This window comes from Mirounga angustirostris, unplaced genomic scaffold (genome assembly GCF_029215605.1).
Source record: "Mirounga angustirostris isolate CCGP_5_RB_7025 unplaced genomic scaffold, mMirAng1.0.hap1 SCAF_11, whole genome shotgun sequence".
In the NCBI taxonomy this organism is placed as follows: Eukaryota; Metazoa; Chordata; class Mammalia; order Carnivora; family Phocidae; genus Mirounga; species Mirounga angustirostris.
This window is the reverse complement of record NW_026991719.1, coordinates 47,245,091-47,317,179: the sequence shown is the minus strand read 5'-3', so window position 1 is coordinate 47,317,179 and position 72,089 is coordinate 47,245,091. Positions and strand designations below refer to the sequence as shown.

At 37.6% G+C, this 72,089-nt stretch overlaps 1 protein-coding gene across 7 annotated transcripts; it reads right to left on the bottom strand.

Moving 5' to 3' along the window:
- Positions 1 to 22,059: 22,059 nt before the first annotated feature.
- On the bottom strand, positions 22,060 to 64,745 carry RRAGB (Ras related GTP binding B). Of its 7 annotated transcripts, none has more exons than XM_064574126.1 (11): positions 64,592 to 64,745; positions 63,176 to 63,209; positions 60,237 to 60,336; positions 55,607 to 55,690; positions 53,612 to 53,678; positions 51,197 to 51,419; positions 41,252 to 41,347; positions 38,948 to 39,070; positions 24,520 to 24,611; positions 23,370 to 23,485; positions 22,060 to 22,414 (listed from the first exon to the last, which is right to left on the bottom strand). In XM_064574126.1, exons 2-11 carry the CDS (start codon positions 63,185 to 63,187, stop codon positions 22,254 to 22,256), a joined length of 1,074 nt encoding a protein of 357 aa, XP_064430196.1. In that variant the 5' UTR covers positions 63,188 to 63,209; positions 64,592 to 64,745; the 3' UTR covers positions 22,060 to 22,253. The 7 variants fall into 7 exon arrangements, with proteins under 7 accessions (XP_064430196.1, XP_064430193.1, XP_045734702.1 ...); XM_064574123.1 differs by lacking the exon at positions 64,592 to 64,745 and adding an exon at positions 64,057 to 64,583; XM_045878746.3 differs by lacking the exon at positions 64,592 to 64,745 and adding an exon at positions 64,057 to 64,583 and having other exon boundaries at positions 22,060 to 22,351.
- Positions 64,746 to 72,089: the final 7,344 nt, after the last annotated feature.

The following is a 72,089-nucleotide window of genomic DNA, read 5'->3' as shown; positions in this document are numbered from 1 at the left end:
TTCAGATAGGAAACTGAGGTCTGGCAATTGGCTCTTAACCCTGGCTAAACATCAAAGTCAACTCAAAGACTTATAAAATAGAAATGTTTATCCTTATATGGGGATATAATAGGCAATATATTTTATATTTCAATCAGTGAGGTGAAGGATAAATGAATCTTGGACAATTAGTCATTTAAAAATATATTTAGATCTTTATCTCACTCCATTAACAAAAGTAAATTCTAGGCATATTATAGACCTAAATTTTTAAAAGAGTAAAATATGAAATAAGTATAGAATAATATTTATGAGTGTGGTTTTGAAAAGCCTTCTTAAGACACAAACTGAAAAATACAGAAATAATTGATAAATTTGACTTTACTAATTACAACAAATAAAGCATAAAGAAAGTTAATAGACTAGCAGAAGACTGGGGAAAATATCTGCAACACATATACCCAATAACAGGCCAGTGACTAGAAGATGTGTGTGTGTGTGTGTACATACCCACATAAAGCAATATGTTTAAAAAAAAAAATACTCAATTGAAAAATGGTCAAAGACCACATCTGGGAAGATGGCAGAGTAAGAGTATTCTAAGTTCACCTTGTCACACAGACATCTAGATAACAGCCACAACACCACAACTGACTCAGAAAACAATCCAAAGACTGTCAGAACAGATATTTCACCGTTAATTGTAGAGAAGAGGTCTCAACAAAAAGTAGGAGGGGTGGAGACATGGTTGAGAACCAAACTGGTGAGACTAATCACAAATGAGAGGGACACTACATGTATGAAGAAGGGAGTAGAGAAGACCCCCCATCAGTCACCCCAGGAACGGGGGAAACTGTACTGAGAAGACAAGTTCCCATAACATTGGCTTTGAAAACCAATGAGGCTTAACTTTACCAGTTTTCATAATCAGCAGGACTTAACCTGGGTTACTTAAAAAATCAGTGGGCTTGGCTCTGGGAGAGCCAGAGGGTGATAGGAAACTGAACCTCCACACTTAAAGAGCCAGCATAAAAAACAACCCCACCAAGCACAGCATAGAAGCAGCAGTTTGAAAAGTGCCTGGGATATATATGAAGGAGAGCTACTAATTTCAGAATTTGTGCTACAGGGGCAGTCTCTCTCCCCTGATCCCAGATAGTTGGCACTTGCAAGAACCAGCATGAACATCTTCCACCTATCTAGCTGACACTATGTGCCCCATCCCCACATTGTCTTGCAGATCTAACCATCCAAACAACTCCACTCAGCAGGCATCACTCCAAAGTGCCTGTTGCTACCACATATTCTTCCAGCAGCCCCCAAAAGGACATAAGCCACTCTAAAGTGACTCCTGCCCTAGGGAGAGAGAAAGATAACCACACACACCAGTGTGACTATGGCCCCAGCAGGACTGGGGGCAGGGGTCTGATTTGACTGCCCCCTTCCACCAACAAAAACCTCTCAGTGGGCAGCACACAGACAGAGTCCTGCAGTTTGGTCTGACTGCAGCCCCAGAAGACAGACTAGAAGCAGGCACTGGATCTGAGTTGCAGCCCCACCCACCAATGAAAGTCTCTCAGAAACCAAGGCAGGGAGAGTGCCCCGCAGTTCAGTGCCACCACAGCCCCAGTGGACAAACTGAGGGCAAGCATCTGGTCTGACTGCTGATACCACCCAACAACAAACCCAAGGCAGCCCAAAACTGCACCCTTAACAGCATAGGAACCAAACCCTACCCAGTGTACCCACAATAGGTAAAGTGGGCTATTGTAGCAGATAGGACCGAAGGCAAATGAGGCTCAGCCACAATAGTAGAGCACATGCAACCCACATAGAAGACACTGCTGAAGCACCTGGTTCTGGTGAAAAGGGGACACTACAGATCACCACAGAAACTCTTCTTCATAAGGCCACTATTCTCAAGATCAGAAAATAGCTGACTTTCCTAATACACAGTAACAAACACAGACAAAATGAGGAGACAGAGGAATATGTCTCAAATGAAATTAGACAAAAATAGCAAAAGACCTAAATGAAATGAAGATAAAATAATTAATAAAGAATTTAAAGTAATGGTCATAAAGATACTTACTGGACTTTAAAAAAGAGTGGTGGATCTCAGTGAGATCTTCAACAAAGCTACAAAGTATAAAAAATAACAAATCGGATAAGAACACAATAACTGAAATTAAAAATGCCCTAGAGGAAATAAAGGAAAAATATGCTAAAAGGAATCAATAGCAGATTAAAGGAGACAGAAGAATGGATCACCAAGATGCAAGACAAACTAATAAAAGAAAAAACAAGCTGAACAGTAAAAAGAAAAAAAAAATTAAAAATGAGAATAGGTTAAGGTGACTCAGGGATATCATCAAACATAATAGCATTCACATTATAAAGATCTTAAAAGGAGAAGAGAGAAAAATGGGGGTAGAAAATTTATTTGAAGAAATAATAGCTGAAAATTTGCCTAATCTAAAAAAGGAAAGAGACATCTAGATCCAGGAAGCACAGAGAATCCTCAGCAAAATTAACCCAAGAAGGTCCACACTAAGACACATGATAATTAAAATGACAAAAAGTAGTGATAAAGAGAATTTTAAAAAGCAGCAAGAGAAAACAGTTATATACAAGGGAAATCCCATAAAGCTGTCAGCTGGTTTTTCAGCAGAAACTCTGCAGGCCAGAAGAATGTGACTTGATTTATTCAAATTTCTGAAAAGAAGTAACTAAGAATACTTTACACAGCAAGGAGATCATTTAGAAGGGAAGATAAAGAGTTTTCCAGACAAACAAAAGTTAAAGGAGTTCATCATCACTAAATAAGCCTTAAAGAAAGGTTGAAAGGAATTCATTGAGGGGAAATAAGCCATAATCAGAAGTAAGAAAATGATGAAACGAAAAAGATTAATAAGTTAATGCAAACATAATAAAAGTAGTAGTTTAGTAACTTATAAAAACAGTCTGAAGGTTAAAGTACAAAGGGAGTAAAATCGATTATATCTATAAAAATCAGCCAAGGGGTTTACAAAATAAGAATATATAAAGTATGACATTATATACATAAAATGTGAGGGGGGAGTAAAAATTCAGTACTTTTGGAATGAGTTTGAACTTCAGCAGCCATCAACTTAATATAGACTGGTAATATGCATAAGGTGATATTTGTAAACCTAAAGGTAATCACAAATCAAAAACCTGTAATAGATACACAAAAATAAGGGAGAAAGGAATCCAAGCATATCACTAAAGAAAGCCATCAAACCACAAAGGAAGAGAGCAAGAGAAGAAAGGGACAGAGAACTACAAAAACAACCTTAGAAAAGTAACAATGGCAATAATTACTTAGAATGTAAGTGAACTAAATATTGTAATCAAAAGACAGAATGACTGAAAGTATAAAAAGCCAAACTTATCTATATGCTCCCTATAAGAGAATTACTTGAGACACAAAGACACATGCAGATTGAAAGTAAAAGACAGGGAAAATATTTACCATGCAAATGGAAGCAAAAAGAAAGCTGGGGTAGCAATACTTATATTGGACAAAATAGACTTCAAAGCAAATACTGTAACAAGAGACAATGAAGGACATTACATAATGATAAGGGAATCAATACAATATGGAAACAAACATTGTAAGCAATATAGTAATAGCAGGGGACTTTAATACACCACTTACATCAATGGATAGATCTTCAAGACAAAAAATCAAAAGAAACAGTGGCTTTGAATGATACACTGGGCCAGAGGGTTTTATTATCATTTTTTTAATTTAAATCTGAGTTGGTTAACATACAGTGCAATGTTGGTTTCTGGAGTAGAATTCAGTGATTCATCACTTATATACAACATCCAGAGCTCATCACAAAAAGTCCCCTGTTTAATACCCGTCACCCACCTGGCCCCTTCCCTCCCCCTTCCTGACCTCCCTCCATCAACCCTCAGTTTGTTTTCTATGGACCAGATGTATTTTACAGATATATTCAAAATATTCTGTGCAAAACAATGGAATACATATTTTCCTTTTTTTGTTATTTTTTATTTTTTTAATTTAATTTAATTTAATTATGTTATGTTAGTCACCATACAATAAATTATTAGTTTTTGATGTAGTGATCAATGCTTCATTGTTTTCAAATAACACCCAGTGCTCCATCCAGTATGTGGCACTCCTTAATACTTATCACCAGGCTAACCCATCCCCTCATTTCCCTCCCCTCTAAAACCCTCAGTTTGTTTCTCAGAGTCCATAGTCTCTCGTGGTTCATCTCCTCCTCCGATTCTCCCCCTTCATTTTTCCCTTCCTTCTCCTAATGTCTTACATGCTATTCTTTATGTTCCACAAATAAGCGAAACCATATGATAATTGACTTTCTCTGCTTGACTTATTTCACTTAACATAATCTCCTCCAGTCCCATCCATGTTGATGTAAAAGTTGGGTATTCATCCTTCCTGATGGCTGAGTAATATTCCATTGTATATATGGACCATATCTTCTTTATCCATTCATCTGTTAAAGGGCATCTTGGCTCTTTCCACAGTTTGGCTATTGCTTCCAAGTGCACATGAAACATTCTCCAGAATAGAGCACACATTATTCCACAGAGTAAGTCTCGCTAAATTTTAAAAGATTGAAATCATATCACACATGTATTCTGACCATAATGGTATAAAATTAGAAATCAATCACACACACACACACACACACACCTGGAAAGAACACAAATACATGGCTGCTAAATGACATGGTACTACACAATGAATGGATCAACCAAGAAATCAAACAGGAAATAAAAAAATACAAGGAGATAAATGAAAATGAAAAGACAATGTTCCAACATATTTCAGATGCAGCAAAAGCTGTTTTAAGATGGAAGATTATAGTGGCATGATACATCCAAAGTACTGAATGGGAAAAATCTGTAGGCAAGAATACTCTATCCAGCAAGGCTATCATTCAGAACAGAAGAAGAGATGAAGAGTTTCCTAGACAAACAAAAACTAAAGGAGTTGGAGGAGGGAGGCAAGATGGAGGAAGAGTAGGAGAATTCATGTCATCTGGTCCCCTGAATTTAGACAGATTGGAACCTTTAAAATTTGTTCCAGTGAGAGACATCCAAGCCTGAAAGGTGCTCAGGTGGTGAAGTGGGGCAGAATCCTAGATGGGACAGTGTGGTCTCAGAATCGCTGGGGTCACAGGAAGAATGGGGATATCTGAGCTGGCAGAGTTCCCAAGCATTGGAGCAGGGAAACTGGTGAGGGTCAGTGAGTCCTCGAGGAGGCTCTCAGCTTGGGTCACCATAAACCACAAACAGCAGCATGATTGGGCAACAGCTCTGGGGGGGAGGGCTGCAAAGGACAGAAAAGCAATGGTCCTCTGCCTTCACCTGGAAGGGGCAGCACTGGAGTGCACACAACTGGCAAGCAGTGTGGGGGCCCTGCAAAGGACAGAAATGCAGGAACCCTCTACCTTCCCCTGGGAGGATCAGTGCAGGAGTCTGGAGGGTTTGATACACACAAAAGTGAAGACCGCTTGTCCTGGAGGGTTTACTGAAGAGAGAGGAACACTGTCTCTTGGTTCTGGGGTGCAAATCGGGGTGTGGCCATTTTTGTTTTCATCCTCTAGAGAGGCACAGAAGGCACGCAGGGAACAAAAGTCACATAGAGCAACCTGTAGTACCTCACACTGAGCCAGGCCCCTGACAAGGGGTGGTGCAATTCCACCCAGGCAAAGACACATGAGAATCAGTACAGCAGGCCCCTCCCCCACAAGACCAGCTGAAACAACAGGGGAAGACCAAGTTACAGAGCACACAGGACTACAAAACTCCAGGGCAAGGGGAAAATAATATATATAATTTGAGGTTTTTTTCCTCATGATTCATTTATCTTTCAGTTTAAAATTTTCCTTTTCTTTTTTTTCTTTTATTTATTTTCAACTAGTTTCTTATTTTATCAACTCTTTGTTTTTAAGTCGTTTTGTTAACTAACATTTTTTACATTTACATTTCATAGACACATTCTTCATTTTTGGCTTCCTTTCATTGTATTCAATTTTATTTTTGTATGTATATAAGTTTTGCTTTCTTAACAATTTTTGGATTTAGTGTCTTCTAACAAACACACCAAAATACACCCAGGACCAAGTAGATTGCCCTGTTTGTCCACCTGAGAGATGATATTCTTTCTTTCCACCCCCACACCGACCTTTTTTTTTTTTTTAATTTCTGGCCTCTGTGGATTTGTCTAATGTGTATTTCACTTGGGTTGTGGATGATATTTTGATTTTGTTCAATTGTCATCCATTCTTCTCTAGGCAAAATGTCTAGAAGGAGGAATTCACAACAAAGGAATGAACATAAAAGACACTAGAGAATCTCTTAGTGCAGAAAATAAATCTAATCAAGTTGAAATTAAAAATGCTCTAACTATGATGCAGTGTAAATTGGATGCTCTAACAGCTGGGGTAAATGTGGCAGAAGACAGAGTAAGTGACACAAAACACAAGTTGATGGAAAGGAAGGAAGCTGAGAAGAGAGAAGAACAACTAATGTACCATGAGTGGGGGCTTTGAGAAATCAGCAATGCCATAAAATGAAACAATATTAGAATTCTTGGAATCCTTGAGGGAGAAGAAAGAGAGTGAGGTCTAGAAGGTATATTTGAGCAAATCATAGCTGAGAACTTCCCTAATCTGGGGAAGGAAACAGGCATCAAGTCCAAGAGGTAGAAAGGATCCCTCTCAAAATCAATAAAAACAGATCAACGCCTCAACATATAATAGTGAAGCCTGCAAATTTCAGAGATAAAGAGGAAATCCTGAAAGCAACTTGTGACAAGAGGTTCTTAACCTACAATGCTAGAAACATTAGGATGGCAAGAGACCTACCACAGATACCTAGCAGTCCAGAAAGGGCTGGCATGTTACATTCAGGGTACTAAATGAGAAAAACATGCAGCCAAGAATACTTTATCCAGCAAGCTGTCATTCAGAATGGAAAGAAAGATAAAGAGCTTTGAGGTGAGATGGAAACTGAAAGAATATGTGACCAATAAACCAGTCCTGCAAGAAATATTAAGGGGGATCCAGTAAGCGAAGAGAGAGCCCAAAAGTAACAAACCAGGAAGAAACAGAAACACTCTACAGAAACAGGGACTTTACAGGTAATAAACTGGCACTAAATTCATAACTTTCAACAGTTACTCTGAATGTAAATGGGCTAAATGTTCCAACCAAAAGACACAGGGTACCAAACTGGATAAAAAAGCAAGACCCATCCAAATGCTGTCTACAAGTGACTCACTTTAGACCTAAAAACACCTCCAGATTGAAAGTAAGGGGGTGGAGAACGATTTGCCATGCGAATGGACCTCAAAAGAAAGCTGGGGTAGTGATCTTCATAACAGACAAATTAGATTTTATTTTTATATTTTAAACCAAAGATTGTAGTAAGGGATGAAGAGGGACACTATATCATACTTAAAGGGTCTATTCAACAAGAAGATCTAATAATAATAAATATGTATGTTTCTAACTTGGGAGCAGCCATGTATATCATCCAATTAATATGCAAATTAAAGAAACACATTGGTAACAATAAAAATAATAGTAGGTGACTTCAACATCCCACTCACAACAATGGGCAGATCATCTAAGCAGAAGATCAACAAGGAAACAAGGGCTTTGAATTACACACTGGACCAGAAGGACTTCACAGATACATACAGAGCATTCCATCCTAAAGCAAAAGAATACATATTCTTCTTGAATGCACATGGAACATTCTCCACAATAAATCAAATACTGGGTCAAAAATCAGGTCTCAACTGATACCAAAAGATGGGGGTCATACCCTGCATATTTTCAGACCATAGTGCTCTGAAACTTAAACTCTGAACCCAATCACAAGAGGAAATTTGGAAGGAACTCAAACACTTGGAGGTTAAGGAGCATCCTACTAAAGAATGAATGGGTCAACCAGGAAATTAAAGAAGAATTTTTAAAAGTCATATGAATTGATGAAAATAAAACACAACTGTTCAAAATGTTTGGGATACAGAAAGGGCGGTCCTAAGAAGAAAGTACATAGCAATACAAGTCTCTATCAAAAAACTGGAAAAGACTCAGATACATAAGCTAAACGTTCACCTAAAGGAACTGGAGAAAGAACAGCAAATAAAGCAGGAGAAAAGAAAAAAATAAAGATTAGAGCAGAAATCAATGAAATAGAAACCAAAAGAATAGGAGAATAGATCAACAAAACTAGAAGCTGGTTCACTGAAGGAATTAATAAGATCTCTAAACCCATAGACAGACTTATCAAAAAGAAAACAGAAAGGACCCAAATTAATACAATCATGAATGGAAGAGGAGAGATCATGACCAACACCAAGGAAATACAAACAATTTTAAGAACGTATGATAACCAACTATATGCCAACAAAGTAGGCAATCTGGATGTGATGGATGCATTTGTAGAGATGTATAAACTACCAAAACTGAACCAGGAACAAATAGAAAACATGAACAGACCCATAACCAGGAAATTAATGGAAAGAGAAAATCTGGCAAACAAGAGTACAGGGCAGATGGCTTCCCAGGCGAATTTTACCGAACATTTAAGGAAGAAATAATGCCTATTCTTCAGAAGCTGTGTCAAAAAATAGAAATGGAAGGAAACCTTCTATACTTGTTCTATGAGCAATACCTTAACCCTAAAACCAGACAAAGACCCATCAAAAGGAAAATTACAGACCTATATCCCTGATGAACATGGATGTCAAAATTCTCACCAAGATAATAGCCAATAGGATCCAATTGTACAATAAAAGGACTACTCACCTCATCCAAGTGGGATTTATTCCTGGGATGCAAGGGTGGTTCAACATTTGCAAATCAATCAACATGATACATCACATTAATAAAAGAAAGGACAAGAACCATATGATCCTCTCAATTGATGCAGAAAAAGCATTTGACAAAATACAGCATCTTTTCTTGATTAAACTTCTTCAAAGTATAGGGATAGAGGGACTATACCTCAATATCATAAAAGCCATCCATGAAAATCCCACAGCAAATATCATTCTCAATGGGGAAAAACTTAGAGCTTTTCCCTTAAGGTCAGGAACACAACAGGAATGTCCACTCTCACCACTGTTGTTCAACATAGTACTAGTAGTCCTAGCCTCAGCAATCAGACAAGAAAAAGAAACAAAAGACATTCAAATAGGCAAAGAAGTCAAACTCTCTTTCTTTGCAGATGAAATGATACTTTATGTAGAAAACCTAAAAGACTCCACCCCAAAATTGCTAGAACTCATACAGCAAATCAGCAACATGGCAGGATACAAAATCAATGCACAGAAATTAATTGCATCTCTATACATTAACACTGATACTAAAGAAAGAGACATTAAGGAATCAGTTCCATTTACAATTGAACCAAAAATCATAAGATACTTAGGAATAAATCTAAAAAGGTAAAGGATCTGTACTCTAAAAACTACAGAACACTTATGAAAGAAATTGAGGAAGACAAAAAGAGATGGAAAAACATTCCATGCTTATGGATTGGAAGAATAAATATTGTTAAAATGTCTATGCTGCCCAGAGCAATCTACACATTCAACACAATCATTTTCAAAATACCATAGACATTTTTCACAGAGCTGGAACAAATAATCCTAAAATACATATGGAACAGAAAATACCCTGAATACCCAGAGGAATGTTAAAAGAGAAAGCCAATGCTGGCGACATCACAATGCCTGACTTCAAGCTATACTACAAAGCTATTGTCTTCAAAACAGTATGGTACTGGCACAAAAACAGACACATAGATCAGTGGAACAGAACAGAGAACCCAGAAATGGACCCTCAACTCTATGGTCAACTCATCTTCAACAAAGTAGGAAAGAATAGCCAATACAAAAGAGCAGTATCTTCAAGAAATGGTGCTGGGAAAATTGGACAGCCACATGCAAAAGAATGAAACTGGACCATTCTCTTACACCATACACAAAGATAAATTCAAAATGGCTGAAAGACCTCAGTGTGAGGCAGGAATCCATCAAAATCATAGAGCAGAACATAGGCAGCAAGTTCTTCGACTTTGACTACAGCAATTTCTTTCTTTTTTTTTTTTTTTAAGATTTTATTTATTTTTTAGAGAACGAGCGAGAGAGAAACAGCATGAGAGGGGAGAGGGTCAGAGGGAGAAGCAGGCTCCCCACTGAGCCGGGAGCCCGATGTGGGACTCAATCCCAGGACCCCGGGATCATGACCTGAGCCGAAGGCAGACGCTTAACCATCTGAGCCACCCAGGCGCCCCTACAGCAATTTCTTGCTAGACAAATCTATAAAGGCAAGGGAAGTAAAAGCAAAAATAAACTTTTGGGATTTCATCAAGATAAAAAGCTTCTGCACAATGAATCATGGAACACTACACCAAAAACTAATGAAGTAATGTATGGTGATTAACATAACATAAAAAAAGTTTCTGCACAGCAAAGGAAACAGTCAACAAAACTAAAGGGCAGCCTACGGAATGGTAGAAGATATTTGCAAATGACATTTCAGGTAAAGGATTAGTATCCAAGATCTATAAAGAGTTTCTCAAACTCAACACCCAAAAAACAAATAATCAAGTCAAAAAATGGGTGGAAGAAATGAACAGACACTTCTCCAAAGAAGACATACAAATGGCTAACAGACACATGAAAAAAATGTTCATCATCATTAGCCATCAGGGAAATTCAAATCAAAACCACACTGAGATACATCCTTACACCAGTCAGAATGGTTAAAATTAACAAGACATGGAACAATAAATGTTGACTGGCAAGGATGTGGAGAAACGGGATCCCTCTTACATTTATGGTGGGAATGCAACCTGGTACAGCCACTCTGGAAAACAGTATGGAGGTTCTTCAAGATGTTAAAAATAGAGCTACCCTACAACCCAGCAATTGTACTACTGGGTATTTACCCCAAAGATACAGATGTAGTGAAAAGAAGGGGTACCTGCACCCCAATGTTCATAGCAGTAATGTCCAAAATAGTCAAACTGTGGAAGGAGCTGAGATGTCCTTCAACAGTGAATGGATAAAGAGGATGTGGTTCATATATAAAATGGAATATTACTCAGCAATCAGAAAGGATGAATATCTACCATTTACATCGACATGGATGGAACTGGAGGTGATTATGCTAAGTGAAATAAGTCAAGCAGAGAAACACAATTATCATATGTTGTCCCTCATATGTGGAATATATGGAATAGTGCAGAGGACCATAGGGGAAGTGGGGGAAAACTGAATGGGAAGAAATCAGAGAGGGAGACAAACCATATGAGACTCTTGACTCTGAGAAAGAAACTGAAGATTGTGGAAAGGAAGGTTGATGGGGGGATGTGGTAATTGGGTTATGGGAATTACAGAGGGCACATGATATGATGAGCATTGTGTGTTATACACAACTAATGAATCACTGAACATTATATCAAAAATCAAAGATATATTATACTTTGGGTAATTGAATTTAAATAAAAATATATTTAAAAGAAAGAAAAGAAAAAGGAAATCAAAGCTGGGGGCATCAATATGCCTGACTTCAAACTATATTAGAAAGCTGTGATCATCAAGACAGTATGGTACTGGCCCAAAAACAGACACTTAGATTAATGCAACAGAAAAGAGAGCCATGAAATGGACCCTCAACTCTATGGTCAACTAATCTTTGACAAAGCAGAAATGAATATCCAATGTAAAAAAGTCTCTTCAATAAATGGTGCTGGGAAAATTGGACAGCCACATGCAGAAGAATGAAACTGGACCATTTTCTTACACCATACACAAAGATAAACTCAAAATGGATGAAATACATCAATGTGAGACAGGAATCCATCAAAATCCTAGAGAAGAACATAGGCAGGGGAGGTGGGTAGGGGGAAGGGGTAACTGGGTGATGGGCATTAAGTTGGCACGTGATGTTATGAGCACTGGGTGTTATATGTATGCAACTGATGAATCATTGAACACTACATCTGAAAATAATGATGTAATACATTGTCTAATTGAATTTAAATTAAAAAGAAGAAAATTGTAAACCCAAAGACTCCACCAAAAAAAAAAAAATTGCTAGAACTGATAGAAGTCAGCTTAATCACACAATATAAAATCAATATACAGAGGTCTTTTGCATTTCTATACACTAACAAGGAAGCAGCAGAAAGAGAAATCAAGGAATTGATCCCAATTACAATTGCACCAAAACCCGAAGGTACCTAGGAATAAACATAACCAAAGAGGTAAAGGATCTGTACTCTGCAAACTATAGAAGAACACTTATGAATGAAATTGAAGAAGACAGAAATAAATTCAAGAGCGTTCCATATACATGAATTGGAAGAACAAATATCGTTAAAATGTCTATGCTACCCAATGCATTCTAAACATTCAACGCAATCCCTATCAGAATACCACTAGCATTTTGTCACAGAGCTCAGACTAACAATCATAAAATTTGTATGGAACCAGAAAATACCCCAAATAGTCAAAGTAGTATTGTAATAGAAAAAGCAGGAGGCATCACAATTCCGGACTTCAAGCTATATTACAAAGTTGTAATCATCAAGACAGTATGATACTGGCACAAAAACAGACACACATATCAGTGGGACAGAATAGAGAACCCAGAAATGGATCCTTAGCTCTATGGTCAACAAATCTTTGACAAAGCAGAAAGAATATCCAATGGAATAAAGACAGTGTCTTCAATAAATCATGCTGGGAAATTGGACAGCCACATGCAGAAGAATGAAACTGGACAATTCTTTTACACAATACACAAAAATAGACTCAAAATGGATGAAAGACCTTAATGTGACATAGGAATCCATCACAATCCTAGAGAACACAGGCAGAAACCTCTTTGACCTCGGCCACAGCAACTTCTTGCTAGACATGTCTCCAGAGGCACAGGAAAGAAAAGCAAATGAAATATGGCAACTTCATCAGGATGAAATGCTTTTGCACAACAAAGGAAACACTCAAGAAAACTAAAAGGCAATCTACAGAAGGGAAAAAATATTCACAAATGACATATCAGATAAAGGGCTATTATCCAAAATCTATAAAGAACTTATGAAACTGAACACCCCCAAAATAATAAATTCAGTCATGAAATGGGACTAAGACATGAATAGACATTTCTCAAAAGATGACATGCAAATGGCTAAGAGATGCATGAAAATATGCTCAACATCACTTGGCATCAGGAAAATACAGATCAAATCTACAATGAGATAGTACTTCACATCTGTCCGAACGGCTAGAGTTGACACCTCCAGAAAGAACAGATGTTGGCAAGGACGCAGAGAAAGGGGAACCCTCTTACACTGTTAGTGGGAATGCAAACTGGTTGAGCCATTCTGGAAAACAGTATGGAGGTTCCTTAAAAATTAAAAATAGAACTACCTTATGACCCAGCATTTGCAGTACTAGGTACTTATCCAAAGGATATATAGTGATTTGAAGGGGCGCACAAATCACAATGTTTATAGCAGCAATGTCTACACTAGTCAAAACATGGAAAGAACTCAGTTGTCCATCAACAGGTGAACGGATATAATGTGGTATATATATATGCAATGGAATATTACTCGTCATCAAAAAGAATGAAATCTTATTTGCAACAATTTGGATGGAACTATGCTATGTGAAATAAGCCAGTCAGAGAAACACAAATACCATATGATTTTACTCATATGTGGAATTTAAGAAACAAAAGAGATGAATAGAGGGGAAGGGAAGAATAAAATGAAATAAGTTAAAAACAGAGAGGAAGGTAAACCATATGAGACTCTTAACTATAGGGAACAAACTGAGGGCTGTTGGAGGGGAGGTGGGTGAGAAGATGGAATAAATGGGCGATGGGCATTAAGGAGGCCACTTGATGTAATAAGCACTGGGTGTTATATGCAAGTGATGAATCATTAATTCTATCCCTGAAAGTAATCATATACTATATGTTAATTAAATTGAATTTAAATGAAAAAAATCAATATAAGATTAAGATTGCAAAAAACTAGATTGGAAACAGGCTTCATGCAATGAAGAGCAGGCTGGTAGAAGGAAAGTAATTAATCACCTGGAAGACAAAATAATAGAAAGAAATGAAGCTGAACAAAATAGAGAGAGAAGAATCATGTAAGAGGAGAACAGACTGAGGGAACTCAGGGCGTCATCAAATGTAATAACATCCATATTATAGGAGTCCCAGAAGAAGAAGAAGAAGAGATATGGGGGCAGAAAACTTATTTGCAGAAATAAAAGCTAAAAACTTCCCAAATCTGGGGAAGGAAACAGATATCCTGATCTAGGAGGTACAGGAATGCCCATTAAATTCAAAGGCAAGCCAACACCAGTCATATTTTAATTAAATTTACAAAATATAGTGATACAGAGTAAAAAAATCTTAAAAGTTGCAAGACAAAAGATGTCTTTCACGTACAAGGGAAAACCCATAAGGCCAGCTGGAGATCTTTCAACAGAAACTGGTAAGCCAGATGGGAGTGGCATGATATATTCAAACTGCTAAATGGGAAAATATGCAGCCAAGAATACTTTATACAGCAAGGCTATCATTAAGAATATAAGGAGAAATGAAGAATTTCCCACACAAACAATATCTAAGGTGGTTCATGACCACTAAGCCAGCCCTACAAGAAATATTAAAGGAGACTTTTTCAGTGCAAAGGAGAGACCAAAGCTGAGAAAGACAAGAAAGGATTAGAGAAAATCTCCAGAAACAACAAGTAATAAAATGACAATAAATATATATTGACTAATAATTACTTTGAACATAAGTGGACTAAATGCTCCAATTTAAGAGACATAGGGTATCAGAATGGATAAAAAACAAGAACCATTGATATGCCACCTAGGAGAGACACATTTTAGACCTAATGATACCTGCATTTTGAAAGGGGGGGTAAACATTTATCATGCAAATGAATGTCAAAGAAAGGTAGAGTAGCAATACTTATACTGATCAAACTAAACTTTAAAACAAAAACTGTAAGAAGAAAAAAAGGACACTATATAATAATAATAAAGGGGGCAATGCAATAAGAAGATCTAAAAATTATAAATATCTTTCCACCCAACATGGGAGCACCCAACTATATAAAACAATTAATAAAGAACATAAAAGAACTAAATGATAATAATAATAGTAGGGGACTTTAACACCCCACTTACATCAATGGACATACCATCTAAACAGAAAATCAACAAACAATGGCTTTGAATGACACACTGGGCCAGATGGGCTTAACAGATATATTCAGAATATTCCTTCCTAAAACAGCTGCATACATGTTCTTTTCAAGTTCACATGGGACATTGTTCAGAATAGATCACACATTAGGTCATAAAACAGGCCTAATGAAATACAAAAACATTGAAGTCATGCTATGCATCTTTTCTGACCATAACGCTAGAAAGCAGAAGTCAACCACAAGAAAAAATCAGGAAAAGGCCACAAATGCAAGGAGTTTAAACAACATGCTATTCAACAATGAATGGAAATCAAAGAAGAAATTTAAAAAAAATACATGGAAACGAATGAAAATGTAAACATTACACTCTAGAACCTTTGGGATCCAGCAAAAAATGACCCTATGAGGGAAGTATATAGCAATATAAGCCTGGCCAGTAAGTAAGAACAATCTCAAATAAACAACCAAACATTACACATAAAGGAGCTAGAAAAGAACACCAAATGAAGACTAAACCCAGCGTAGGAAGGAAATAATAAATGAGCAGAAATAAATGATACAGAAACTAAAAACAAAACAAAACCAAAAACGATAGATCAATGAAGCCAGGAGCTGGTTCTTTGAAAAACAAATAATAAAACTGATAAACCTCAAGTCAGATTTATCAAAAAGAAAAGTGACAGGGCACAAATAAATAAGATCACAAATGAGAGAAGAGAAATAACATCCAACATCATAGAAATACAAAAAATTATAAGAGAGTATTATGTATAATGCTATGACACATAATTGGACCACCTAGAAGAGATGGATAAATTCCTAGAAATGTATAAACTACCAAAACTGAAAGAGGAACAACAGAAAACTTGAACAGACTGATAAGCAGCAAATAAATTGAAGCAATAATCAAAAAATGTCCCAACAAAGTCCAGGGGCAGATGGCTTCACAGGTGAATTCTACCAAACACTTGAAGAAAAGTTAATACCAATTCTTCCCAAACTATTCCAAAAAATAGACTGGGAAGGAAAATTTCCATTTTCCAAATTTCCATTAATTCCATGAGGCCAACATTACCCTGATACAAAAACCAGATAAAGACTCCACTAAAAAAGAGAACTATAGGCAAATATCCCTGATGAACATGGATTCAAAAATTCTCAGTAAAATACTAGCATGCTGAATTCAACAATACATTTAAAAAATTGTCACAGGAGGGAGGCAAGATGGTCAAGTAGTAGGGGACCCCCTTTCAACTGGTTCCCTGAATTTAGCTGGATATCTATCAAACCATTTTGAACACCCATGAAATTAGCCTGAGATGTAAGAATATATATCTGTATCTCTACAAGCAGAAAAGCAACTACTTTTTGCAAGGTAGGACGTGCAGAGTTGTGAATCTGTGGGGAGATATCAGAACATAAACAGAAGGGGGAAGAAGCCTCCTAATAGCTGGCTCATGGAAAGTGATATAACACTGGAGTGCAAAATCGGAACGCTTAGAAATCTGCTCTAGTGAGAGACATCCCTCTCTGAAAGGTGCTCTGGAAATGAAAAGGCAGATTTCTAGGTGGGGCATTGTGGTCTTGGGATCTGAGGAGTCACAGAGTGAATGGGGGTGCCTGAACCGGTATAGTGTCTAAGCAGTGGAGTGGGGAAGCAGGTTATGATCAGCGAACCCAGGAGGGGACTCCCAACTAGGGTCAACATAAACCACGAGCCAGGCCCCTCGGGAATCACTCCTTTACCTCTTTGGTTAGGTTTATTCCTATGTATCTCATGTTTTTTGATGTTATTGCAAATGGAATTGATTCTCTAATTTCTCTTTCTACAGTTACATTGTTAGTGCATATAAAAGTAACTGATTTCTGTGCATTGATTTTGTATCCTGCCACATTAGTGAATTTCTGTAGGAGTTCTAGTAATTTGAGGGTGGAGTCTTTTGGGTTTTCCACACAAAATATGTGTCATCTATGACATCTATGAAGAGAGTTTGACTTCTTCTTTGCCAATTTGAATGCCATTTTTTCTTTTTTGTTGTCTGATTGCTGATGCTAGGACTTCTAGTAATATGTTGAACAACAGTGGTGAGAGTGGGCATCCTTGTCATGTTCCTGATCTTAAGGGAAAGGCTCTCTGCTTTTCCCCGTTGAAAATGATATTCACTGTAGGCTTTTCATAGATGGTTTTTATAAAATTGATGTTCACTCTATCCCTACACTCTGAAGAGTTTTAAACAGTAAAGGATGCTGTAGTTTGTCAAATGCTTTTTCTGCATCATTTGAGAGGATCATATGGTTCTTGTCTCTAATTAATATGTTCTATCACATTGATTGATTTGTGAATGTTAAACCATCCTTGCATCCCAGGAATAAATCCCAGCCGGTCAAGATGGATAATGCTTTTAATGTCCTGTTGGATCCTATTGGCTAGGATCTTGTTGAGAATTTTGGCATCCATATTCATCAGGGAAATTGGTCTGTAATTCTTTTTGATGGGGTCTTTGTGTGGTTTGGGGATCAAGGTAGAGCTGGCCTCATAGAATGAGTTTGGAAGTTTTCCTTCTATTTATATTTTTTGAAACAGCTTTAGGAGAATAGGTATTATTTCTTCTTTAAATGTTTGATAGAATTCCCCTGGGAAGCCATCTGGCCCTGGACTCTTGTTTTTTGGGAGGTTTTATTTTTTATTTATTTTTAAAGATTTTATTTATTTGACAGAGAGAGATACAGGGAGAGTGGGAGAGGGAGAAGCAGGCCTCCCACCAAGCAACGAGCCTGATGCAGGGCTCGATCCCAGGATCCTGGGATCATGACCTGAACCGAAGGCAGACGCTTAACAACTGAGCTACCCAGGTGCCCCTTTGGGAGTTTTTTGATTGACACTTCAATTTTGTTACTGGTTATTGGTCTATTCAGATTGTCTATTTCTTACTGTTTCAGTCTTGGTAGTTTATAAGTTTCCCAGGAGGCATCCATTTCTTCCAGGTTGCTTAATTTATTGGCATATAGTTGCTGATAATAATTTCTAATAATTGTTTCTATTACCTTGGTGTTAGTGGTGATCTCTCCCCTTTCATTCATAATTTTATTAATTTGGGTCCTTTCTCTTTTCTTTTGGATAAATCTGGCCAGTGGTTTATCGATCTTATTAATTCTTTCAAAGAACCAGCTTCTAGTTTCATTGATCTGCTCTACTGTTTTTGTTTCCATTTCATTGATCTCTGCTCTAATCTTTATTATTTCTCTTCTCCTGCTTGGTTTAGGTTTTATTTGCTCTACTTTCTCCAGTTCCTTTAGGTGTAAGGTTAGGTTGTGCCTTCGGGATCTTTCTACTTTTTTGAGAGAGGCTTGGATGACTATGTATTTCCCCTTTAGGACTGCCTTTGCCATATCCCATAGGTTTTGGACCAACGTGTTTTTGTTCTCATTCATTTCCATGAATTGTTTAAGTTCCTCTTTAATTTCCTGGTTGACCCAAACATTCTTTAGCACAATGGTCTTTAGCTTTCAAGTGTTTGAATTCCTTCCAAATTTTTTCTTGTGATTGAGTTCCAGTTTCAAAGCATTGTGGTCTGAAAACATGCAGGGAATAATCTCAATCTTTGGGTATTGGTTGAGACCTGATTTGTGACCCAGTATGTGGTCTATTCTGGAGAAAGTTCCATGTGCGCTCGAGAAGAATGAATATTCTATTGGTTTAGGGTGGAATGTTCTGTATATCTATGAAGTCCATCTGGTCCAGTGTGTCATTCAAAGCTCTTGTTTCTTTGTTGATCTGCTTAGATGATCTATTGCTGAGAGTGGAGTGTTGAGGTCTCCTACTATTAAAGTATTATTATCAATATGATTCTTTATTTTGATTAAAAGTGGGCTTATGTAGTTGGCTGCTCTCATGTTGGGGGCATAGATATTTACAATTGTTAGCTCTTCTTGTTGGATAGACCCTTAAGAATGATATAGTGTCCCTCTGTATCTCTTACTACAATCTTAGCTTAAAATCTAATTAGTCTGATACTAGAATTGATACCCCAGCTTTCTTTTGAGGTCTGTCGGCATGAAAAATGGTTCTCCATCCCCTCACTTTCAGTCTGGATGTAACTTTAGGTTCAAAATTAGTCTCTTGGTGACAGCATATGGATGGGTCCTGTCTTTTTATCCAATCTGCAACTCTGTGCTGTTTCATGGGAACATTTAGGCCATTCACGTTGAGAGTTACTATTGAAAGATATGATTTTAGTGCCATCATGTTGCCTGTGAAGTCCCTGTTTCTACCTATTGTCTCTGCACATTTCTGGTCTATATTACTCTTGGGGTCTTTCTTCTTTTATAGAAACCCCCCTTAATATTTCTTGCAGGGCCGGCTTGGTGGTCACATATTCTTTCAGGTTTTGCCGGTCCTGGAGGCTCCTTCTTTCTCCATCCATTCTGAATGACAGCCTTGCTGTATTAAGTATCCTTGGCTGCCTGTTATTCTCATTCCGTACCCTGAATGTCTTGCCAGCCCTTTCTGGCTTGCCAGGTCTCACGTTATTCTGATGTTTTTCCCTCTGTAGGTAAGAAATCTCTTCCCCCTAGCTGCTTTCAGGATTGCTTACTTGGTTCTACGATTTGCAGGTTTATTATTATACAGGGTGCTGGTCTGTTCTCATTGATCTTGGGATCTGTTCTCATTGATCTCTGCCCATTAGACACGAATGCTTTTTTCCTTTCCCATATTAGGGAAGTTATCAGCTACGATTTGCTCAAATATATCTTCTAGACCTCTCCCTCTCTCCACTCCCTCAGGGATCCCAATAATTCTGACATTGGAACGTTTCATGGCATCATTAATTTCTCTCAGTCTAGTATCTTGAGCTTTAAGCCTTTTTCCCCCAGGCCTCCTTGGTTTCCTTTGTTTCTATCATCTTATCTTCTAGCTCACTAATTCATTTTTCTGCCTTGTTTACCCTGGCTGTTAGGGTATCCAGTTTAGACTGTGCTTCATTCATAGCACTTTTAAATTCTGCCTGATTAGATCTCATTTCTGCCCTTAGAGATTCTGGATTGGCGCTAATATTTTTCTGAAGCCTAGATACTGACTTCATAATCTCTACTCTGAAGTCTGTCTGACATCTTGCTTATATCCATATCCATTAGGTCTGTGGCAGAGGCCACAGTCTCTGATTCTTTTCTTTGTTGGGGGTTCTTCCTCTTAGTCATTCTGTTGGGGGGTGGTTGAAGGAATGTACAGAGTCCAAAGTATTAACCACGACCCAAGTAAGATGCACTCGTTTTATAGAGAACCTAGGGTTGTTGTCCTCTTGTTCTTCCAGCCTGTCTTCTGGGGGAGGGGCCTGCCACACTGTTACTTATGCAATCCTGCTGAGCAGAATTGCCCTGCCCCTTGTCAGGGGCAGGGTGGGTGGTGGGCTCAGTGGAAACCAGTTTTTTGAGTTTTTGTTCTCTGGGGCTTTCTGTGTCTCTTCCGACCGCACCCAAACCTCTGACCCAGAGCAGAGAAATCATAGTCTGCTCTTCACTGAGCTCTTCAGGACACACAGTCTTTGTTGCTAAAAACCGCAGCCTCCCCAGTGGTGTACCCCACAGCAACTCTCCCAGAGATCAATCCTAGGGCTGGTGTATCTCTGCTCTTTGTGCTTCTAAAGCTGCGAGCTGCCCCTGGTTCGCACACATGCACCCACAGCTCCTGGATCCTGTCTGGGGCTGCACTAAAGTCTTTTCCCTGCTGCTACCGCTCTGCGGTCTGTGCCTGTTCCCCAGCGCTGGACGCTTTTGTGCTCTGGTATTATATCACCTTTCTGACACCAGCTTATGGCGGCTCCCTCCCCCTTCTGTTTATCTTCCAATATCTGCCCACAGAATCAAGGCTTTGCCCTTCGTACCTCATGACCACCAGAGATTTTCTGCTTGTAGAGATCCAGATATATATATTCTTACATCTCAGGCTGATTTTGTGGGTGTTCAGAATGGGTTGGTAGATATTCAGCTAAATTGGAGACTGGTTGAAATAGGGTTCCCTACTCCTCTGCCATCTTCCATGCTCTTCCTAAAACACATTTTGAAAAATATTTTAAAACTACTTGACTAGCATAATGAAGGCATGTCCCATTAGGTGTAATGGAATATATAAATTAACTATTCCTGGACTACAGAGAAAGACGACTTACATCTCATAAATCCTATCTCTTTTCCCTCAACTTTTTATTCATTCCTTCTCCAATTGCATCCTGCAAGAGACTTTTCAACACACCTCAGGCCTACATTAGTGCCACAGCTTCCCCAACTGCCACCAGTCAGCCTATACAGTCTAGGTTAATTTTCTTTCAAAATTCCTTTCACATTAATTCCCCTTTTCAAAAGCTTATAATGCTTTCCTATTTCTTATCACATTATATCTAAACTCTTCTACCTAACTTTAAGGCTATGATCTGGCTCCATCTTTCCTATCCAACTTTATTCTGTAATATTTCCCAACCAGCAGATCCCCTCCCCCTAGGATAACTGCGAAATTCATTTGCTCTTAGGGAAAAGTTGAAGAAACAAGGAAAAGAAAAACAGACACTGAAATCCCTAACAGCAAAAGTTTATTTATAGTTGAAGTTAAGTAATATTTTTAATGCATGCTGAGAAAACAGTAATATTCCAAACTTACAGGTTACTATCTGATAAGGAACACAAAATGATGTTGGGAAAGGCTTTGGCATACACAACTATTAGAACTAGGTTATCAGAACACACACTATTAGAATCTTATCAGAACACTTACATATCACATAATTTTATGCACATCAAGTCCATGAACAGCTCATCTTCTAACTTCTTACTGGCTATTTTAGTAAACAGCATTCAAGGTTAAACATTAAGACTAGAGAGTAGGAAGGAAATATAGAAGTGGTAAGCATCACATTTCAGAGCCTACATATATGAATACCTTAAGATTAATTAAGAAACAGTATTTCAAAATTTTTTGAAACACTTGGCAATGTTTAGCGCATGAGAAGACACTGCTTTGGTCCATCCACCCTTTCCAGCTTTTCAAAGTGTTTTCTGGCATTGCGGATGTTGATCAGAGTAGCTGCAGAAGCTGAGGGTAGGAGTGGAGGAAACAGCCAACAGAATAAGTACAGGCAGCCAAAGGAATGTATGACTAATAAAAACAAATAAACAAAAGAGAGCCAAATCTCTCAACATATGTCACAGAGAACATACAGGAATAGAAGTCCCAAGTTAACCGGGACTTAATTTTTCTGAATAAGTAGAAGATTTGTTTATATTCTAAATACTACATTTCCAAAATAAAATTTCAAAATCTTTTGGTTTGGTTTACTTTTAGAATAAAACCCATTATCTTATGTTGTATTTTAATATTAACCAAAGGTAGGAAAAGTAAGTGGATCAGAGATAATTTAAACTTCTGCGAACATCCTAAAAATACTCAACTAATGAATCATTGAACATTATATCAAAAACTAATTAGCCAAGGTGTACTATACCTTAGCTAATTAAACAAAAAAGAAAAGAAATACTGCTAGAACCTTTATTACAGTGGTTATGATAGATATGGCTATTATGGCATGGATATACCAAATACCTACTTCCCTTTATGCCCATAACACAAATATGGGAATATGGTACTTAGGAATATACATTAAAATGGCTTAACATTTAGTAGTTCAGAATTTAGATTGATTAGTCTTTTAAAAATGTTTACTATATGAAGCATAAATCATACGTTTGGATTCTCTTTTCTTCAAAATCCCTAGATTTAGTAACTTGATTTTTGAAATACCATGAAGAAAAAACAAAATACCCTAGAGTCTAAATTACTTTTAAGCTTCAAAATGTAAGTCTATGAAACAAAAAACTATTTACCACTAGTATGAAAATAGTTTTTTTCATTGTGGTCAATAATACATAACAAAAAAATTACCATTTTAACCATTTCAAAATATATAGGTCAGTGGCATTAAGTATATTCATACTGCTTTGCAGCCATCCCCACTACAAAATGTTTTTTTTTATTACCTAATAAAGTACTACCTCTAGGGCAATTAGTTTAAAGAATGTGCCTTGAAACCTATGTCAGCTAAGTTTAAACTTACGAATGGATGGATCAGACATCACGACCATCACGTAAGTGCTGGATGTAAAGATGTCAATGAAAGCAGCAAAGTTAGAGTTCCTGACTTCCATGCTCTGAAAAGAAGCAGCTAGTTTGCTATAGGAGAAATGAGAAAAAGAAGTAAAGAATATAAAATAATATCAATATAAAACATTCTTACCTTTTATACCATTATACCTTGATTCATCACTTCATTAAGACAGTTAATCACTAACCTCCCTTTGTTTTCCAAGGAAACTCTACTGCTGTATATTTTGGAAAGTGACTTAGAAACTGCATTAGGACTTGATATTGACTGTGAAATGGGCTTAGACCCAGATCCATGTTAAAATATCATGTTACAAAAGATTTCTCTAATATTTAAGAAGCTTAAGTTGAAATTTTCCTATCATTGTGATTAATAACTGTATTTTTTGAATGTTAGTTATATTGAAATTCAAGAAATGATCCCATTTCTTCAAAAACAAACCAGGTAATTACATTTGTATGTCATTTGCTATTTCTTCCTAAAAATGTAGGCATAAACATGCCAGTAAGTCTCAGAGAGTACAAAGGCATAAAAAGAGTAAACTTATACCTGTACTTATACCTATTCTATTGTCTGGGCATCAAAATTTTACCAGGATAAGAATTTTGTTGATTAAATCTTTACTAAATTATAATGTTCTACCATTCTTTCTTCCTACATTCACAATGTTATGATTCAAACTGTATTTTATCAAAGGTGAGACAACATGATTAGGCATTTCTAGAATCTATTCTGTATTATTCCTGAATCATTATATCGCTATTTTAATTACTATAGTTTTACAGTAAATCTTTTATTTGGTAGGGTAAATTCTTTCTTTTTCAAAACTCTCTTGGACATTGTTTATTTCTTCCTAAATAGTATCAAGTATCTCGAAAGGCTATTTTGCTTATTTTGCACATGCTTCTTTTGTATCAGTTGAATTTGCATTAAAGGACAATGACTTTCACCTCAGTCAATTGTAGGCTCCCTTAGAGGTTAGCTTTCTTTTTGATTAAATGAACTTTTATGAATACAGAAGTGCAGTCTACTATAGTTATTTGAACCTCTCAAAAATGACAATTTCTTTCTAGACATAAATAAATCACACAAGATCTCTTACCTGCAGCTCAGCTTAAACTGCTTAATAATGTTGCTGATTTTCTCAAATCTGTGGGCATCACGCTGCTTTTTACACTGATAGTGAGAAATCACCTATGAAAAAGAGCAATGCCTTTAAATATGCAAGGTAGTCATATCACCCTCTGCTACTTACTCCTCAAGGCAGACCTCTGTCAGTCTCTTGGTCACCCTATTTTCAGGGTAGACTTGGCACCTGGCTTATTGTCTCTTCTTTCCCATATCATGCCAATGTTCTGCATAATTTCAATATCCCTATGGATAACCCATATAGTAGTGTTTGGTTATAATTTTATTAGAGCATTAAAGTATTATCTATTTTGGTTCAGTGCTGTTCTTCCTCACTTACTTTAATCATTAAATGTTCATCTTATATCAATATTTCACAGTATGTTTTTGATTAAATAAGTACAAATTAAAAAGAAAAAATATAAAATTTTTAGCTGTTCTTCACAAGTACCTAATGTATTGATTTTTTAAAAGATTTTATTTATTTATTTGACAGAGAGAGAGCACAAATAGGCAGAGTGGCAGGCAGAGGGAGAGGGAGAAGAAGGCTCTCCGCTGAGCAGGGAGCTGGACGTGGGGCTCGATCCCAGGACACCAGGATCATGACCTGAGTCGAAGGCAGCTGCTTAACTGACTGAGCCACCCAGGCGCACCTAATGTATTGATTTTAATGAAGGCTATAACTAAGTGGCCTTTGATATTACATTTAAAAATCTTAAGTATGCAGTGAAGCATGCCCCTCCCTGTCCCCACCTCTTTCTTATCAGCGCCCTCTCCATGCTCCTAGCTGAGTGTCCCATGGGGTCCGAAGCATTTACTTTGAAACAGAGTATTCAAAGCAGGACCATAAAGCATAAAGCAGGATTTTTTCCATAGCCGCCTGCATAGGCAGCTAGTAATGATGGAATAAGACCATGGTTCTATTTTGTTGGTTTTCAGAAGCAACAAAATGATCGATTAAGAGGAATGGGCAGGAGCATTCATATTGCACTGCTACAGGTCTAATTCTGGACTGACACAAGACAGACAAGAGTGAAAACATTTGCCAAGAATGTTTTCATTAATTAAGAATGAATGTCAGAGGCTCACTCATATGTGGAACATAAGCAAGGGAGGGAAATCTGAAGGGTGAGAAATCAGAGAGGGAGATGAACCATGAGAGACTATGGACCCTGGGAAACAAACTGAGGGTTTCAGAGGGGAGGAGGGTGGAGGATGGGGTAACAGGGTGATGGGTATTAAGGAAGGCATGTGTTGTGATGAGCACTGGGTGTTATATGCAAATAATGAATCACTGAACACTACATCATAAGCTAATGACATATTATATAGTGGCTAACTGAATGTGTATATATCTATCTATCTATATCTATATCTAATCTATATCTATATCTATATCTATCTATCTATCATCTATCTATCTATCTATCTATATATATGAATGAATGTCAGAGGTTCAAAGACGATTAGATACCATTGTAGTTCTAACCACAAATGATGATGACTGATGATGTAGCAGCATTATAACCATGATCTGTGAGGTAGCTTCCAGGACCAAAGTCTTTGGGTTCCAAAGGGAACCTTTGGGTTCAGAGGTTACAAAGCTGCAATTTAAAGGAATTGATGGAAGGGCATCACCCCTCCTAGAGCCTGTGGCTTAATCTGACTCAACACTGGAAACCTTACCCAGCCTGGACATGGACAGGATTGACATGGAAAGTTCTTTCCCGATTCTGTGCATGGTGGTGCATGGCTGTTCTTATTCAGTGAAGTAATTTGCCTGGTTAATTCCTATAATGAACAAAACTCTGGCATGCTCACTAGTTACATGACTCCCAAGCTAGGAGCACCCACATACATAAAGCAGTTAATAACAAACATAAAGGAACTAAGCAATAATAATACAATAATAGTAGGGGATTTTACATCACACTTACATCAATGGACAGATGATCTAAACAGAAAATCGAGAAGGAAACAATGACTTTCAAAGACATAATGGAACAGATGGATTTAATAGATGTATTCAGAACATTCCATCCCAAAACTACAGAATACACATTCTTCTCAAGTACACACAAACAATCTCCAGAAGAGATCACATATTAGCTCACAAAACAAACCTCAATAAATTCAAGAATAACAAAATCACACCATGCATATTTTGTCACCACAATGCTATGAAATTAGAAGTCAACCAAAAGAAAAAAATGGGAAAGACCACAAATATATGGAGGATAAATAACATGCTACTAAACAATGAATGGGTCAACCAAGAAATCAAAGAAGAAATAAAAAGTACATGGAAACAAATGAAAATGAAAACAATGGTCCAAAACCTCTGGAATGCAGCAAAACCAGTTCTAAGAGGGAAGTTTATAGCATTACAAGACTACCTCAAGAAGCAAGAAAAATGTAAAATAAACAAGCTAACCCTACACCTAAAGGAGGTAGAAAAAGAACAACGAACAAAACCTAAGCCAGCAAAAGGAAGGAAATAATAAAAATTAGAGCAGAAAAAAATGATAAAGAAATTTAAAAAACAATAGAACAGATCAATGAAACCAGGACCTGGTTCTTTGAAAAAGTTAATAAAATTGACAAACCTCTAAGACAAACCTCTATGTATCAAGAAAAAAAAAAAGAGAAAGGACCAAAATAAATAAAATCATAAATGAGAGAGGAGAAATAACAACCAACCATACAATCATAAGAGAGTATTATGAAAAACTATATGCCAACAAATTGGACAACTTAGAAGAAATGGATAAATCCCTAGAAACATATAAACTACCAACACTGAAACAGGAAGAAATAGAAACCTTGAACAGACTGATAACCAGCAAAGAAATTGAATCAGAAATAAAAAATCTCCCAATAACAAAAGTCCAGGGCCAGATGGCTTCCCAGGTGAATTCCACTAAACACTTAAAGAAGAGTTAATGCCTATTCTCACAATATTCCAAAAAATAGAAAAGGAAGGAAAACTTCCATATTCATTCTAGGAGGCCAGTATTACCAACAGTGAAACCATATAAAGACACCAATAAAAAAGAACTACAGGACAATATCCCTGATGAACATAAATATAAAAATCAACAACAAATTACCAGCAAACAGAATTCAACAATGCATTAAAACAACCATTCACCGTGATCAAATGGGATTTATTCCTGGGTTACAAGAACAGTTCAATATTTGCAAATCAATCAACATGATACATCACATCAGTAAAAGAAGGGGTAAGAACTATATGATCATTTCAATAGATGCACACAAAGCATCTGACAAAGTACAACATCCATTCATTACCAAAATCCTCAACAAAGTACGTTTTTTAAAAAAAATTTATTTGTTATGTTAGTCACCATACATTACAAAAATAGTTTTTGATGTAGTGTTCCATGATTCATTGTTTGCGTATAACACCCAGTGCTCCAAGCAATACATGCCCTTCTTAATACCAATAACTGGGCTGACCCATTCCCCCACCCCGATCCCCTCGAAAACCCTCAGTTTGCTTCTCAGAGACCATAGTCTTTCATGGTTCGTCTCCCCCTCTGATTTCCCCCTCTTCATTTTTCCCTTCCTACTATCTTCTTCTTTTTCTTTTTTTTTTTTTTTTTAACATATAATGTATTATTTGTTTCGGAGGTACAGGTCTGTGAATCATCAGTCTTACACAATTCACAGCAGTCACCATAGCACATACACTACCCAATGTCCATCACCCAGCCACCCCATCCCTCTCACCCCCCCCCACTTCAGAAACCCTCAGTTTGTTTCCTGAGATTATGAGTCTCTTATGGTTTGTCTCCCTCTCTGGTTTCATCTTGATTCATTTTTTCCTCCCTTCCCCATTGCCCTCTGTCTTGTTTCTCAAATTCCTCATATCAGTGAGATCATATGATATTTGTCTTTCTCTGATTGACTTATTTCGCTTAGGATAATACCCTCTAGTTCCATTCACATCATTGCAAATGGCAAGATTTTGGGTTTTTTTGACGGCTGCATAATATGCCATTATCTATCTATTTATCTATCTATCTATCTATCTATATCTCACATCTTTATCCATTCATCTGTTGATGGACATCTTGGCTCTTTCCATAGTTTGGCTTTTGTGGACATTGCTGCTATAAACATTGGGGTGCACATACCCCCTTGATCACTACATTTGTATCTTTGGGGTAAATACCCAGTAGTGCAACTGCTGGGTCATAGCATAGTTCTATTCATAACATCTTGAGGAAACTCCACACTGTTTTCCAGAGTGGCTGTACCAGCTTCCATTCCCACCAACACTGTAGGAGGGTTCCCCCTTTCTCCACATCCTCACCAACATCTATCATTTCCTGACTTGTTCATTTTAGCCATTCTGACTGGTGTGAGGTGGTATCTCATTGAGCTTTTGATTTGGATTTCCCTGATGCTGAGTGATGTTGAGCACTTTTTCGTGTGTCTGTTGGCCAATTGGATGTCTTCTTTGCAAAATGTCTGTTCATGTCTTCTGCCCATTTCTTGATTGGATTATTTGTTCTTTAGGTGTTGAGTTTGAGAAGTTCTTTATAGATTTTAGATACTAGCCCTTTATCTGGTATGTCATTTGCAAATATCTTCCCCCATTCTGTCAGCTGTCTTTTGGTTTTGTTGACTATTTCCTGTGTTGTGCAAAAGCTTTTTAACTTGATGAAGTCCCAATAGTTCAATTTTGCCCTTGCTTCCCTTGCCTTTGGCGATGTTTCTAGGAAGAAGTTGCTGCAGCTGAGGTCGAAGAGGTTGCTGCCTATGTTCTCTTCTAGGATTTTCATGGATTCCTGTCTCACATTTAAGTCATCCACTTTGAGTCTATTTTTGTGTGTGGTGTAAGGAAATGATCCAATTTCATTGTTCTGCATGTGGCTGTCCAATTTTCCCAACACCATCTGTTGAAGAGACTATATTTTTTCATTGGATATTCTTTCCTGCTTTGTCGAAGATTAGTTGATCATAGAGTTGAGGGTCCATATCTGGGCTCTCTATTCTGTTCCACTGATCTATGTGTCTGTTTTTGTGCCAGTACCATACCGTCTTCATGATGACAGCTTTGTAATAGAGCTGGAAGTCCAGAATTGTGATGCTACCCGCTTTGCTTTTCTTTTTCAACACTCCTCTGGCTATTTGGGGTCTTTTCTGGTTCCATACAAATTTTACGATTATTTGTTCCATTTCTTTGAAAAAAGTGGATGGTATTTTGATAGGGATTGCATTAAATGTGTAGATTTCTCTAGGTAGCATGGACATTTTCACAATATTTGTTCTTCCAATCCATGAGCATGGAACAAGTTTTTCCATTTCTTTGTGTCTTCCTCAATTTCTTTCATGAGTATTCTATAATTTTCTGAGTACAGATCCTTTGCCTCTTTGGTTAGGTTTATTCCTAGGTATCTTATGGTTTTGGGTGCAATTGTAAATGGGATTGAATCCTGAATTTCTCTTTCTTCTATCTTGTTGTTGGTGTATAGAAATGCCACTGATTTCTGTGGATTTTATATCCTGCCACTTTACTGAATTCTTGTATGAGTTCTAGCAGTTTTGGGGTGGAGTCTAGGGTTTTCCACATAAAGTATCATATCATCTGCACAGAGTGAGAGTTTGACTTCTTCTTTGCCGATTCGAATGTCTTTTATTTCTTTTTGTTGTCTGATTGCTGTGGCTAGGACTTCTAATACTATGTTGAAGAGCAGTGGTGATAGTGGACATCCCTGCCATGTCCCTGACTTTAGGTGAAAAGCTCTGTTTTTCCCCATTGAGAATATTTGCTGTGGGTTTATCATAGATGGCTTCTATGATATTGAGGTACGTAGTCTCTATCCCCATACTCTGAAGAGTTTAATCAAGGAAGGATGCTGTACTTTGTCAAATTCTTTTTTTTAACTATTGTGAGGATCATACGGTTTTGTTCTTTCTTTTACTAATGTACTGTATCACATTGATTGATTTCTGATGTTGAACCAACCTTGCAGACCAGGAATAAATCCCACTTGTTTGTGGTGAATAATCCTTTTAATGTACTGTTGGATCCTACTGGCTAGTATTTTGGTGAGAATTTTTGCATCCACGTTCATCAGGTATATTGGTTTGTAATTCCCTTTGTTCATGGGGTCTTTCTCTGGTTTGGGGATCAAGGTAATGCTGGCCTCATGAGTTTGGAAGTTTTCCTTCCATTTCTCTTTTTGGAACAGTTTCAGAAGAGTAGGTATTAATTCTTCTTTAAGTGCTCTGTAGAATTCCCCTGGGAAGCCATCTGGCCCTGGGCTCTTGTTTGTTGGGAGATTTTTGATGACTGCTTCAATTTCCTTACTGGTTATGGGTCTGTTCAGGTTTTCTATTTCTTCCTGATTCAGTTTTGGTAGTTTATACTTCTCTAGGAATATATCCATTTCTTCCAGATATCTAATTTGCTGGCATATAATTGCTCATAATATGTTCTTATACTTGTTTGTGATCTCTCCTCTTTCATTCATGATTTTATTTATTTGGGTCCTTTCTATTTTCTTTGTGTTAAGTCTGGCCAGGGGTTTATCAATCTTACTAATTCTTTCAAAGAGCAAGTACCTAGTTTTGTTGATCTGTTCTAGTGTTCTTTTGGTTTCTATTTCCTTGATTTCTGCTCTGATCTTTATTATTTCTCTTCTCCTGTTGGGCTTAAGCTTCATTTGCTCTTCTCCAGCTTCTTTAGGTGTAGGGTTAGGTTGTGTATTTGAGACCTCTCTTGTTTCTTGAGAAAGGCTTGTATTGCTATATACTTTCCTCTTAGGACTGCCTTTGCTGCATCCCAAAGATTTTGAACAGTTGTGTTTTTATTTTCATTTCTTTCCATGAATTTTTTAAATTCTTCTTTAATTTCCTGGTGGACCCATTCATTCTTTACTTGGATGCTCTTTAGCCTCCATGTATTTGAGTTCTTTCCGACTTTGCTCTTGTAATTGAGTTCTAGTTTCAAAGCACCGTGGTCTGAAAATATGCAGGGAATGATTCCAATCTTTCGGTACTGGGTGAGACCTGATTTGTGAGCTAGGATGTGATCTATTCTGGAGAATGTTCCATAGGCACTAGAGAAGAATATGTATTCTGTTGCTTTCGTATGGAATGTTCTGGATATATCTGTGAAGTCCATTTGGTCCAGGGTGTCATTTAAAGCCTTTATTTCCTTGTTGATCTTTTGCTTAGATGATCTATCCATTTCAGTGAGAGGTGTGTTAAAGTCCCCTACTATTACTGTATTGTTGTCAATGTGTTTCTGTGACTTTTGTTATTCATTGGCTTATATAATTGGCTACTCTCATGTTAGGAGCATAGATATTTATAATTGTTAGATCTTCTTTTTGGACAGACCCTTTAAGCAGGATATAGTGTCCTCCCTTATCTATTATACTCTTTGTTTTAAAGTCTAATTTGTCTGATATAAGGATTGCCACCCTAGCTTTCTTTTGATATCCCTTAGCATGGTAAATGGTTTTCCAACCCCTCACTTTAAATCTGGAGGTGTCCTTGGGTCTAAAATGAGTCTCTTGCAGGCAGCATATCAATGGTTCTAGTTTTTTTCTATCCAATCCGATACCGTGTGTCTTTTGATTGGGGCATTTGGCCCATTTACACTCAGGGTAACTGTTGAAAGATATGAATTTAGTGCCACTGTATTGATTGTAAGGTGACTGTTACTGTATATTGTCTCTATTCGTTTCTGGTCGATGTTACTTTTAGGCTGTTTGCTTAGAGGATCCTTTTAATATTTCTTGTAGAGCTGACTTTGTGTTTGCAAATTCTTTTTTGTTTGTCCTGGAAGCTTTTTATCTCTTCTTCTATTTTCGGTGACAGCCTAGCTGGATATAGTATTCTTGGCTGCATATTTTTCTCATTTAGTGCTCTGAAGATATCATGCCAGTCCTTTCTGGCCTGTCAGGTCTCTGTGGATAGGTCTACTGGCAATCTAATGTTTCTACCGTATTATGTTACAGATCTCTTGTCCCAAGCTGCTTTCAGGATTTTCTCTGTGTCTCTGAGACTTGTAAGTTTTACTATTAGATGTCAGGGTGTTGACCTATTTTTATTGATTTTGAGTGGGGTTCTCTGTGCCTCCTGGATTTTGATGCGTATCTCCTTCCCTAAAATAGGCAAGTTCTCTGCTATTATTTGCTCCAATATACCTTCTGCCCCCCTCTCTTTCTTCTTATTCTGGCATCCCACTTATTCCAATACTATTTCATCTTATGGTATCACTTATTTCTCAAATTCTTCCCGCATGATCCAGTAGTTGCTTATCTTTTTCTCTGCTTCTTTATTGCCCATTATTTGGTCTTTTATATCACTAATTCTCTCTTCTGCCTCATTTATCCTAGTAGTTAGAGCCTCCATTTTTGATTGCACCTCATTAATAGCCTTTTTGATTTCAACTTGGTTAACTTTTAGTTCTTTCATTTCTCTAGAAAGGGATTCTCTAGTATCTTCCATTCTTTTTTCAAACCCAGCTAATATCTTTATAATCGTCATTCTGAACTCTAGTTCTGATATCTTACTAATACCATATTGATTAGGTCCTTGGCAGTCAGTGCTGCTACTTGTTCGTTTTTTTTTTTTTTTCTTGTTCGTTTTTTTGAGGTGAGTTTTTCCGTCTTGTCATTTTGTCCAGAGAAGAACAGATGAATGAGAGAACAAAATGTTAACAGGGTAACAATGACCCCAGAAAAATATACACTAAACAAACCAGAAGAGACCCAAAACCGGGGGAAAAGAAAGGATAAGAAAACAAACAAAAGAATATGATCAGATTGTGAATAGATCAGAGCCACACACTAGATTTTGGGCTTATTTTGGTTAGAGGAAACTGCCTCTCAAAATTTTAAAGAAAGGAAAACATATATATACAAAAATAAGGGTAAATACAATGAAAGGATGGAATATGATTGTAAAGATGAAAATTATAAGATTTTCTAAAAGGAATTGATAAGTTGGTTGAAGAAAAGAAAAACTAAAGAAAAAAACAAAAAAAAAAAAAAGAGGAGGGAATGTGATCAGGCAGGAGACTAGAACAAGCAATACACTAGAGATTTAGGGTATATTTTGGTCTGTTAGAAGAAACTGTATCCCAAAATTTTAAAGAGAGAAAAACATATATATACAAAAAATGTTAACTACAATGAAGGGATAGAATATGACTCTAAAATGAAAATTAAAAAAGATTTTAAAAGAGGATAATAGTAAGATGTTTGAAAAAGGGAAAAAAAAATTAAAAAAAATAGAAAAAGAAAAAATTAAAGAAAAGTAAAAAAATGAACTTTGAAAGACTAAAGAATCATGGGGGAAAAAGCCATGAATTCTATGTGCTGTATTCTGCTAGTGCTGGAGTTCTGCAGTTCTCATTGATCAGTAAACTTGGTCTTGGCTGGCTCTTCTTGCTGATCTTCTGGGGGAGGGGCCTGTTGGAGTGATTCTCAAATGTCTTTGCCCGAGGCGGAATTGCACCACCTTTGTCAAGGGCCAGGCTAGGTATTCCGCTCAGGTTTGTTGTCTGTAGCTTTTGTTACCTGCAAGCTTTCTGTACAGCTTTGGGGGATGAGAATGAAAATGGTGGCCTCCCAATCTCCACAAGGAGGAGCCAAGAACTTAGGGCCCCACTCCTCAGTGAGCCCCCAGAAAAAAGCAGTCAAACAGTCCTGTCTCCCCAGTCTCCAGATGCACTCCATGCTCACCCGTCCTGTGACTGAGTATTTCTATCTCTGGAACACGACCCCATTTGGAGTCTCCAAACCCAGCAGATTCCTGTGTTGCATTTCCATGCCACTCCTCCCAAGGGAGGAAGGGGAGTCTCCTTGGATCTGTCGCTTGTTGGGTCCCTGCTCGAAGAGTAGTGGCCCGCCTGTGCTGTGAATCATGGTTTATGGCAACCCTGAGCTGAGAGCCCACTCTTCAGCTCCATCTTTGCAGCCGGCTTCCCTGCTCCAATACCTGGGAGCTCTGCTGCACTCAGACACCCCTGGTCTTTTGTGACCCCAAGGGTCCTGAGACCACACTGTCCCAGCAAGGGTTCCACCCCCCGCTTAGCCACTGGAGCGACATCCCTCAGCAGAGCAGACTTCTAAAAGTTCTGATTTTGTGCTCCACTTCTCTATCACTTGCTGTCAGCCCACTGAGGGAGGCTCCCTCCCCCCGCGGTCTATCTTCCCAAATATCACCTCAGATTCACTTCTCCACATATCCTACCTTCCATAAAGTGGTCGCTTTTCTGTTCATAGAGTTGCTGCTATTCTTTTCTTCGATCTTCTGTTGAGTTTGTAGGTGTTCAGAATAGTTTGAGACCTATCTAGCTGAATTCCTGGGACCAGATGAAATTTAGGTTTCCTACTCCTCCGCCATCTTGCTCCTTCCCCTCAACAAAGTAGGTTTACAGAAAACATACCTCAACATAATAAAGGCCATATCATCCTTAATGTGGAAAAACAGAGCTTTCCCGCGAAGTCAGGAATAAGAAAAGGATGTCCACTCACACTTTTATTCAAGATAGCACTGGAAGTCCTAGCCACAGCAATCAGACAGCAAAAAGAAAAAAAAAAAGCATCCATATTGGTAAAGACGACGTAAAACATTGGTGATTGGCAGAGGACAGGATACTATATACAGATAACCCGAGAGACTGCACCAAAAAACTGCTAGAACTGATAAATTCATTAAAGTCACAGGATTCAAAATCAAATTCTCTTCCACATCTATATACCAATAATGAAGCAGCAAAAAGAGAAATTACAAAAGCCCCACGTGGGCATTTACAATTGCAACAAAAATATGAAGAGGGCGCCTGGGTGGCTCAGATGGTTAAGCGTCTACCTTCAGCTCAGGTCATGATCCCAGGGACCTGGGATTAAGCCCCACATTGGGCTCCTGGCTCAGCGGGGAGCCTGATTCTCCCTCTCCCTCTGCCTCTCTCCCTGCTCATGCTCTATCCCTGTGTCCCAAATGAATAAATAAAATCTTAAAAAAAAACAAAAAAAAATATGAAGATACCTAGGAATAAACCTACCAAAGAGGTGAAAGACCTGTATCATAAAAACAATGAAACACTGATAAAATAAATTGAAGAGGACACAAAGAAATGGAAAAACACTGCATGCTCACAGACTGGAAAAGCAAATATTGTTAAAATGTCCATACTACCCAAAGCAATCTACACATTTAATGAAATCCCTATCAACATACGAACAGAATTTTTCATGGAACTAGAAGAAACAATTTTAATATTTGCATGGAACCATAAAAGACCCTGAGTAGACAAAGTAATCTTGAAAAAGAAAAGCAATGCTGGAGGCATCACAATTCTGGACTTCAAGTTACACTATAATGCTATAGTGATCAAAATAGTATGGTAATGGCACAAAAACAGACACAAAGAGCAATAGAACAGAATAGAAAATCCAGGAATAAATCCACAATTATATGGTCAATTAATCTTTGACAAAGGAGGAAAAAACATATAATGGGAAAAAGACAGTCTCTTCAACAGATGGTGTTGGGAAAACTGGACAGCAACATGCAGAAGAATGAAACTGAACTTTTGTACACCATACACAAAATGATGAAAGACCTAAATGTGAGACCTGTAACCATAAAAATTATAGAAGAGAACACAAGCAGTAACTTCCTTGACATCGGTCACAATCCTGTTGCTAGATAGATCTCCTGAAGCAAGGGAAACAAAAGCAAAAATAAACTACTGGGAGTACATAAAAATTAAAAGCTTCTGCACAGCAAAGGAAACAATCAACAAAACTAAAAGGCAACCTATGGAATGGGAGAAGATATTCACAAATGACATAATCTGATAAAGGATTAATAGCCCCAAAATATAAAGACTTATATAATTCAACACCCAAAAAATGAATAATCCAGTTAAAAAATGGGCAGACGACATGAACAAACATTTCTCCAAAGACATACAGATGGGCAACAGACACATGAAAAGATGCTCAACATCATTCATCATCAGTAAAATACAAATCAAAACTACAATGAGATATCACCTCACACCTGTTAGATGCCTAAAATGAACAACACAAGAAACAACAGGTGTTGGTGAGGATGTGGAGAAAAAGAACTTCCCTGCACTGTTGGTGGGAATGCAAACTGGTGCAGCCACTCTGGAAAACAGTATTGAGGTTCCTCAAAAAGTTAAAAATAGAACTACCTTATGATCTAGGAATCGCACTACTGGGTATTTATCCAAATAATACAAGAACACACCCACCCCTAAATTTATAGCAGCATTATTTACAATAGCTAAGATACAGAAGCAGCCCAAGTGGTTCATTAACTGATGAATGGATAATAAGATCACACACACACACACACACACACACAGAATATTACTCAGCCAGAAAAAAGAATAAAATCTTGACATTTGTAATGGATGGAGTTGGAGAGTACTATATTGAGCAAAATAAGTCAATCAGAGAAAGACAAATACCATATGATTTTACTCATATGTGGAATTTAAGAAACAAAACACACAAAGGGAAAAAATAAGAGTGACAAATCAAGACTTTTAATTATAGAGAACAAATTGATGGTTACTAAAGGGCAGATGGGTGGGGGGATGGATTCAACAGATGATGGCAATTAAGGAGTGCAGTTGTGGTGATGAGCACAGTGTGATGTATGGAATTGTTGAATCACTATACTGTATACCTGAAACTAATATAACATGTATGTTAACTGGAATTAAACATTTAAAAAATTATAAATAAAATAAGCATAAAAAACAATAAAAATCTTAACTAAAGGATTCCCATCTCTGAGGATTTACTATTTATAAATGAACTTATTCATAATGGACACCCATATTAGCTAAAAATATTTCCCCTAATATTTTCAGATTTTAATAAAACCATGTATTTCCTACAGGCTGAATATTCAGATATAAAGTTTCTAGTAGGAAGCAAAAGTTGAGTTGCTCACCAGAAGAAAATTCACAGGACAATTTACTGAAACCATGTGAAACTTTCAAAAGGTAATTCCTAGACCAATGGTGGAACAGGTTCCCCTTGCTTGACTTCAACCCCCTCAGTGAAAATGGTCCATCACAACTAATCTTGGTCTTCAAGAGAAACCAGAGCCACCTGTTACTGTTAGTGAGGAATAGGGAGCTTATATTAGGTTAACCTCTATGATCATCTGTGGTGGATAAGGCAGGATAATACGGCTGAAAGCAGGATTCTGCCATGTCGTGCACACCAAGATGATCAGAATGGGTCACTTGTTTGTTGCTTTTTACATTATCAGCAAAAGAGGACGCAGGATAGTATAACTGTAAGGAAGTGACCCCTCCAGTGGGCTGAGGCAGAAAGACACTTTAGTTAGGACTCCTTGCCACAGCTGTACCACTTAGAAGGAAGTCGACTCACAAACATGGCTACAGTTACAAATGTTTCCACAAAGGAAGGAGTAAAAATAACAGTCTGCATTCTCTGCCCTCTGTTTTAACAGCAAAAGGAACCAACATTTAATAGTTTGCCAACTACATGTTAAGCTTTGCATTAGGGCTTAACATTACATTGTCTCATTTTAACCCACACAATAAACTTATGATACAGATATATTATCTCCATTTTATAGAAGGGGAATCAAGCTCAGAGAGATTTAGAAATGTGTTTTAAAATCACAAGGCAATCAATCAATCAATCAAATCACCAGGCATTGGTAAAGCTCAGAAATAAATTATTTACTGTGAATTGCTCTTAGAGTTATATTTATTAAACTGATCAGCAATTACTTATGCAGTGCTTTGTGACATCTCAAATTAGTTTGTTATTGTTCTTTAAAATTTTACTTATAAATATATTATTGCATCCCCCTCAGGGCCATATACACAGTAGGCTCTATAGTTAAGCTGAATTTATGTAAGAAAAATAAAAATACCAAGGTGCCTCTTTCCCCTTCCACCTCTCTGTCTGAATTCTTAGTTATGTCACTGAGATGACCATTACAAGTCTCTCATGTTAAAAGTCTTCAAATCAGTCTTTTGGAGAAAGGAGTGGGATGAGAATTTTCTCAAAAGGAAAATACCCCTCATTTCACAATAAAAATCAATAGGAAATTAGGAATCCTTTAACACAAATGAATTATTAGCAGAAATAATCTAAACTCTATAAGGCATACTTGTAAAAATATGTTTTACTAACTACTAAAGAGTTACACACCAAAGAACTTCTTTCATGTCACTTGCTAACACTACTACTTTGTAAATAAGGTTATACATGCTGATGTAATGAGAAGAGGGAAAAAGGTTCTTCCTGAAAGTAGCAACATGTTCTCTGTTGCTGGACAGAAGAAGGTTAAGTGTAAAGTACATCTGCAGAGCAGAAATTTCTCACCAGAAAAGTAGCTCTTTCAAACAAAAGCACTTCATCAGCCTCGATAATTTCAGCAAAATTCCTTAGGTTCATTTCCAGCTGCTGAACATTGGGAATCAACTGATAAACAATGCTGGACCAAGCCTAACAGAACAGAAGTACAGTGTAATATTACTAACAGGTAGCCAGTCCCAGACCTTTGCAAATGAGTAAGTACACTACAACATATCGACAGCAAAATATGGTAATAGTTGAGTCCCAAACAAATACTGGTAACAAATATGATATAACACAAATAAAATGAGAAAATGAAGCTAATATTTGATTTTTATCTTCCAGTTGGAATTTTTTTAAGTTTCAAACACTTATAAAATGCTGGAGAAACTTCTTTCCATTGATAATTAAAAAAATAATAATAATTTAATTCCACATCTGCCTTAGAAATAATTGAAAACTCTGATTTACTGGGCTAAATGAAAAGTTTCTAATCCAGCCATTCAACAAATATTTAAGTCCCATAATGCAGACTGCTCTAAAGATCAGAACTTAATAATGCTGTATTTAACATAAATCTAAGAATCAATTTTGTAAAAATATTAGAGTCACATGGAAAAATGGCCCCTCCCCTCAATGGGATAACATACAAAAGAAATTACAAGAGAAATTAGTGGCATTATCATTCCAAAAGGCTTATTGTCAGCTATATAAATTATTGATCCAATTGAATTAAAAATGGTCCATTGGTGTGTTTCCCTACATAGACTTCATCCAGAGAAGTATGACTTATGTAAGGAGTTGGAATTAACCATACCCTCCCTCTAGTCTCTTAAGGCTCTTTTATTTGCATTTCCATTGTAATAATTTCTTCCAATTTGTCTAGTAGGCTGTACAATGTTCTTCTCTCCCCTACTAGAGGGCAGGAACCTGGTCTTAGTCATTTGTGTGTCCAAAAACATCAAGCAGATATGCAATGAGTGCTTGCAGAATAAAACAATATAAAAATTTAAGTCAGCTCTATGCAACATTGATGTAAGAGATAGTAGTGCTATGTCTCTGTTCCAATTAGTTTTATTACTTAAGCATGGGGGTTCAGGTTCCAAGTTCCCAGGTCGGTGTTAATGTCACTGCTGAATTTACCTTGGAGAAGGCACCAAAGCTAACCACAGCAGAGACATTGTCACTCACAGCAGTGTTGTGATTAGCCAATTGTCTTTGGTCGTGTTATGTATTGCCATCCTTCACACCGCAGTTGGTTCTTATCAGTGCGTCATGTCCATCCTTATTCACGGTTACCTGTTCTATGGGAATAAGGCTTTGAGAGAAATTCGGCCCAAATTAATCTAGAGCAGTATTTCCTAGACAGGTATCTCAAAATGATCTGTTATTAGAGTGAGGCTGGGTCAACATAATATTGGGAAAAAATGAATTAGTTTAAAAAATAAATCAATGGCTATTTTTAATGTCCATTGGTTTTTCTCCTTGGCAAATCAGGTTTCTGTGCTTCTCTGGTTGTAGATACTTGTCAGATGCAGTTGATACTGAGGCTGTTGCTACCAATGACAGAGAAGGATGCTTTCCCACCCAGAGTCAGACTTGTCAATGTATACTAGCAGCAGTCTGAAGGAAAGGTCTGACCACGAAAAGACCCCAAAGAAGCCAGTCTTTCAAATCACTAGATCTCGTAGGAGAAAGAGAGGAAGCAGGATAAGGAGCCTATGTGCTAATAAGGTAATTTCAGCTTAGTTCATAACACAGCTACTGTTGTAACCTCTACAACTACTGCAAGCAGTATGGTATTCATTCCAGCAATGGAAACAATCCTGGTTGAAAGAATGCTAGTCCCCAGTTTGGCATGAAAGTTGAAGCTACCATATTCTAGGCATAAAGTATCTCATTATAAGACTCCCTTCTCCAATCTCTTCCCAAAATGTTGTTATTCTAATGTCATCCAAACCGGGGCAGACTAGTTTATATCCTGAAGAGGTACCTGAATATTAGATACAGCTCCAATCAGCATTGAGACCACAACAGGTCACAATGGATGATGGTCAGTAAAACCTCTGCTGTCACAAACATCAGTATCAAATTAATCATCATAAAACTGGCTAATTCAGTGTGACTTGGTAGGTATCTCAACACAATTTAAGATCAAAACCAAAATCTCTTAAGGTTAAGTTTGATATTTTTCAAACAATTTATTGTAGATTATTTCTTTTTTTAATTCAACACATCTAAATGGGTATGACAGTTTAAAATCTTTTGACAATACCCTTTTAGCTTTTTCTCATGTTCTTAAAATAAGGGAGCTCAGGGAAACATACACACCTTATAAAGAGTTTCATCCCAGATAGATGTTCGGAAACAAGAACATTCCAATGGGCGAGACAAACGCCTCAGATCTTCTTCTCGCTCTTTAAAAATCTAAATTAAAAAGTCCACACATAGATCAGCATATAACAGTCTTCTCTTTCATTGCAAAATCTGAGATGTAATTATTTCAGTGTATTTTAAACAGGAAAATCTCCTCTTTCCTCAGAGGAATTTTTCAGTGTGTGTATTACTTCATGAACTAGGATGGCAGAAATTATTTCAGGTCAGGTCTAAAAGTACAACAGCTACTAGAATTCTTCAGGCCTCTGCTGCTTGTGCCGAGTACTCAATGAGAGCACTGTGTTGGGGAAAAAAAATTACCATACAGAGGAATGTTAATAAAATATATCTAACATTCCAAATCACCTAATCTGTGTCATTTTTAGATAGTGATATTGTAAATTAAAATACTTTAATATTTGTAGATATCTTTTGCACAAATATATGCATACACTCATATATATTATTTCTGAATGGACGATATTTATTTGGCTATATAGATATAACCCCCCCCCACACACACAAATATCTATCTATCTTGTACATATCTATGTACATATACCCACATACACATTAAAGAATATCTATCTAATATATACAAATATATCTACAGATATTTTCCATGACTAGGTGGATTTGTAGTGAGCCTGTGTACACACTGTGATAGTTAACTGTATGTACCAACATGGCTAGGCCACAGTACCCTGACACCAGTTTAGATCTTACTGTGAAGTGTTTTTAAATGAGATTAATATTTATGTCAGCAGACTAAAGCACATTCCCCTCCATAATGTGGGTTGGCTTTATGCAATTAGTTGAAGGTCTGAAGAGAAAAAGTCTGCTATCCCATAGGAAGGGGGAATTCTGCCTCCAGCCTGACTTCTAACTTGTGATACAACAATTACTCTTTCCTGGGTCTCCAGCCTACCAGCCTGCCCTGCAGATTTGGACTTGCCAGTCTCAATAACTGTATAAGTCAACTCTTTAAAAATCAATCAATCAACCAATCAATCAGTCAATCCCTCTCTTTCCACCCCCACACACACTTATTGGTTCTGTTTATCTGGAGAACCCACACATATAGAGGGAAATATCTATCTTGAAATTGATATTTAGGGAAGCACTTTGCACTTTGACTTCAAGACTTGAAAGTTTTAATCTTTAATGAAATGGAGTATACTTCTATTAATTAAGCTTAGAATCCCCACAAAGAACATTAATATATTTTGAGGATATATTATATAATATATATAATTATATAATATATATATTACATAAGCATGTAAGAAACAATAAGTTGATTAATAAATAATGAAAAGTAATTTAAAAAATCCATAAGGACCTCGTTTGTTGGAATGCTGTTTTTTTATTGCAAATTGGGCCAGGGAATGAAATGATTTTTAAAGGAAACAGAACAGAAAAGAAAACAACAGCAAGAATAACAATAACACAGCCCTCACAATCTCAAGACTCAACCTACATACAGGGTTTTCTGCTGAATTAAATGGAATAAATACTTAATGAGAAAAAGAGAGGGAGAAGGAAAAAAGACTAGATACTCAAAAGTAGTTTTCAGAGTCAAATACAGAATCCTGTCAAGTCATTTGTGAAAGCCTGTAAGCTTACTTAGAAACACCAAAACATGCCCAAACACTGAAAACACTAGAGGCAATCTTGTAACTAGTTATAGAAAAAAAGTATTTCTGACCACAGTTGTTACCAAAAAAATCCTTTAAATAAAGGGTATCCTTAGACTCCTAGGCTCCAACCCAAAAAGGAACTGAATTCTTCTACATCACCAAAATATTCTAAAACTGCTTTTCTTACCATTATCCTTAGAGGATCTCTTTCAGCTTAGACTTTAAAATCAAATCCTCTTATTTTATATGGTATAAACTAAAGCTGGACTTACTTGCCAGTCCTGGGGTCTCATAGCTAGCTAGGAGTCTGCTCTTTTTACTGTGTCTTCTTTGGTTTAAATTTATGTGTACTAATCCCCATGCTAGAAAAGAAGGCAAAGATACCATACATTGCAATTAAAAGGGACTTGGCATTGAGCTTAGCACAGTGTGATTGCACTTCCATTGGAGCATACATGTTTCCTAAATCAACCCAGTGATAGCTATAATCTTTCTTCATCTCACCCCTGGTGGGTCTTCTAGCCTGGACAATAACTACTTATTCTGAAGGACAATAAAACAGGGGCAGGAAACATAAAGATATATAAAGGAGAATGTAAATGGGGAAGATGGTGGAGTAGGAGGATACTAAGCTCATCTTGTCCCACAGACATGCATATATAACAGCCACATCAGTGCTACCAACCCAGAAAATGACCCAAAGACTGGCAAAACAGACTTTCCACAGCTAATCATAGAAAGGAGAATACACTGAAAAGGGTAGGAGGGGCAGAGATGTGGAGAACCAAACTCTCAGCCAGACTAACCACAAATGCGAAGGATACTACAAGAATGAAGAAGGAAGAGGAGCAGACCCCACACTAGGCACCCCAGACCTGGGTGCACTAGATGCACTAGGAAAATGAGTCCCCATATAACATTCGGCTTTGAAAACAAACAGGGCTTAACTTTTTGAGCTTTTATAATCAGGGAGCTTAACTTCATGTACTTGAAAATCAGCTGGCTCAGCTCTGGGAGAGCTAGAAGGCAATAGGGAACTAAGTCTTCATCCTCAAAGAACCAGCATACCAAACATCTCCACTGAGATACAGCACAGAAGCAGCAGTATGAAAAGTGCCTAGGGTACACATGAAAGAGATTTATTTACTAATCTCAGAACACATGAAAGAGGGCAAGAGATCTTTAGGAGACTTCTTCAAGAACAAAAGAACTGGTGGGAACCATTTCTCTCTGCACCCCCAGCCGAGATAGCTGGACACTTGCAGAAAACACCACAAACACTCTCCACTTTCCTTGCTAACACTATGTACCTCACCACCACAATCTCCTGCAGATCCATCCTATCGAACCTGCTCCACACAGCAGGAGTCCCTCAAAAGCAGGTCCTGCATGTCTCATCCTGCAAGGAGCCCTGGCAGGGGCCAGCACCCTTCAACGTTACTCCTGTCTTGGGGAGAAGGGAAGATAACAATAAACACAGCCCCAGCAGCCAAACCTTATAACTGGTAGTACAAAGAGAGTGCCCTGTCAAACAGTACATCTGCAGCCCCTGCAGGAATCTGGCCTGACTCCTGGCCCTACACACCAACAAAAACCTCTCAGGGAACAAGGCAGGGAGAGCACCCTGCAGTTTGGCGCTACTGTAGCTCCTGCAAATGTGCTGAGGGCAGGCATCTGGTCTGACTGTTGAAACCATCCAATGATAAGTCCACAGCAGCCTCAGACTGACCCCCAACAGGATAGGGACCAAATCCTACCCAGTGTGTGCACAACAGGCAAAGCGGGCCATTGTAGCATACTGATCTGAAGGCAAACACAGCTCAAACAGAAGAGTAGGGTGCACACAATCCACAGGTTCTGTTAAACAGGTGACATTGTGCTACAAGCCACAACAGGACCTTTTCTTCATTAGGCCATTACTTTCAATATCAGGAGACATAACCAATGTTCCTAATACATAGAAACAAACACAGAAAATTAGATAAAATGAGGAGACAGGAATATGTCCCAAATGAAAAAAAAAAAAAAAACAAAACAGGACAAAACAACAGCAAAACAGCTAAATGAAATGATGATAAGCAACATGTGTGATAAAGAACTCAAAGTAATGGTCATAAAGATACTGGATTTCAGAAAAGAGTGGAGGATCTCAGTGAGACCCTCAACAAAGAGAAAGAAAAGCAAATAAGAAATGAAGAACTCAATAATTGAAATTAAAAATACACAAGAGGGAATCAATAGATTAGAGGAGGCAGAAGAATGGATCAGATAGCTGGAAGACAGAGTAGTTAATAGAAAGCAACCAAACTAAACAGCAAACAAACAAAAAAAAGAAGAATAAAAAAATAAGAATAGGTTGAGGAAACTCAGTAACATAATCAAGTGTAATAACACTTATATTATAGGGATTCCAGAAGAGAGGACGAGGCAGAAAATTTATTTGTAGAAATAATAGCTGAAAAATTCCCTAATCTGGAGAAAGAAACAGATATCCAGATCCAGGAGGCACAGAGAGCACCCAAAAAAATCAACCTGAGGAAGTCCACACCAAGACACGTAAAAATTAAAATGGCAAAAAGTAGTGATAAAGAGAGAATTTTAAAAGCAGCATGAGAAAGTTAGACACAAAGGAAATCCCATAAGGATATCCACTGCTTTTTCAGCAGAAACTTGGCAGACCAGAAGACAGTAGCGGGACATATTCAAAGTACTAAAAGGAAAAAAATCTACAACCAAGAATACTTTATCCAGCAAGGCTATCATTTAGAATAGAAGAAGAGATAGAGTTTCCTAGACAAACAAAAGTTAAAGGAGTTCACCACCACTAAACCAGCCTTACAATAAAAGTTAAAGAGAATTCTTTGAGGGGAAAGAAAAGGCCATAATCAGGAGAAAGAAAATTATGAAAGGAAAACATTTCATAGGTAAATAAAAACATAATGAGTGTAGTAGACTAATCACTTACAAAACCAGTATGGAGGTTAAACACAAAAGGAATAAAATCAATTATATCTATAAAAATCAGTCTATGGATTCACAAAATAAAAAGATACAAATTATGACATCATATATATAAAACGTTGGAGAGGAGTAAAAATTTAGTACTTTTAGAATGGGTTCAAATAATACAGACTGCTATATGCATCAGATGTTATACATGAGCTTAATGGTAACCACAAATCAAAAACCTGTAATAGATAACCAAGAAAAAAAGGAGAAAGGAATCCAATCATATCATTACAGAAAGCCATCAAACCATAAAGGAAGAGAGCAAGAGAAGAAAAAAAAAACACAGGAAAAGTAGAAAAACTGTAAAACAAATAACAAAATGACATTAAGTACGTATCTATCAATAATTACATTGAATTTAAATGGATTAATGCTCCAATCAAAAGACACAGGGTGACTGAATGTATAAAAAGCAAGACCCATCCATATGCTGCCTACAAGAGACTCACTTCACACCTCAAGACACATGCAGGTTGAACATGAAGGGATGGAAAAACATTTACCATGCAAATGGAAGTGAAAACAAAGATGGAACAGAAATGCTTATATAAGACAAAATAGACTTTAAAACAAACACTGTAACAAGAGACAACGAAGCACACTACATGATGATAAAGGGAACGATCCAACAAGAGGATAGAACAATTATAAATATGCACTCAAGATGGGAGTACCTAAATACACAGAGAAACATAAACACAGGGGTGCCTGCGTAGCTCAGTGGGGTGAGTGTCCAACTCTTGGTTTCAGCTCAGGTCATGATCTCAGGGTTGTGAGATCGAGCCCTGTGCTCAGGCTCCACATAAGAGTCTGCTTGGGATTCTCTCTCTCCCTCTCCCTCTGCACCCCCCCCCCAACCCACTCACGCTCTTGCTCTCTCTTTAAAAAAAAAAAAGAAACAAAAGAAATATAAACACATAAACATAAAGACAAGCATTGAGAGTAACAAAATAATAGTACGGGACTTTAACATCCCCACTTACATCAATGGATAGATAATCCAGACATAAAATCACCAAAAAACAGTGGACACTGGACCAGATATAACTAACATATATTCAGAACATTCCATCCCCAAACAGCAGAATACACTCTTTTAAAGTGCACATAGAACATTTTCCAGAATAGATGATATGCCACAAAACAAATCTCAATAAATTAAAAAAGAGTGAAAGCATACCATGCATGTTTTCTGACCACAACGGTACAAAACTAGAAATCAATCACAAGAAAAAATCTGGAAAGACCCCAAATACATGGAGACTAAATGACATGGTACCTAACAATGAATGGGTCAACCAAGAAATAAAAGAGGAAATCAAAAAAACTACATGGACATGAAAATGAAAACACAATGATCCAAAATATTTGGAATGCAGGAAAAGCTATTATAAGAGGGAAGATAAAAGCAACAAAGGCCTATCTCAAGAAGCAGGAAAAAGCTCTGATAAACAACCAAACCTTACACCTACAGGAACTAGAGAGGTGCAGGGTGGCTCAGTTGGTTGAGCATCCAATTCTTGGTTTCAGCTCAGGTTGTGATCTCAGGGATAAGGGATCAAGCCCCACGACAGACCCTGCACTCAGCAGAGTCTGCTTGAGATTCTTTCCCCTCTTCCCTCTCCCTCTTCTCCTCCCCCTGCTTGTACGCTCTCTAAAATAAATAAATAAAATCTAAAAAGACTGATAAAGGAACTAGAAAAAAAAATGCTCAAAGGCAATTAAAAGGAAATAATAAAGATTAGAGCAGAAATAAATGAAATAGAGACAAAAAAGAAACAGTACAGGTCAATGAAACCAGGAGCGAGTTCTTTGAAAAGCTCAACAAAATTAATAAAATTTTAGCCAGACTTATCCAGAAAAAAAAAAGAGGACTCAAATAAAATCACCAATGAAAGAGGAGAAATAACAACCAGCACCACAGAAATACAAAGGATTATAAGACACTATTATGAGAATTTATATGCCAACAGACTGGACAACCTAGAAGAAATGGATAAATTCCAAGAAATATATAACCTCACAAAACTCAATCAGGAAGAAATAGAAAATACGAACAGACCAATTACTAGCAATGCAACTGAATCCATAATCAATTAAAATCCCAACCAAAAAAAAAAAAAAAAAGTGCAGGATGAGATGCTTCACAGGTGAATTCTACCAAACATTTAAAGAAGAGTTAATATCTATTCTTCTCAAACTATTCCAAAAAAATAGATGAGGAAGGAAAGCTTCCAAATTCATTCTACAAGGCCAGCATTACCCTGATATCAAAACCACATAAAAACACTACAGAAAAGAAAACTACAGGCAAAATCACTGACGAACACAGATGGAAAAATCCTCAACAAAATATTAACGAACTGAATCTAACATTACATTAAAAAAAACATTCACCGGGATGCCTGGGTGGCTCACTCGGTTAAGCATCTGCCTTTGGCTCGAGTCATGATCCCAGGGTCCTGGGATAGAGTCCTGCACCAGGCTTCTTGCTCAGCGGGGAGCCTGTTTCTCCCTCTGCCTGCTCCCCCTACTTATGCTCTCTCTCTCTCTCCCTGACAAATAAAATCTTAAAAAAAATCATTCACCATGATCAAGTACCATTTATTTCTGGGATGCAAGGGTGGTTTAATATTTGCAAATCAATCAACATGATACATCACATTAGCAAGAGAAAGGGTAAAAACCATATGATCATTTCAACAGATGCAGTCAGGGCATCTGACAAAATACAATATCAATTCATGATAAAAACTCTCAATAAAGTAGATTTAGAGGGAACATACCTCAACATAATAAAGGCCATACATGAAATACCCACAGCTAACATCATTCTCAATGGTGCAAAACTGAGAGCTTTCCTCTATGATCAGGAACACGACAAAGATGTACACTCTCACCACTTTTATTCAACATAGTATTGGAAGTCCTAGCCAGAGCAACCAAACAAGAAAAATAAATAAAAGGCATCCCTATTGGTAAAGCAGAAGTAAAACTTTCACTGCTGATGACATGATACTATATAGTTAAAACCCCAAAGAATCCACAAAAAAACTACTAGAATTGATAAGTGAATTCAGTGAAGTTGCAGGATACAAAATTAATATACAGAAATATATTGCATTTCTATACACTAATAATGAATACAAGAAGGAGAAATTAAGAAAACAATCCCACTTATATTTGTACCAAAAAGAATAAAATACATAGGAATAAACTTAACCAAGGAGGTGAAAGACCTGTACTCTGAAAACTGAAGATGACACTAACAAACGGAAAAGATATCCCACGCTCATGGATTGGAAGAACAAATATTGTTGAAATGTCCATACTACCAAAGCAATCTACAGATTTAATGCAATCCTATCAAAATACCAACAGGATTTTTAACAAAACTAGAAAAAATAATCCTAAAATTTGCATGGAACCACAGAAAACCTCGAAAAGCCAAAGCAATCTTGAAAAAGAAGAACAAAACTGGAGGTATCAGAATCCCAGATTTCAAGATATACTACAAAGCTGTAGTAACCAAAACAGTATGGTACTAGCACAAAAAACAGACACACAGATCCATGGAACAGAATAGAGCACAAATACACCCATGCTTATATGATCAATTAATCTACCATAACAGAGGCAAGAATATACAATAGGAAAAAGTCTCTTCAACAAATGTCGTTGAGAAAACTGGGTAACAACATGCCAAAGAATGAAACTGGACCACTTTCTTACACAATACACAAAAATGAACTCAAAATGGGTTAAAGACCCAAATGTGAGACCTGAAACCATAAAATTCCGAGAAGAAAACATAGGCAGTGATTTCTTTGACATTGGCCATAGAAACATTTTTCTAGATATGTCTGTTCTGTCAAGAGAAACAAAAGCAAAATCAAACTATTGGGACTACACAAAATAAAAAGCTTTTGCATACTACAGGAAACCATCAACAAAATAAAAAGGCAACCTACCAAATGGGAGAAAATATTTGCAAATGATATATCTAATAAGGGGTTAATATCCAAAATATATAAAGAACTTAAACAATTCAAGCCCTCCAAAAAACAAATAATCCAATTTAAGGAATGGGTGGAGGATCTGAATAGACATTTTTCCAAAGAAGACATACAGATGGCCAACACACATGAAAAGATGTTCAACATCACCAATCATAAGGAAAGTGCAAATTAAAACCAGAACACAATATCACTTTACACCTCTCAGAATGGGTAAGCTAAAAAAACAAGACATAACAAGTGTTGATGAGGATGTGGAGAAAAAGGGACCCTCATGCACTGTTGGTAGAATGCAAATTGGTGCAGGCACTGTGGAAAACAGTATGGAAGTTCCTCATAAATTAAAAAAAGAATTACCATAGGATCCAGTAATTCCACTACTGGGTATTTACCCAAAGAAAAGGAAAATACGAAAGCAAAATGATACATGGGTCCCTACGTTGCAGCATTATTTACAATGGCCAAGATATGGAAGCAACCCAAGTGTGCTTCCATAGATTGATGGATAAAATAGTTACATATTATATACATACATTATATATATATATGCATATATTATATATATGTGTGTGTATATATACACATACACCATGTATGTGTATATATGCAGTATTATACAGCCATAAAATGAATGAAATCTTGCCCATTTTCAAGAATATGGATCAACCTAGAGAGTATAATGCTAAGTGAAATAAGTTAGTCAGAGAAAGATCTATACCATATGACTTAACTCATTTGTGGAATTGAAGAAACAAAGCAACAAACAGAGAAAAAAAGAGAGACAAACAAGAAAACAGACTCTTAAATACAGATAATAAACTCCTGGTTGACAGGGGAAGGGTGGGGAAATAGATGAAATAGATAAAAGGGATTAAGAGAACACTTATCTTGATGAGCAGTGAGAAATGTATAGAATTGGTGAATCATTATATTGTACATCTGAAATATAACACTATATGTTAATTTTACTTGAATAAAAAAATACATAAAGGCTGCTTAATGATATCACATTGACAAGTTCCTTACCTAAATCTGAAAATTATTTGCCAAATGGACATTATAGTTCCCTTACCATGGAAACTTTGTTTATGAATGTTTTTAAAAACCTGACAGAACTTTGAGCACTTAAGCTGAAATTTATTCTTCCTGAAAACAATCATACTACTTATTTCTCTATAAAAGAAGTTTAGAAAGCATGTCAACCATATCATGCAGTATCCTTTTGTGCTTCTTACCAGGTCCCGTTGATCCTCCTGTACCAGATCCATTTTGTGTACCAAGCAAAAGATTTTGGCATCTGGAGAATTCTGCAGAATGGCCTCTAGGCATGATTGGTAATAGTGCATGTCTTTTTCCAGTTCACGGCTTTCCACATCAAACACATATATCAGAACCTCTACATTTCGGAAGATGTTATCTCGCTGGCTAGTGAAATAATTTTCCATGAAGGTATCCTGTCTAGTAGGAAAAAAAACATCTAGGTAATAAGCAAGTCCTCAGTTTAGTCACACCTACTTACAATTTATTTTTGTTGGTTTAATTAATGTGAAAGATAATCTTAAGGCTTCAAATTAATAGGCAAATAGTAAACTGGTAAGGCTTTACCTTCTTAGTTGAGCCACACCTTGCAGCATCCTTTGACCCTCTCCTTGTGTTCCAAATACACTTTGACCTTCCCTCAGTTCCAATGGCCTTTACACATGCTATTTACTCTGTTTCACATGATAGTCCCCTATCTGTACATCTAATTAACTCCTACTTGTCCCTTTAGATTTTAGTCCAATCCATATTTCCTCACAGAAACCATTCCTGACCTCCCTGTCTTGAGGAAATCCGTCACCACAGGCCCTAATACAATTACACTGTTTTTATTTTTAACACTTAACCACAAGTGTGATACTACATGTGTTTGTGTGTGTTTTTAATTAATGGAATTCACTTCCCTACAGTGTAAGTTCCATGAAGGCAAGGACCATGTCTGTTATTGTCTACCATTGTTTCCCAGCTTTAAGCAAAGAGCCTTCCATAGAGTAGGTGCTCAGTGAATATTTATTGAATGAATAACTAACTAGTCAAATACTCTAAATTATATGAAAATGACTCCAAGATAGCTTTTTAGCAGCTTTGTTCTTTGATCCTTAGGCTGTGTGCTGCTTCCCAGTTCTCAAATACCAAGCATCCAGCAAAAAACAGTAGTTTTGTTGGAATTTAAAAAACAAAACAAATGAAAAAAGGAAAAAAAGAGAGAGATACAGAGAGATACAGAGAGACAAACCAAGAAATAGACTCTTAACTACTGGAAACAAACTGATGGGGGAGGGGAGGCAGATGGAGGGGATGGGTGATATAGGTGATGGGGACTAAGGAGCGCACTTGTCATGATGAGCACCAGGTATTGTATGGAATTGTTGAGTCACTATACTGCACACCTGAAACTAATATAACATTGTATATTAACTATACTGGAATTAAAATAAAATAAATAAAAAAAAAACAGCAGAGTTTGGTCATGGGAAAAAAAAAGACATGAACCTAGCTTTCAGTCTTGTACTTTGCTATTAATTAGCTGTGTGACCTTGGGGGATTCTTAGTATCACTGTACTTCAGCTGCCTTATCTGCAAAATTAATGATAACATCTTAGGGCCTAAAAGCAAGGAAGCTGGACTAATCTCTTGAAAGTTAACAGAATTAGAAGAATGATAAGGAGGAAGGATTTGTATGGAAAGAGCTCTAGAGCATTAAGTGATCCCTCTGCTAGCAACTATGGGAGTCATTTTCTTATAGAATATTTGGCTATTTCATTATTCTTTCAACAAATAACTCATTGAGCACCTGTTCCATGGTTGGTTCTATGCTCGAGCTGGTAAACACTGAGCTAACAATAACGTCTACTTATTTTGTGAGGAACTTTAATCATCAAAACAACCCTATGATTTAGTACCATCATTATCCCTATTGTACAGATGAAGAAACTGGCTCAGAGAATTTAAATGATCTACCCAAAATAACATAGGTAACAGAGCTGTGCTACAAACCCCAATCTAACTCCAGAGCCTAGGCTCCTAACCACTGTGCACTACACACTGTTGCTGCAGCATGGAGATGCAAATGGCCATAGGGTAAGGAGCAATACCTGCATATAAGCACAGTGAATGAGCATTTGTGATGGAATATTCTGGAAGTACCTCAGCCATAAGAGGAAAAACTGTTTCCTACTCCTCCAACAGTTGGTAACTCAGCTGGAGAATATGTGTTTAGGGCTGATCTACAGTGCTTAGACTGCCTGGAGATTGAAATAATAAAGAATGAGGTGGTATGGTATGATGGGTAAGAGCTCAGCATTGGTATTATGCCACCTGAGATAAAAACCTAATTTCTTCAACCTGCAAAAGAGGGGGATAATCTATCCATACTATAGATCCCTAGACAGAGCTTGTGTTAGTGCTGATTAAATACATCACAGAGAGAGGGCATTTTCACAATTACATAAAAGTCATAAATCTTTATTTAATCAACTGCCAATTCTGAAGCAATTTCTATCAAATGTATCTATTACAAATGATAGTTACTGTAATGCATTTTCCATGCTGATTATACTAGGTGCCATGATTACTGCCGCTGGCCTCACAAACAGGCAGATGGTACTCACCCACCACAGTCCCACAGGTTCAATACCAGGTTTCCCAGAAATCGAACATGAGAATGTTCTACATCAACTGGAAGACAAATACGACAACTCTAGTAACTGTAGCACGAATGAGGTGAAATTAAAAATAAGCAAAGAACTAACCCATGTAATTTAGAAGGACCAAAGTGGAGTGAAATGCTCAAAGCTACAACAAGAAGGTGATTTTCAGCTTAGTAACGTGGTTGGTTTAGTGGCAAGATGGGCACCTAAACTACTCTGAGCTACAGAACTGGCTCTCAATGTAAGTAATTTTACTTTTTAGTAGTTTAGTGCTTAGAGCAGAAACAATCTCCAATTATAATATTAATGTTAAAATTTCAACATGTAAGACAGAGACATATACCATTTAATAGCTCTTCACTGACCCACGAACACCCTCCACAAAAAAAAAAATTTTTTAAATGACAACAAACACCAAATACAAAACAAGCATAAAACATAACCCAACTGGTTCCCTCTATTGGTTTCCCTATTTCACTTAGTGACCCTATCACTGTCCCATTTCAGGAGAGGTGGTCATTGTTGACTCCTCTGTCCACATTCATTGCTATTTCTTTGTAATTTCTCGATTCCACTCCTTGTTTTACAACCTGCCACTAACAATAAGGAAGGCCCTTACCTTCTCAAGCCTACACAACTACAATAGCTCCATAATTACCTCCCACCAGGAAGCCTTACCCACTTTACTTCATCCTACAGGCTACTGTCAGATTCATCTTCTTAACACTACTTTGAACATGTCACTCCCCATTCAAAAAACTTTCAATAGTTCCTCCATGCCTACAGGGGGCATTCAAGGTCCTTCAAATTTGGCTTCCAATCTACCTTTGTATTTCCCAGTGAGTCATACTAATAAAGACTTTTGTTCCAGTCCAATTTGGTTTATTCATAATCCTCCCCAACCCCACTACCTCCCCAAACCCCAACATACCTTACATCAGGGGTCGCAAACTTGCTAAAATGGGCCAGGCCAGTAAATGTACAAAAGCAAAGATGATCATGTATTGAGAGTAAACATGCACCCAAGAGGATGATAGAGTGGGTGGCAATTACTCAGCTCCAGCTCATTTGTCAGGCAGGAATGTGGGATCAAGATGATCATATCTTTACATTTTTCAGTATTAGTGGGAAACCAGATTTTTATGGAAACTTTTACATATTAATAACTAATTCCAATTTTTCTAAAACACTGTACAGGCCAAGCAAAACATATCTATAGGCCTTATCCAGCTTACAGACTGCCTGTTTGCGACCTCTGCCTTACACTTCCCTCCCCACTCTATACTTTGCCTACTCTGTTCATCTGCCTAGAAAGTCCTCCCCACATTTCTTTCAGTTATATTCATCTATTATGACCCAGCTTAAATTCACCTTCTCTAAAAGCCCTACCTGGCCACCCCCACTTACTATCATCACTCCCTCTGAATTCATTCAAACATTTATTAAGCATCTACTCTCTGCCAGGCACCAAAAATCACAAGGAGGAATAATGAAAGTTCTTATCCTGAAAATTTCTTAAAGTCTAGCAATTATATTTTTTACAATTTATGTGACAATCAATCACACAGTGGTGTTTCTTCTATGACTATCTTGAATCTATTGCTTATATTGACTGCTATCTAACTTTTGTGCAATTTTATCTTCTTATAACCTAGATCATAAGCAGCAAAGCATTAAAACATGGGCATTAAAAAAAAACATGGGCATTGGAGTCAAACAATTCTTAGTTCAAATACCAACTATATCTCTCTGTATGACCCTGCGCAAGTCACTTAACCTCTGAGTATTAGTTTCCTTTTCTAATACAAAAGGTAGGAGGCATGCTATTACCTCACAGGATTGTTGTGAGGATTAAAGGAGTTATCATACATAAAGTGCCTGGCACGTAGTAGGTGCTCAAACTACTTCCCTTCTCCCCCTTACTTCCCCCTCCTTGGAAAAGGAATCATATCTTACATGTCTTTGTATTTCCAACAGAGTCTACGAGAGAGTAGGTGCTCAAACTGCTATTAATTTGAAGACTATGTAAACGGTCTAGTACTAAAAAAAAATGGAAAGAAGTGCTACTGAGAAAGGGAAAGACAATAATAAAAGAAGTGACAGGATTCAGTGACTGTTTAGATATGAAGCACATGGGATAGAAATCTGGTTTCTACTCCCATATCATAGAAATTGTTTTCATCCAGTGACCAATGGCCCCATTACTAAATCCAGTGGACTTTTTAGTCCTTGTCATACTTCCTGTAGCATGACACTGTTGACTACTCTCTTCTCAAAAAATTCTCTTCTCTTGGCCTCTGATATCATACCTATAACTTCTCTGCTATATCTTCCTATTCTTCTTTCTGTCCCTTAAATGTTGGAGCTCTTCAAGATTTCACCTTTGGCTACCTACTTTCCCCCAGGCAAGCTAATCTATTCAAATTATTTTATTTACCATTTGGATACTGATAACTTGTAAGTGTGTATCTTTAACACAGATGTCTCTCTCCCTTTCTGAAACATATACTGGACATCTTCACTTGAATAATGCATAAGTATCCCAAACTCAGTATATCCAAATATAACTCATCTCCCCATTTTTTCCTACAAAATCCGTTCTTTTCAGTCTTCTCCATCTCAGTGAATTTAACCAGTTGCTTAAGCCAAAACCTTAATTTCATCCTTGAGTCCACTCTTTCCTCCACTATTCCAACGAAACCTATCAACAAGTCCTATTGACTCTATCTCTTAAATATATCACAAATGCATTTGCTTCTCATTATATCCACTACCACTACCCTAACCCAAGTTAAGGGTTATCTCTTACCTGGTCTACTAAAAAAGTTTCCTAATCTGTCAACCTGTTTCTACCCTTGCCTCCCTCCAATCTATCCTCCATATTAGATATAATGGTCTCTTCAAAATGCAGATTTTACTCCATTATTCTTTTAAAAGAAAAAAAAAGTCTCTGTGTATACATGATTGTATATACCCAGAAAAAAAAAAGGTCTAAAGGACAATCTCAAACTACTAATGGTGGTTGTCCCCAGGAAGCAGGCGTGAGAATGAGGGAAGGAGTAGACTTTCTATACTTCTGCAATATCTGAATTTTTCACAAGTATTACTTTTGTAATTAAAATTGAAAATTAAAAATAATAAAATCTGATGTTACTTTTTTGTATAAAACTCTCTACAGGCTGCCCTCTACCCTCAGTTCAAACTACCTGACTTGGTTTATAAGGCACTTCATGATCGAACCCCCACACTCTGCCTTCCATTTTAGTCTTATGTCTCCTATATGGCCCTCTGGCTCTCCTGGTCTTCCTATCCTGCTGTCATAAGAGCAACTGAAAAGAACCAGAACAGAGCTTTAGGAAATCACATACATTTATGGGGCAGAAAGAAGAAAATATTTTTTAAAGCAGTAGGGATGGTTAAAGATAAGGGAAAAAAACCAGGGTAATAAAGCATTAAATAAAAGCCAAGGGAACAGAGAATTTTGAAAAGGTAGGAAATCTTGGAGCTGTCAACAGTGTTTTTGACTAAAATACTTTATAATCTTATTTTTATTGACAAGTTTACTATTCCAACAAACACATTTTAACAGCCCACAAATAAATTAATTATATCACCATTCTGTAACCTTACCACGAATTTTAAAACACAGTAGGCTCTAAGTTTAACAAAATAAAATTGGATTTTTTTCAGCAATGATACACTAGAAAAACACTAAAACATTAAAGGTGATATAATATTTTAGAAGTACTCTTTTGCTACTGTTAAAGAAAATCAGCAACTTCATACAAAGGAACAGTAAGTAAAAATCAAGGCACTATATGTATTTTCAAGTAGTCTATAAGTTTAGCAATAGAACCCAGACCTTTCTTTAGCAATGACAAATTAGGTAATGATACATTAAAGCATTAAATCCAACATAATATATATATTTTTTTATTTTATTTTAAAGATTTTTATTTATTTATTTGAGAGGGAGAGACAGGGAGAGAGAGAGCACATGAGAGGGGGTAGGGTCGGGAGGGTCAGAGGGAGAAGCAGACTCCCTGCCGAGCAGGGAGCCCGATGCAGGACTCGATCCAGGGACTCCAGGATCATGACCTGAGCCGAAGGCAGTCGCTTAACCAACTGAGCCACCCAGGCGCCCCCAACATAATATTTTAAAGCATACTTCTACTACCTTTAAGGAAATACAGTAATTGCTAACAAAGTATATCAATAAAGGTCCCGTTTGAGACAAAAGCCCTGTCCCATTCACAGTGCCTGGCACACAGGACGGTTCAGAAAAGCACTTACTGAATAAATGGGACTGCTTAAATGTATACTGTACATATAATTTGCAACATTCTGTTCATAATTTTTAATGATGCTGCTAGATCACTTCAAAACTATTTCAAGTAGCTTGAATAGTTCTAAAATTTGGGTTGTATGACTATTCACTAGACTTAGGGTAGTAAATCAACTCAGCTGATCAGCTAAAAACAAAAATATTAATTGACTAGAAAATTGACCATTGCTTCAATAAAATGTACAGAACTTAAAACACACAAAGAAAGAAATCCTCCAGAAATGGTGGGTGTGGCACAATGGATAGAGCAGGAGCATAGATGACATTCCAGCTCTAATGTTTGCTAGTAAGTTGAGTAAGCTCAACTTCTAGGTCATCTATCAAAATGAAGTTAATATAAAAACTAAAGTAAATAAAAAAGCGTATAATAAACGGAAGCTTCCTCTAATCTACTGAAACTATATGATTATTAGGTCCAGATCTTTAACTTGGGAGAATAGAAAAAAATTAAAATCTACCAAACCAAGACACAAAGAAGTCTGGACAGGTCCTTTCTAGAAGGAAGTCTTTCAAGGCATGACAGGCCATAGGACCCTGTGGACTTAGATGAAAACTAGATGAGATGCTTATCAAATGTACAAAATGCACAAAGCTAGGAAGAATAGCTAACATATCAGATGAGATAATAAGCACCTAAAATGAAAACAGATCTAATCATTTTTCTACAGATAAGGAAACTACGCCCTGAGAAATGATGAGTTGTCCTGGACTTCACAGTTAACAAACAGTGGATACAAGAACATAGGTGCTAAAACAAACAAAACTGAATATTTTAATCGAGTAAGAATTTAGATTCAAAATATTAGCTGTACAAGAAGCAGGATGATATGTGTTTTAACAACAATGTATGTGAGAAGGAATTGTTTTTTTTTTAGTATGACTCAGTATAATGAAAGCCACTCCACAAAATAAGAGTAGGGGACTAGACTGTGCTAACAGCAGTGTGAGGCCCAAAATAAGAGATATAATAGTCCTACTCTGCCCTGATCAGATCACATCTATATTCAAGTCTCAGCACTTTAAGAAAAACATAAGACACATGCAAACAAGTCCTTAAAAATGTTTCAAAATGATGTCACATAAGGAATAGATGGAGGAACTTGACATGTTTAACTTAAGGAAGGTAAGTTTTGGGAAGCAAAGGTGGCTAGGATAGATTGAGACATTAATCATACTCAAATATTTGTAGAGACTCAAAGGAACAGAAAAGGGGACCAGCTAACAGAAATAAAGAGAAACAGATTCAGGGTTCTAAGAAATAGTTTTCTAACCATTAAAGCTGCCCCAATTATGAGAGTATATATACTCCAAGCACTTTATAAAGAAAACTGAGGTTTCCTTCTTTATATCCTAGGGTCTGGAACATAAGTTGTTTTAAAAATGTTTGTTTTTTCTTAGAACCAGAGTGAGATACCTTACGAACCAGTGGGTGACTTGTCCCTAAAAGTGTTCAAGATGCTAAAAACTCAGATCAGGAATCTTTGAAAGCCAGGTAGGGCAATGCCTTCATCACTGAGAGGCCAAGGACCATGGCAGAATCCAGAAATGCCTGGATGCTGCAAAACAAAATGGCATTACACTCTAGAGACAGAAGAGGTCTCCCAGAAGCACAGATCCACTGAACTGGCAGCCAAGGCAGCTCAGCTAGCCCTTATTAAGAAGCCAGATTTAACATTCAAATTATAAAGGGCAATGAAACATTTCTCAAGTCAGAGCTGGAACTCCAGTGAGAACATCTACGTATATCCAGGAAGAGAAGAAGCAGAGTACACATCAGGTTAACCTTCCCCTCTCAGCACCCCCACTCAGAATTTACCTTTTAATGAAGACTAGGACTAATTATAGCTTTAAAAAAAATCTTACGAGATTTTATTGTTATGCTTGTTAATACCTATCAATTAATTTCCCTTTATATAATAAATTAAAAACAACCTCCCACAAAAAAACAAATAAGCAAACAAAAGGGTCCCTATGTTTATTTAATAAAGAGCAGGATGAAAAAACAAGTTGGACAAGGGTATCCCATTTGATAAGCAACCTAGAAAGAACCTCTCCAAGACAGCAAGCAGTAATAACGAGAATTAGGTCACACCCCTTTGAGAAGGAATGAAAAAACAGGGAAAACATGCTCCAAAAGAAATCTCTCAACCTCTGCATCCCTAAGTTACTGCAACCAAGTGTGTTATGCAGATTATTAATAGTTAATATCACCTGATTTCACAATAAGATAAAACATCTTACTTGTTGCACCAAGGCGACGTGTGTCTCTGGCAATATAATTTGCAAAGATAATAGATCTCATGCTGGTCTTACCAGACCCACTTTTACCCATCAACAGCACCTAAGGACAAAGTCAGAAAAAACAACAAAGTTAGAAATCTAGAGCAAATCAAGTCAAAAAGGATCTATTTCTCTCTTGTACTTGATGTTTTACTGAAGTGACAGTACCAACAACCTATTGCAGATACTTATAACTTAGTTCCCTGACCAATGGTAAATGCAGAGATACCTAAAATTCCAGGAGCTAGGTACTTACCTGTCATGCATCACACATCCTCTTAGCAATAAAATCACGTGAATTTATTATGCTACCATTATACACTATCATTCATTCACAACTATGTTAGAGAAATAACAACTTGAGGAAATCGAACCCTCATCTCTCATAATCTAATGCTTTATGCATTGAACTACCTGGCAGGGGATTTCATTATAACTGAAAGTTCTTTCCCCTGCTCAAGGTCAACCTTTCCACCTCTGCCCTTGATCTCATTCCTTCTACCTACTCTATGATTTCATTCATTAATTACTCAATCTTTTTTTTTTTTTTTTAAGTGTCCCATAGCCTACAGGCTCAAGTCCTTAAACTACATTTAAGACCTTCCTTGACCTGGCTTATCTATTCCTCTGCCCTTACCTCCTGGCCTAGAACTTTTGGAGTCCAGCCATAAGGAACTGAACTAAACCTCTTACAGTCCCTCTGACTGCTCCCAGAATTCCAGGGAGCCGTTATATGTCTTGTTTCATGCTGTACTCTCTGCCAGTAACTTTCCATTCCTTTTTCTTTTGTCATCTAAGCTCTGCTCATCCCTCTAGACTTGGTTCAGTAACCATCTCCCCAAGAAGCTTCCCTGACCCCAATGCCCTAGGTTGGTTTAGGTGTGTCTCACCTCTTTCCTCCCATGGCACTCCTATAGCACTGCAAAGACCATAATGCACTGCAGTTATCTATTTTTTTGTTTGTTCTTGTTTTTTTTGTCTGCTTCTCACAAGACTGTGAGTTTTTTGTTTTGTTTTTTTGTTTTTTAAAGATTTTATTTATTTATTTGAGAGAGAGAGAATGAGAGAGAGCACATGAGAGGGGGGAGGGTCAGAGGGAGAAGCAGACTCCCTGCAGAGCAGGGAGCCCGATGCGGGACTCGATCCAGGGACTCCAGGATCATGACCTGAGCCGAAGGCAGTCGCTTAACCAACTGAGCCACCCAGGCACCCCAAGACTGTGAGTTCTTAAATGGCAGGGAGAATCCCCTTTGTATCTCCAGTGCCTAACATATAACAGATGCTTAAAATATGTTCATCAAAAGAATGAACAAGCTATCTAAACAAAGATATGAGACAAGTGAGTTTCTAATGATGAGAACTGTCCAATGGAAAAGGTGACCTCATGAAGGTCATCTTCATGTCAATGTCAGCACCTTCAAAGTCATGACATTGACCTTCATGTCAATGTCAGCACCTAACAAAGACAGAAAAACACCTATCAAAGATACTGTTGATTCTTGCACTAGGAGGGAATTGGGTAAGGTGACTTTTCAGAGTTTTTTCAAACTTTAACATTTATGGACTATAGTTCCAATTACCTTGCTTTTCAAATGAAGGGGTTACAGGTTGTATCTTCAATCCCAAGAAATTTTTTAAAAATTTCTAATTACAAATACAGTAAATATTTTTTATTTTATTTTTAAAGATTTTATTTATTTATTTGAGACAGAGAGAATGAGAGACAGAGAGCATGAGAGGGAGGAGGGTCAGAGGGAGAAGCAGACTCCCTGCCGAGCAGGGAGCCCGATGTGGGACTCGATCCCGGGACTCCAGGATCATGACCTGAGCCGAAGGCAGTCGCTTAACCAACTGAGCCACCCAGGCGCCCAAATACAGTGAATATTAATGAAAGTATATAGCACTCAGGCTCAATTTAATCTAGCTATTTAGCTACGTAACTTTATCTCACTAAGAAAATGTTACTGACAAGTCAGTCTAAAGAGTTCTAAACTTTTTTTTGTTTTATTCTTAATCATGTAGAAATTTCTGGTATTTTTAGCCATCCTTGTTGATAGCAACTTTAGACAGGCTCATCAAGAACATTCCTTTAGGAAATTGAGTTATATAACTGAATTGTTAGATGAAGTTAAGGGTAAATATGGTTTATTTCTTGTGTTTTTTAAGAAATCTTCAACTGCTTATGAAAGACTAACCAAGGATAACTGTGTTAGGTACTAACCTAAGTGCTCCACATGCATTTACTCATTTAAACTTCATAACGACCCTATGAGATAAGTAATATATTATCACCATTTTACAAATGAAGAAACTAAAAGCCCCAAAGGTTCAGAAATTTACTCCAGAATTGTGCCCTTATTGATTCAGCCTAAACACCAAGGTGGGGCACAGTACCATAAGAGCACAAGGGAAAGAATGCTCAATTCCACCTGGAAAACTCATATAAAGACCTTATATAGGTAACATTTAAGTTGGGTTCCACATAAATGTGCAGGAAGAGGCCTGTGTAGTGTTTGTGTATGGCTTGCACAAAATGCAAATTAATTTGTAAATTTGGAGAAAAACAGATTCTGTATGGCTATAATAGGGTGGTACAGGTATGGCAGATCAGTTTAGTCAGGAATAGATTTTTAAAGGGCATTCTATATGATGAAATCATTTGGATTTTATTCTATGGGTTTTGGGAAGTTATGAAAAGGTCTTAAGTATAAGAATGACCCAATTAGATTTAAATATTAGAAAAATCAAACCTGATAGCAAAGAGGAGGACGAGTCAAAGAGCACACAGAAGATTCCTGCAATGGTCCAGGAAGATGGTATATATACACCACAAATATAATTCCTGAATCATAATTTCTTACCTTTACTTTCATGTATTTGATGTACCTAATATATCTTACCTTTTTCTTCATGGCTGTATTTGGTAGCACCCACCTGCAGATATAAACCAAAAGACAGTTTCCAGGATCCATTGCCTTAGAAATTGGAATTTAAAAAATACAAATAAATGTGGAGGTGCAAAAGAACATGTTTAGCACAACAGCTGAGTACAGCTGTGTGTAGGAACTCAGTGAAAGAGGCCTTTGTTTTCTTAAATTGTAAAACTGGGTTCAAGCTCCCTAATTACAGTACTCAGGAGATGGGTCCTAAGAAGACTGACTTAGTAATATAAATGAGCAATAAAATTCAAGATGCAATTTTTTATCATCTTAAAAAATGCACCAAAGCAACACATACAAGTGCTTTAATAAATCAAACAATACTGTCTCATTTAAACGTCCTCTATTATTTTTTAGTTAGGCTATTTCAAAATCTGGAAGTATGTTTAGCCAGTTGCCCTTCCAAGTCAGATTCTCTCATTACAGGTTCAAAGTATATACAATACAAATCTCAAATTCAGGTACAAAAAGGCACTGAAAGCACTTTTTAAGCCACTGATCTCTGCCCCAGAAATACCAACCTTCTCCCTAGTCTTCCTATCCTCAACACGATGTTAAATCTCTTTTACTGATAATTCAAAGCAACTCAGAACTACCTTCTCAATTAGAACACCCCCTCACCAAACCTCAGGACTGGTATCAGGCCCATCCCAAGGGCTGTTTCTACCCAGTTAACAACCAACCAGTCCTCTTGCCAGTTTATCCTGTCAGCAAAAGCTTGATACCAATCAACCTTACTGGCAAATTAAAGCTATTTATCATAGGTGGGGTGTTCTAATTCACAGTATTTTCTCAGAACCCCACCACCACCTTCCAGGTTTGACATAATAAACTTCACCCACCCAAGCGATCCTTCCGGTTCCCCTATGGGAGGATCCATTCTTGGCCCCAGATTCTCTTTCTCCATCTTTCTCTCAGAGTCAGATTCTTCCATCGTGCAACAAGTCCTTTCCAGTCCTTTCTAAACCGCAGTACTCTTTTCCTTTTTTTTTTTTTTTTCTTTTTCCTTGTTCACACCCTCAGTCGCTTATTTTTATTGCCTGTGGCCGCTAGGCCTGCTCTATTCTTGCCTCCGCCTTTGTCCACTGGGGGGCTGTTTTCCCCACGGTTACCTTAACCACCTCAAACTTGGCTTCAAGGCACAGCCGAGTTGGTCAGCTCAAAGGCTAAATGATGTGGTGGTGCAAAGGAAGAGACTGAGAATGAGTGGGAAGGGGGGTGGCGGGGGTTCGTGTCGAGTTTGGGCCTCAGGCCCCAAAGTCTCGAAACGCAAAGGTGACTTCACCCGCAAAGAGGTGGGGACGGCGGAGGTGGCAGAAAGAGCAGACCCGTGCGGTAGGCACTAAGTAGCAAAAGCTTCCGCCGGCTTATTGTTACCGAGCCTGGTCGCACGAGAGCGTCCGCCGTTAGCAGCAGTTACGATAAAACCGCCCGCCCTTCAGGAGCCCAGGTACCTCACCGCAGGCACAGACTGCAGGCCAGGATCACGTGGGCACCTGCCGTAAACCCGGAGCCCGTCACGTGACTGCTGCTACCCGAGGGGCGGGTGGACGAGGAAGAATACCATAGAGACTGCGCCGAGAAAGACAGAGTGCCGCCCGCCGCCGTCACGTGGCCCCGGCTCTCCCTCTTCCTTGAGCCCGGTAAGGAGCTATCAGTTTGTAGATGCTTCTCTTGTGGGCTCCCCTGGCCTGACCTGTCCAGCACACAGAATTAAAGGGGACGTTTTCAATTTCAGTGCTTCAATGCTAACCCCTCTGTGTGTGTGTTGTTGTTGTTGTTGTTGTTGTTGTTGTTTTAAACTGCTGTTTCACCCTTAACATTTTTTGGTGAGGAAGGCCAAGCATTGTTTTTGTCTTCCTATTTTTTATTACTAGTCCCTGTAACCGGGCTTGTAATGAAATGATTTAATACATCCAAAGCGATTACAGCTATGTCTTCCACATAGTAAGCACACAATGAAGGTTATTGTTGCTGGAACCAGGGATTCATTGGGAATTTTAGGACACATACTCATCTCCCCGCTTGTTTAAAACTGGAAGTAAGGGAATAAATTCTCATAGACCATAGTAAGAAGTCAAAGTCTAGAATTGATAACTGAAGAGCTATTGACATGTATTTATATACTATATTTAGATATAGAGACCTCCAGATAAAATGGCCAAAAGAGTTCAAAGGGGTTGCTTCTGGAGAGGAGGCAGGGGATAGGAAGTGAGAGGACTGATGCTTTTCATCTTAAACCCCTTTGTACTATATCTATCATCTATCTATCATTTATCTATCATCTATAGATAGATAGATATATCACGTGTATATGCTACTTAATAAGAAAGGAAAGGAAGGAAAGAATGACGGAAGGGAGGAAGAAAAGTAGGAAGGAAAGGGAAACTGGATAGAACCAGGGTGCTATCTGATTCCAGATTTCCCCAACTGCTGTTCTATATGATCCCTTATCACAAATGCCATGCCTCAAGAAAAATTTATTTTATTCTGATCACATCTTCCTTAGCCCTATCTCTTCCTACTATTCTCTCCTCCCCACCAACTCCCCCCCCCCCCAACAAGCCCTTGTTCTAGTTTTTCTTGTGTGGTGAAAGATTATGAGCCCCAATCCAGGAAGTCACTTTGGATTCATTGCCTTCCATACCAGATAGTGATAAACAAATTCTGAGTTAAAGCAGTGAAAGCAGACTTTATTCAATAACTACTGACAGTAATGGAGAAAGCTGAGCTCCATTCCAATATGTGCAGAGGTAATTAGGCCTTTTATTTTTTGTAAAGATTTTATTTATTTATTTATTTATCTTAGAGAGAGAGAAAGAATGTGTGTGTGTGTGTGTGTGTGCACACGCACGTAGGGGGAGAAGCAGAGGGAGAGGGACAAGCAGACTCCGTGCTGAGCCCCATACCAGACTCCATCTCATGATCCCAAGATCAGGACCTGAGCTGAAATCAAGAGTTGGATGCTTAACTGACTGAACCACTCAGGAGCCCTAATTGGGCCTTTTAAAGGGACAATGAGGTAGGGGAAGAACTAGGCCTCATTTGAGTCAGAGAAGTGGAAAATTTTAAAAGGTTCGTCAGTATAAATGTAATTAAGCTGTTATCTGGCAGTTATCAAAGTTAGGAATCTATTTTCCCACAGAGACTTGAAAACAAAAGCCCTAACCTTCTTGATGATTACATTTCTATGGGATGGCTCTCAAGTCCTTGAAAAAGACTTCTGAGTTGTAGGAGATACATATTCACCATTGTAAGCCTTTATAGTAAATGATCTGAGAAAAGTAGGTCAGGGACCTACCATCAGGCTAGAACAAACAGTAAATTATCTTTGCTGTGTTGAACTTTCTCAGTCAGGCATTTTAATGGAGCATTGGGATCAACAGAGAGTTGGGGACCATCCTAGGGGCATGGCAAGTCTCTTGGTGCAGGGGTTTGGACAGAGTTCTGTGCTGAGTGGTCTGCTGTTCTCATTAGTCCATTTTCTACAACCTATCTACTCCTCCCTATCTGCTTCTGCCATTTTTGTTCCAGCTGTTATAATATCTAGTCTGGATAATTGTAAGTGATTTTCCTATGGTGACAGCTCCAAAGTTGTTAGGAGTGGGTGGAATAATCTTCATCAATTATCTCACCCCCACCCCAAACATTCAATAGAAGTAATACATGCATGTTTTATGTAAAGGCAGCTTTCAAACATATCATCCAACCTCCGCTACCACCAGGCATCACCAGACAAATTATTCCCTTACACTGTTCTATTATAGAAATTCATTGTCTCCCTGTTGCCAGTCTCCCTCTCCACCCGACCAAACCATCACATTTATCTACCCTCAAGGTCCATGAAGAACAGATGAAGAAAGGGAAGAGAAGGGATGAAGAAGAAAAACAGGGGGCAGCTGAGTGGCTCAGTCAGTTAAGTGTCTGCCTCTGCCTCAGGTCATGATGCCAGGACCCTGGGATCGAGGCCCGCATAGGGCTCCCTGCTCAGCGGGGAGCATGCTTCTCGCTCTCCTCCTGGCTTCTTCTCTCTCTCACTACTTCTGTCTCTCTCTCTCTCTCAAATACATAAATAAATAAATAAATATGAATAAAATCTTAAAGAGGGGGGAGAAGTGAGGAGAGGAGAAAGGAGAAGAGGAAAGAGAAGAAAAAGGAGTAGGAGGATGGGAGTGGAAGAAAGGGATTTGACAAAAGATTGAAGAAATAAGCCAAATTAAGAGTTCATTCCAAAGAAGTTGAGTAAGACTGTTGATACAATGCATTCCTATATGGTCTAGAGGTTGAGATTCTGATTTCCACCCAGGCATCCTGGGCTGCTTATTTTTACATTTTCACTGAAGAATCTTACAGAGATAGAAGACAAACCTTTTTTTTTTTTTTTTGGTCAAATTAATTTTTAACTTTTAATTATACATACTTTTCAAAAAGTGTTGATTAAGCTCTGCAGAATTATTCATGCATCAATTTGGCAAATATTTATTGAGCAGCCATTCAGTTCCAGAAACTATATTAAATACTAGATATGCAAACATTTCTCTATTTCTGGTCCTGTTGCATGTCAGATGCTTCTGTCTGACACCTCAGCTCCACCATACGCACACACTCATATACACACACATACAAACACATTAGCATTCTGTCTATCCAGATCCCACACCACATTTTTTTTTCAACCATCCATCTCAGCAAGAAAAAATAATAGACCCCTAAGATCCAGTACAATATGTTTCCTTATACTCCTTAAATTCATTCCAGTCACTTTTTTATCCTCAACCACATCCATGGGTCTTCAATTCCCAAACTGTCCCTCATAACTTCTGCCCTTCTTTTTCTCCACCCCCTCTTCTTCCTCTGTTCCCACAGCTCACTGATATTTCCCAGAGCCCCATGAGGTTGTTCCTACATCTTTATGGCAGCGCTTTCTTTTCCATTCCCACAGCTTTGCTTGAAATATCAGAAAATAATCTTCCAGTTAACTAGACTTAAGGATTTGATGAATGAAATTTTAATGGAGGGACTTCTGGTTTCATACCCAACATGTAAGGACCTTAGGAGTTGCCACTCTATACTAACGACAAGTAAAAGGCTGCACAAGATGAAAAATCAACAAATCTTAGATGTATCAGAGAAATGAAGTCACAGGACAAACTGCTGTCCCTAAAACTGGAGAGAAAAACAGGTGGATACAGAGAATGGTAACTCTCTAGAGCAGAATCCTCCCCCCCCTCCCCAGAAACATCTGTAGGAACCACTATCAGGGTAGAAAAACCTAAATTGTAATTGACAATTTGTTGGAGGCTCAATGTGGATAAGTCTGAGAGTTAAAAACTCCAGGGCATCCCAGAGAGGTCTCCACACTTTTGTGAATTTTACCTCCAGGAACTCTACTAGGACTTCACAGTAAGTATCAGAGAAAAATTATCTTCCTACTAATGGACATGAGAGGTGAAAAGTAACCACTTTGAAATAAACTAAAATTTTCTGTTCTTCTTAACAAGGCTGGCTCTCAGGAGGAACTATTTTACTATAGCCTAACTTGCTAGGGTTTTATAAGTGCATAGGCTACCTGAGGAAAGGGAAATACCCAACTCCAGCCCACTTTAGACATCCTGTCCCACCCAGAGGAAGAAAAACTTGAGACACACTGGTGAAGATGACAGTTTAGAGACACAGGTTCAGCAAAGATAGCCCCTCAAATGCACACATATACTCATACCACCACACTACCAAAAACCTATTTGCCTAAGTTCCTTTCACCTCTACATTATATCCACCTATCAACAAAAAATTATGTCATACAAAAAGGCAAAAAACAGAGATTGAAGAGACAGAAAAAAGATCATAATCAGATAATGGCAGAAATGTTAGAAAACCCAAGTGTGAATTTAAAATGATTAATATGGGGCGCCTGGGTGGCTCAGTCGTTAAGCGTCTGCCTTCGGCTCAGGTCATGATCCCAGGGTCCTGGGATCAAGTCCCACATTGGGCTCCCTGCTTGGCAGGAAGCCTGCTTCTCCCTCTCCCACTCCCCCTGCTTGTGTTCCTGCTCTCGCTATTTCTCTCTCTGTCAAATAAATAAATAAAATCTTTAAAAAAAATGATTAATATGCTAAGGACTCTAATGGAAAAATGCAGATAACATGAAATAACTGATAAGTGATATAAGCAGAGAGGTGGAAATTCTAAGAAAGAATAAAAAAGAAATGCATGAAATAAACAGTGTAATAGAAATGAATGCTTTGGTTGGACTCATTAGTAGACTAGACACAGCAAAGGGAAAAAAATCTCTGACCTTGAGGATATGTAAAAGAAACTTCCAAAACTGAAAAGCAAATATTAAAAAGACTGAAAAAAAAAAACCCAGAAATATATATAAGGACTGTAGGATAACAACAAAAACGTAGCATATGCATAATGGGAATACCAGAAGGAGAAGAAAAAGAGAAATGAACAGAAACAATATTTGAATTAATGATGACTGAGAATTTCCCCCAACTTAATGTCAAACATCAAATCACAGATTCAGGAAGCTCAGAGAATGTGAAACAGGATAAATGCCAAAACTGCACCTAAGTACATCATTTTCAAATTACGAAAAATCAAATATCAAGAAAAAAATCTTGAAATAAGCCAGAAAAAAACCCACACCATTTCCACAGTGGAGCAAAGATAAGAATTACATCTCACATCTTCTCAGAAACCATGGAAGCAAGAACATAGTGATGTGAAATATTTAAAGTGTTGAAAGAAAAAACCCAACAACCTAGAACTCTGTACTCTATAAAATTAGTCTTCAAAAATGAAGAAATAAAGACTTTTGAGACAAACAAAAACAGGAAATTTGTGGCCAACAGACTTGCCTTGAAAGAAATGTTTAAAAAAAAAAAGATCTTCAGGAGAAAGGAAAATTATATAGGTCAGGAATCCAGATCTAAGTAAAGGAAGAAAATTTGAGAACGAAAAGTGAAGATTTCTATTTCTTATCCTTAATTGATTTAAGAGATAACAATTTATTCAAAATAATAATAGCAGCAAAGATAGCAGAGTAGTAGGAGGATCCCAGACTTGCCTGGTCACTTGACCACAGCTACATAAATATTAAATCATTATGAATATCCAAGAGATTAATCCGAGGACTGAAAAAAAAAATTAACAGCACAACTAGAGGGAGAGAAGAGGCCACATCATGGAAGTTAGGAGGTGCAGAGACATGATTTGGGGGGAAAATGGATCATGGATGCTGCAGAGGGGAGGGACCCCTGGTCATAGAGATAGGAGAGAGGGCAGGGGGAGCACACAGGTGATCACACAAGGAAAGCACTTTCCCAAAGTGGGGAAATGAGTGCACACTGGGAAAATGAGAGGGGCTGATTTTTTTTTTTTGTAGTTTTTAATTTTATTATGTTATGTTAGTCACCATACAATACATCATTAGTTTTTGATGTAGTGATCCACGATCCATTGTTTTCATATAACACCCAGTGCTCCATGCAGTACGTGCCCTCCTTAATACCCATCACCGGGCAACCAATCCACCCTCCCCTCTCCCCTCTAAAACCCTGTTTGTTTCTCAGGTCCATAGTCTCTCATGGTTCATCTCTCCCTCCAATTCCTCCCGCCCATTTTTCCTTTCCTTCTCCTAATGTCCTCCATGTTATTCCTTATGTTCCACAAATAAGTGAAACCATATGATAATTGACTTTCTCTGCTTGACTTATTTCACTTAGCATAATCTCCTCCAGTCCCATCCATGTCAATGTAAAAGTTGGGTATTCATCCTTTCTGATGGCTGAGTAATATTCCATTGTATATATGGACGACATCTTCTTTCTCCATTCATCTGTTGAAGGGCATCTCGGCTCTTTCCAGTTTGGCTATTGCGGACATTGCTGCTATGAACATTGGGGTGCATATGGCCCTTCTTTTCACTACATCTATGTCTTTCGGGTAAATATCCAGTAGTGCAATTGCTGGGTCATAGGGTAGCTCTATTTTTAAATTTTTGAAGAACCTCCACACTGTTTTCCAAAGTGGCTGTACCAAGCTGCATTCCCACCAACAGTGTAAGAGGGTTCCCCTTTCTCCACAACCTCTCCAACATTTCTTGTTTCTTTCCCTGTCCATTTTTGCCATTCTAACTGGTGTAAGGTGGTATCTCAATGTGGTTTTGATTTGGATTTCCCTGATGGCTAATGATGATGAACATTTTTTCATGTGTCTGTTAGCCATTTGTATGTCTTCTTCAGAGCAGTGTCTGTTCATCTCTTCTGCCCACTTTTTGACTTGATTATTGTTTTTTGGGTGTTGAGTTTGAGAAGTTCTTTATAGATCTTGGATACCAGCCCTTTATCTGTAGTGTCATTTGCAAATATCTTCTCCCATTCTGTGGGTTGCCTCTGTTTTGTTGACTGTTTCCTTTGCTGTGCAAAAGCTTTTGATCTTGATGAAGTCCCAAAAGTTCATTTTTGCTTTTGTTTCACTAGCTTTTGGAGATGTATCTTGAAAGAAGTTACTGTGGCCAATGTCAAAGAGGTGACTGCCTATGTTCTCCTCTAGGATTTTGATGGATTCCTGTCTCACACTGAGGTCTTTCATCCACTTTGAGTTTATCTTTGTGAGTGGTGTTAGAGAATGGTCGAGTTTCATTCTTCTGCATGTGGCTGTCCAATTTTCCCAGCACCATTTATTGAAGAGACTGTCTTTTTCCATTGCATGTTTTTTCCTGCTTTGTCAAAGATTATTTGACCATAGAGTTGAGAGTCCATATCTGGGTTCTCTATTCTGTTCCATTGGTCTGTATGTCTGTTTTTGTGCCAGTACCATGCTGTCTTGGTGATCACTGATTTGTAATATAGCTTGAAATCGGGCAACG

Bases quoted from the DNA above. Each gene is read 5' to 3' on its own strand.
- RRAGB (XM_064574123.1), bottom strand. From the start codon at position 64,148: ATGGAAGAATCTGACTCTGAGAGAAAGATGGAGAAAGAGAATCTGGGG. The intron at 23,486-24,519 runs GTAAGAGATCTT...TTTCTCCTATAG, and splicing joins CAGTTTAAGCTGAGCTGCAG to CAAACTAGCTGCTTCTTTTC. The intron at 22,415-23,369 runs GTAAGTTTAAAC...TGTTTTTATTAG, and splicing joins GATGTCTGATCCATCCATTC to TCATACATTCCTTTGGCTGC.